Here is a 71,387-nt window from a genome sequence, read left to right on the forward strand (position 1 = left end):
CAAGGCCCCATTGTGCGAACGGCCATGGGCTAGAGAGGGGGTTGAGAACCCCTCCGGGTTGGTGGATATTCGGGGCGAATCTTTGGCACTGGTCGCACTTCTTAGCGTATTCTTGGGCCTCTCTTTGCATGTTCGGCCACCAATACCCTTGAGTGAGTGCCCTGTGTGCCAGCGACCTTCCTCCGGTATGACTTCCACAAATCCCCTCGTGTAACTCCTCAAGTAGAGATTCTGATTCTTCTAGATGTACGCAAAGTAGGTACGGTCCAGAGTAAGAACGTCGATATAGTTTGTGGTCCTCTAATAGCCAAAACCGAGAAGCATTCCTTCGTATCTTCTCGGCTTCCAATTTTTCCTCCGGCAAGACATCGTTTTGAAGGAAGTTCTTTATGGGGTCCATCCAGCTGTGACTCTTTCTGATCTGATGGACTCTGGCCAGGCTTCTGCTGATGGGGCTTGCCTGGGCTAGATCTTCAACCAGGATCATTCGCGGCAGATTATGCTCCGAGGACGTGGCGAGAGTGGCCAGCGAGTCTACATGGGTGTTTGCACTCCTGGAGATATGCGTCAGATTGAAGGATTCAAAATTCGCCTGTAGCCGCTTGACTTGTCCCAGATACTCTTGCATCCTGGTGTCTCCAGCTTCCAGATCACCCATCACTTGTCCGACCACCAGTCTGGAGTCCGAGAACGCTTCTATTATTCTACCGCCCAATCTTTGAACCATCGTCATCCCTTGAAGTAAGGCTTCGTATTCGGCTTCATTGTTCGTGGCCGAAAATCCGAGCCTCAATGATTTTTCAATGACAGCACCGTCCGGGGATGTTAAAACTATCCCCACTCCTGACCCTCTCTGGTTAGCTGCGCCATCCACGTAGACCTTCCATTGCATGGTCCCAACTGCTGAAACCGCACCAACTGATTTTCCATCCCCGTCTTTCTTCTCGGTTATTGTTTCTATAGAGGGCTCAGCAAACTCCGCCACCAAGTCTGCGAGGACCTGTCCTTTGACGGAGGATCTGGGCATATATTTAATATCAAAGGCTCCCAAGAGCGCACTCCACATGGCGATCCTTCCTGTATAGTCAGCGCTTCGAAGTACTGCTCGAAGGGGAAGTTGAGTTAGAACGATGACCGTATGCGCCTGAAAGTAATGAGGAAGCTTCCGGGTTGCGTGCACTATCGCCAGAATTGCCTTTTCTAGAGGTAGGTATCTCACCTCAGCCTCATGCAAGGATTTGCTCATATAGTAAACCGGTCGCTGCACCCCATTATCATCCCGTACCAGTACCAGGCTCACAGCATGGGGAGCTACAGCGATGTACGCAAACAACACCTCATCTGCCTCAGGGCTGGACATGATGGGTGGTCGTGACAAGTATTCCTTAAGCTGCTGGAAAGTACGAACGCAATCCTCCGACCATTCAAATCCTTTCCATTTGTTTATCAGGAGGTAAAAAGGTCGACATCGGTCCGCTGATCGCGATATGAACCAGTTTAACGCTGCAATCATACCAGTGAGCTTCTGCACTTCCTTCGGATTCCGAGGAACCTGTAGGCTGTTAATGGCTTTGATTTGGTCGGGGCTTATTTCTATTCCCCTGTGGGTGACCATGTACCCCAGGAATTTCCCAGACCCGACCCCGAATGAACATTTGGAAGCATTCAGCCGCAACCGATGCTCTCTTAAGATAGCGAAGATTACTCCGGGGTCATTCACGTGCTCGGAAACCCTTTTGCTCTTTACAACCATATCGTCTATATAAACCTCAATGATCTTGCCCAGCTGTGGCTCGAACATCCGAGTCATCATCCTTTGGTAAGTTGAGCCTGCGTTCTTCAGCCCAAACGGCATCACCTTATAATGATAGTTTCCGATGGGCGTCATGAAAGCCGTTTTCTCTTGGTCATCCAGCGCAAGGGGTATCTGGTGATAGCCCTGGAAGGCGTCCAGGAAGCTCATTCGAGGGTGGCCCACGGTTGCATCCACCAATCGGTCGATTCGGGGTAGGGGGAATGGGTCCTTCGGGCACGCCTTATTTAGGTCCGTGAAGTCCACGCAGACCCTCCACTTCCCTGTCTTCTTTCTTACCACCACCGTGTTTGCCAACCATTCGGGATAGAAGACCTCTTTGACAGCCCCTGCCCTTTTCAATTTCGCCACTTTGTCTCTTACGGCACTAGCGTGTTCCTTCGAAGGACGTCGGGGTGACTGTTTCTTCGGAGCTGAAGAGGGGTTGACGTTCAGGTGGTGACAAATAAGACTGGGATCAACTCCCGGGGCGTCGTAGGCGTCCCATGCGAACACGTCGACATTTTCTCTGAGAAATCTGACCAGCTCCTCTTTTTCCTGAGAAGGTAATTCAGAGCCAACCTGAAAGAACTTCTCTGGGTCGTCGTTCACAGCGATCCGATCTAAACTTTCACACCTTATCTCCTCGGCCAGCCCATCGCCTTGCTCTGCCGAGGCGGCTGATTGCTATAAACTTTTAGGGGCCGAGGACTCGGCATGGGGCCGATGTAAGACGGCGGCCACCATACACTGCCTGGATACGGCCTGATCTCCTCGGATCTCTTCTACTCGTCCTCTGGATGGGTATTTTACTTTTTGGTGAAGTGTGGAGGTCACGGCCTCTAGGGCATGGATCCATGGCCTTGCAACTATTGCGGTGTAGGGTGAATAAGCGTCAACCACGATAAAATTCACCTCCACCACCTCCGCCCCAGTCTGTACGGGTAGTCGGATTTGCCCCTTTGGCGTAACCATCCTTCCCTCGAAGCTGAGAAGGGGGGAGTCATAAGCTGCCAAATCTTCTGGCTTCAGATTCAGCCCCTTGTATAGATCAGGATACATTATCTCTACTGCACTTCCCGAATCCACCATCACCCTTTTCACGTCGAAGCCCCCAATCCTCAGCGTGACCACCAAGGCATCATCGTGAGGTTGAATAGTTCCTCTCTTATCCTCATCCGAGAATCCCAGTATCAAAGAGCTTCCCTTTTTTGACCTTTTGGGTTCCCTTTGCCTGCCCTCGGAGGGGAGCCGATCAACAGCTAACACCCTGGGGATGGGCGGCCCCGTTCTTCCTGGTGCAGCGAGGATGACATGTATCTTCCCAGTGGGGGGTCTTAAGGACACGTCCTTTCGAGGCTCTTATGTTGCTTGGCCGGGATGGCCACTCGATGGGTGCAGCAGGTGACGTAACTTTCCTTCTCGGACCAACTGATCTAAGTGATTCCGTAAATTCCTGCAGTCCTCAGTAGTATGCCCATGGTCCTGATGATAGTGGCAGTACAGGTTCTGGTTACGTTTGGAAGGGTCTCCAGCCATCTTTCCCGGCCACCTGAAATAGGGCTCATCCCTTACTTTCTCCAGTACCTGTTGTACTGGCTCTCTGAATACGGCATTCACTGTTTGCGGGTTGCTCTGCCCAGCCTGCCGCGAAAAATCTCTCCTCGGCTGACCAGGGTTGTGCCGTTCCGTCCTGAAATCATTTGCTTTGGGGGGGATAACCTTCTCCTTTCCCCTCCCTTGCAGCTGATCTTCCTCCACTCTTTTGTACTTGTCGATCCTATCCCTCAACTGATCAATGTTGGCAACCGGTTTACCAGTGAGGGATTTCCTTAAGCCATGGTCGGTGGGGAGCCCGCTTTTGAATGTGCTGATAGCGACAGCATCATGGTTGTCATCCAGGTTGTTATACACTTCCCAGTACCTATCTGAGTATGCTTTCAGAGTCTCTCCCTCGTGCATGGATAAGGACAATAGCGAACCGAGGGGCCTGGGGACTCTGGTGTTGGTGATAAAGTGGGAGCAGAAATCCCGAGTGAGCTGCTTGTATGAGCTTACGGAATTTGTCTTCAGGCCGTTGAACCACCTCATCGCCATTGATCCCAAGCTGGACGGGAAGATTTTACACATAAGGGCTTCATTTTGCGAGTAGATTGCCATCTTTTGGTTAAATTGACTCACATGCTCTACCGGGTCTGCTCGACCGTTATAGATGGCGAATGCCGGTTGGTTGAAACGTCAAGGCAGCTTAGCCCCTTCAATTCTATACGTGAAGGGGGACCTTGAAACCTGGTCCAACGCCTTCTTCATGGCGTCGTTCCCTGAACCTTTGCTGGATGTGCTCTCATACTTCCGCACAGGGCGTGGTTCCTTTTCGTAGGAAAAGGTTTCACTTGGAGGGGTCCTTGACCTCCGTCGGTAACTCACATCCTCCGCATTAGAGGACTCGTCTGAGTCTGAAGGAGATCGTCTTCGCTGTGCCCGTCGTAGCTTCCTCTTCAGATCATCTATCTCTCGCTGCATGGCCTGGTGACTATTTCGCCTCTGGGACACGTGACTATCTATCTGAGTGTGACTCTAGCTTGTCCGGATAGTATGCACACTTCCCTCATGATTTCCCCTGTGGCCTGGGTTGACGGGGTTATTTTGCCTCTGGGACTCAGCGGGTTGTGTCTGTTGGGAGTTAGCCTGGTGAGGATTCTCCTGGTGTGGACCTAGTTCTGCCATGCTTGACCGTCGTGCTAGCTGATGCCCTAGTTCTTCCCACAGACGGCGCCAATTGTAGTTGCACGATTTTCCTGGCTCAAATTCTATTGATCAGGCATTGGCCTAAAGCGCAACCCACAATATATTATTTGTAGAGAATGGGTCAAAGAACTTGGCCTCAGTGAGCCTATTCGGTCTGATGCATGGACAGTATGGTTGCAGAAAATAAAGACACAAGAATGGATCTCTCACGTATGATTCTATTTCTTCCGTTCCTAATACAGTTTCTCCCCCCTCTTCTTTGAGGGACTCCACTACATTATATAGTTCCCCTCCTCTTATCTCAACCTTACACTTGTTGATCATCTAAGCATCTACTTGAGTACCTGTCCCATCAGACGCCCTCATCTCTCCCTTTGTGAGTTGCAGAGGCCAAGGCGGTACTGTTCAGGGGTCTTTTCCTCATTAATGCGGCCAAGAGGGTGGTTGGGGCGCAATTAATGTGGTGGTAGCTCTCCATAAGATATTTTGGATTTTATTCATTTTATATGTTGAGAGGATGAACTGAAATGGCTGGGGAGAGTTCCTCGTCTGGGTTTCGTGATGTCCGAGGAGGAGTTACTCCTCGGACACGTTTCCTTGGCGTTTATTGGGATTGGGTAATGCTTCATATGTGGTTTCTCTTCGGACAGGACGCTCCTCGGACGGGCCTGAATTTGGAATAGCCCACTATTTCTGGGCCGGGCCCCACAAAACTCTTTAAGAATAAAAATTTAGGACACATAATGCAAAATTGGAACTCTAATTTGAATTTTTAATTTGAGTTTCTCTTAACTTCACCTACTATTATTATTATTCATTCTTCAAATCTTTTTTTTCTATTATAATAATTGGGTGTTGAATAAAAAAATGTTGGAAGATGTGTAGTTGTTAAAAAAATAATAAATAATGAATAAATAAATAATATTTAAATGAGATAGAGAGTCTGTTGGAAAATGTATTTGAAAAAGTGGGTAGATAAAAGTAAAAGTCATTGTTCATTCTCCAAACAGTACAAAAATTTACTAAGTCTGCTGGAGATGCTCTCTAACCAACTTTAATCTAATATATATTTTTTAGATAAACTTTATTATAATATTTTAGCCCGTACTTTAGTTACTTTATTTACTTTCTAAAGTGATTGGACCAGCTTTAATGTTGGGAATTTGTTTTCTTCTTCTTCTTATTTATTTATTTTACTTTTTTGGGGAGGGAGATTTTGACTATATGAATATGATGGGTTTAATAAATTTTTGGGCTTTCATATGCCCATTAATTAATTTTCGTTGTTGGATTGATATTTGGGCTTTTTAAAAAAGAAAAAAGAAAAAGGAGGCTAAGGATATTGTTAGGGGGGCCAAGTTCAATTTTATTGGGCTAAATTCTAAAATAGGTTTAGTGTTAAGGAAATTTTTGAAAAGCTATGGGGTCATGGCCCCTTTGGTCTTCCCACCCAACTCCCTTAGCTCTATCCCCACCAATTGACCTATGGTATGTAGTATTTGATTTTTTTTTCTCCCTTTAATTTTAAACTTTGTCTATTTCTTAAAAAGGGAAAAAATTGCGTAGCAAATTGTGACTAGTAGAGAATAAAGTGAAATACTGAAAATGTAAGAGAAGACTTTTAAGCATGATTTAAACAGACTTTATTTTCTTGATATGATGTGATATTGTGCACGCAGGTGTAAGGGGGTGGGCTGTGCTAGTGGTGTTGGGCTGCCTCCTGCTGCACTAAGCCTAAGTTTTCTGGATAAGAGAGTCAGGACCGGCCCAGCTTCAGCTTAAGTTGGTCCGGCTTGTGCGCAAACTAGGCCAAGTCTGCCAGGGACGTGTTCATGGCGGGCGAAATTGTTTCAGACAAATCATGGCAGACAGACATAATAATAATAAAATAAACAGAAAATATCTAGCCACTTAATGGGGAATTGACCAAATAGGCCCTAAAATTAATTACAACAGCAATACTAATTGTTTTTTTTTTTTACGGAAGAGAAAAAAAAAAAAGCATAACAGAGGACATCAAATGTTAATACGCATGGGTTAGTCAAAATATTAGAGGAAATCGACCCGTAATCCAATCCACAGGAGCAGAACCACAAAGGGAAGAACGTTCCTCCTCAAAGTAGTCAATCTCTCAGGAAAAAGTCTTGCCGTAGAGGTTAACTGCCCTGAGGGAAATGTGTCTGAGTGGTTTTCTGCGCAGATACTCTCGAGTTTTCTTACAGAGGGCCGGATTTCATGAGGGAGAGAAGTGACCAATCTACCGGTGCATGCCCACCTTTCTAATTCTCACTATTTCTTTCTTTCTTCTCACTTCGTTTTCTTTGCTATTTCTTTTAAGTTTTCTATTTCTTAGTCCAAGTTCCCGTTGTTCCTCCTCTGTTCACGGCAAGACCCTCCTTTTATAGTGCCTGCCGTGACCCGATTTTACTGTTTTAACCCTTAACTCCCTTTGTTTGGTCTGGGTGTATTGGCCGACTATCACTGTTCCGTTTGTGTGTCGCCCTTCCATCGCCAGACAAGGAAGAGTATTTTGTTTGCTAGTCTGCCGTGACACTCTTTCCTGCTACGGTCTGTGTTATTTCTCTCTCCCTATCCCTCGTGGCATGCACCTAATAGTTCCAACTCAGCTTGCCTCTTTTGGGTAGTAAGCCATCCCAGCAGGACACCTCCCCGAAAGAGCCTGAGCCGGAACCTTCAAAATAGATTTTTCCCCTCCCCACCACTAAACCATGCCTTCTGATTCTCTAACCCCCCGACCTCACCATGCTCTGTATTGGCTGGGTACAGGATGATGGTGTCTGGGCCTTGTGCGTGCCTTCATTCCATATGTGTCCAAAACTTGCCTACTGCCCATTCGTTTGCTGTGGGCTGAAGGCTCATCGTCCGTGTTTCTTGATCTCTTATGTGGGCTGCCTTTTGTTTTCTCGCTCCTCTCAGGAGCTGGGCTTTATTTGATGATAGGTCTTACATGTCTTTGCCCATTCCTTGGTTTCCCTTATTTCTTGCAATGTCGTTCTGTTATTCCTGCTGTAATAACTTAGTCTTGCTGGGCCTCTTTTAGGCCAACCGTTTATTCCTTCTCTCAGTAGCTTGGCATGGCCATTGGTTTGCTTTTATTTATAGGCTTCTATGTCCCTTTTGGCTTTCCCTTGGGCATCCTCGGCCCGTTTACTTTCTTTGAGCTTCCTCGGCCCTTTTGCTAATTCTACATTCCCATGGGTTTTTTACTAACTTCATTGGGCTTCTCTGACCCAATAACCTTATTCTCATCCTTAGGGTTTATGGGCCTGCCATAAACCCCTTTCTTTCTTAGTTTGCATTACTTTGGGCTTGCGGCGGCCCTTTCTCGCTTTTCTACCTCATACACTGCCCATGGGATGCTATTTCTTTCTTTCCGGGCTTCTTTGAGCCCACTTGCCTCTTCAAGACCCATTTGTTTATTTCTTGGGCCTGTGATCCATTATTCCTGCCGCTTGGGCCTAATGGTTTTGCTGTCTGCTTTGTCAATTCTTTGTTGCCTTTGTTATTGGGCTTTCTTTCTTTCCACCTAAATTCTCACAAATGACCCTCAACAGCAGGCTTATATTATGTATATGGGCAACATGAGGGACGAGGTTTCCACATCATCTTGTTACACAAGCATGCTACAAGATGTCATCGGCAGGTTATAAAAGTAGTATAATGGCACCACCATAAACTTGCTATATTTAGTGAGAAAAAAAAGGTGGAGTCTCTGTATTTATATCTCTATCACTTGTTTTTTTAGAATCTTATATCATGATTATATTACATATTGTTAGGTTCTAAATGTTTAGAACAATTGGCAAATCGTTAACACAAACTTGTCTAGATATAGATCTTAGAGTCTATAAGTATTATTAGACAATGCTCAAGGTGATTCAAGTCAAGATTCAAGAACATACAAGCTGCAAGAAGAAGATTTCATAATTTGTCTGGTTCGATCGATCGAAAGACAGGCTCAATCAATCGAAAGTCGTATCTGCAGAATTTTAATTAAGCCTAAACAGTAGTTCAAGCTCATTAAGGATTAGGGTTTCTAATCTACTTCTCCCAGTATATAAGGGAAACCCTAAGCACATTTTTATGTGGCTTTTTAGAGAGAAAAGAGTGTGCCTCTTTTGTATTTAGGGTTTTGTTCCTAAAAAGCTCTATTAGGTCTTCTACCGATGCTATTCCTTGAAGAATCTCAAGATTCGGTATTGTAGAAGTTGTTGTCTTCTCTAGTCATCAAAGGTGCTGATGATCTAAACCTTCAAGGGTGGTCTTGGAGTCACAAACAGGAGATTTTTTGTTGCTAAACCTTTGAGTGGGATCTCAAAGTCACAAACGGGGGTGTTTGTGTTTTGTAAAGGCCAAAGAAAGAAGGAGTCCGTGGATTCGAAGCTTGCACGTGGTCGTGTTAGTAAGTTCAACTGGTGGGTAGCAATAAGAAGTCGAGCGTGGGGGCTTGTAAGTCTTATTGTATGAACTTTGATTCTTTCTAGTGGATTTGCTTTTTACCTTGAGGATAGTTAGGTTAAATCCTCCTCAGGTTTTTTATCGGTTTAGTTTTCCTGGGTTATCATATCGTTGTGTTATTTATCTTTCCGCTGCTATGCATGATATGATTGTTTGATTGTGATAACCTAGACTTGTAATTTGGACTAAGTAATCACTTGACTAATTACCTAGGTTAATCTAATTGTGTTTTTAAGGGGTTTAAAAACTAATACATATTATTATTATTATTATTATTATTATTATTATTATTATTATTATGTGACTCAATATATATGTTGCACATTCAGCATATTTTTGTCAGGTAGTTTTACCTTAAAATTATTAATATAATTTATTATATATAAAATTTTATTACCAAAGTCTCAAATAGTCTGAAACTCTACCCCTGTTAAAATTCCATTTTCATTTTCTGTTTTGATAAAATATTAATCTTAAACAATGTACTTTATGCAATACGAGTTAATTTTTCCATTTTAATTATTAGCTATTATTTTATTTTCAATCTCAATGATTTTAGCAAATTTTTAATTTAAATAAATATGATTTTTTTAACTAATCCATTAGATTCAAAAAAGTTCGAAAAAAAAAAAAGTTAACAAGATCTCAATTACATAAATATACGGTTAAAGTTATCAGGCATTGCAATCCTTCTAGGCATTAATCTGTCATATGCCTGCTTTCAGCCATATTGGTCCAAAATCTTTACTATATAGCTACAAAAGCAGTTTCCATGGATTTGCAGTAGAGCTAATTGAGCAAGAAGCTCAAAAAATGGCTGGTGGGTGAACTTGATCACAATCCCCCACCTCTCCCCCCCCCGCCCAAAAAAAAATTGAAATTCATAAAAAAATTATGTAAAAATGAATATGTAGGAATGGATGGGGTAGTGTCAGTGTTCCCTAACGAGAAAAAAGAGCTCCATACAACAAGGTCATGGGACTTCCTTGGCCTTCCTAAGCAAGTCGATAGACCAACAACTAAGAGCGATGTCATTATAAGAGTATTCGACACTGGAATTTGGCCGGAGTCTGATAGCTTTAATGACAGAGGATTTGGTCCACCACCTAGCAAATGGAAGGGCAAATGCCAGGCCTCAAACCAATTTTACTTGCAACAAGTACATCTTTAACTTTCATCTATTGCGTTTTGTATTTTATTTTATAAATTACTAACATGGCTTGTTGTAATCGGTGAATAATGAAATTGATGTTAATAGTGGAGCAAGAGTAAGTGAACGTAATATTGTTCCAATCACAAAAAGCCATGTTAGCGACAAAGGAAAAAGTTTGTGAAAAACATTGTGCCAAACACATAAATTTTCAGACAAAAGTACAACTAACAAACGTGGTTAAAATTAATGCAGTAAAATCATTGGAGCAAAATATTACCGTAGTGATCGACTTTTTGAAAAAGAAGATATTCGATCTCCAAGAGATTCAGAAGGCCATGGAACACATGTTGCATCAATAGCAGCTGGGAACTTAGTGAGCAAGGCCAGCGTAAAAGGCATTGGTTTGGGAACAGCACGAGGAGGTCTTCCATCAGCACGTATTGCTGTGTACAAAGTATGTTGGTATTTTGGCTGTAATGATGCTGATATTCTTGCAGCATTCGATGATGCCATTGCTGATGGGGTTGACATAATATCTATTTCAATTGGTGGATCTTCGAGCAACTATTTTACAGATACAATTGCCATTGGTGCCTTTCATGCTATGAGAAATGGAATATTGACATCAAGTTCTGCTGGTAACCGAGGTCCAGATCTAGCAACCCTCACAAGCTTCGCCCCATGGTCTCTTTCTGTGGCCGCAAGCACCATAGACCGAAAGTTCCTCACCGAGGTCCAATTAGGTAACAACAAGAAATTTGAGGTAATCAAAATAATTTATTCTACTTTTACTGTTTCACTTCCATGCCTTTCCCTTGTAAACTATAATTATTTCTAAGGATTAAAAAAAAAGTGATAAACTGCGATTGATGAAGTATAAAGTAGAACACTTGTAGTGAAACCTAGAGATTATTATTATTATTGTTGTTGTTGTTGTTGTTGTATGGCAAGGGGTCCCCAGGCCCACTTGGGCCTTGAACTTCAACCCTACAATGTAGCCTATCTCCCTAACCCCTTCGTCCGAAGTTAGGCCCTGGGCCTGCTAAGGCCATGAGCCCAAGCCTCATGCCACTATGCTTGACCCAATACCCATTGGACATGCAATCTTGATTTGTACACACCATGATTAATAATCAAGGGCTTGCCTGGTCAACTACATCTTGAGCGGGAACGTGATTGCTCGAGTATACTATATCTCAACTACCCGGGATTGCCCTAGGGAATATAGCTGCCGAACAGCCTTCTTGAGCTAAGAACCAATTCCAAAGCCACTACTACCACTCCTAACTAAACACCCACTTAAGAGCAATGGAATTGGACCCCCTCGTCCACTAATAACCTAGAGTAATCATGACCCCTCTACCAATCTTGAGCTATAAATAAAAGATAAGAATGAGGAAGAGGGAGGTGGTGGAAAAAGGGGTTAAAGGGGACGGAGGGCTGAAGACTTAAGGAGAGCAATACGAGAGAAAGGAGAGAAGTTTGTAGGATTAGGTCGAGTTGTTGGGTCTCTAAGTTAAGAACTGCCCATAGTAGGAAATCCAAAGCCTACATTTCAAATAGATTGTGAGCCCAAGAGGTGGACCAGCCCATAAGTCCCATTTTTGGCGCACACAATTATTATTATTATTATTATTATTATTATTATTATTGTAGGGGCAAGGGTTCGATCGTATATTAGGCCTTGGGTTTTATCTGAGGATACAAATGGGCTCGAGGAGAAGCAAATAATTATGAGATATTCTCGGACCAGGTCCCATTAGCACAGAGCAAATGAAGGGTCGTCCGAGGAATACATCCTCCTCGGACTTAATGAATAGGGTTCAAAATATATAATCTAGCAACTAAAGTGATCTTCCAAGAAGTTTCAATGACATAGATGTACTTCACGGACACACAAGAAGGAAGAAAACCTAAAAGTATCTAAGAGAAGGCTGTCACCACCACATTAAATGCACTGTAGCTACTTTTCTGAACGCATTTATGTGGAGAAGACCTCTGAACAGTGTTATTTTGGCTACCGCAACTCACAGAGAGCTAGAAAGGGTGTCTGATGTGACAAGTACTCAAGTAGAGCTTCGGATGATCAACAAGTGGAGGGTAAAGATTATTCAAAGGAGGATATATAAGGTGAAGGACTCTTTCATGGAGAGAAGAGAAAAAACAATATAACAATCTGAACTTTTCTGATATTCTAGAGTGATCATCATATACAGATTTAACCTCCTCGGACTAAAAGTTTATTGATATCAGCATCCTTGGTTTGTGCTTGACCGCCTTACAATTTAATACTAGCCATTGTCCAACTTATTAGGACCTAGTTCTTTGACCCATTCTCTACAAATTCATTGCATTGGGCTCCTTGAACCAAGACTCCATACATTTTGGGCTTGGGCCTCAAATTGTGACCCTACAATTATTATTATTATTACTATTTGACATGTTAGAAAAGATTCTATGCAATTTTTTTTGAAAATAATAACATTAATCAAATGCTAATACATAAGAAAATTTTCCTATATCCCACTTTTTAGTGTGCTATTTTATACTTCACCAATTGCAGCCTGCCACACATCTCTAATTTTTCCTCATAAAGTAACAACAAATTAAGATAGAAAAAAAATATATAGTCACATGATTTTTTTTTTTTTTTTAGAGAGAGTGTTTCAACCTATTGCGTCCGCTTCTGATAATAACTCTTTATCATCAAACCAAGACACTAATCAGTTTTTGGTTTAGATCGAGATTGAATTCCAGATCTCTTATTCAACCATCAGAGACTTTACCAGTTAAGTTAACTGGAATCTACTATAGGCACATGATATAGGGTAATTAATGAAACATAAAGTAAAACATTGAATGTGAGATATGGAGTTTCATTCAATTTGTAAGTGCTGAGCTAACCATTTCCTTCATGTGTAAAGCCTATGGTTTACAAATAAACTGCAAACTAATTTGAATAATTTATTTACATCATGTGTAGGGAATTTCAATTAATACATATGACCTCAAAAATAAAACTTATCCAATAATTTATGGTGGAGATGCACCAAACAAGACACAAACAAAGTATAGTTTCTACGGCTCCAGGTAACTGAATTTTTTTTTTTTTTTAATTATGCTTTAACTCTTTTTTAATGTATACATATAGACAAAAGGAGCAATTTTAACCATTTACCGGTCATGTGTCTATCAAACTAGTAGGTGAAATATTCCTTATTCTTAAGAAGAGTGGTATCAATTGTCAAGAGTTTTGTAACTCAATTGACACTTTTTGATATTTTTAACGGAGAAAATTAGAATTCAAATCCCTCCATCTCTAACTATCGAATTATCAAAAAAATAAAAATCAGTATCAACTATGTTCTCATTCTAACATGGAAGTATTATAAAAAGAAAAGTTGGCAGTTAAAAAAAATGGAACTTATTGGGAAAATGCAGGTATCGCGACGAAAATACGTTGGACAAAAATTTGGTGAAAGGTAAAATTGTACTTTGTGATGGTGAGAATTATGGGGTTGGGTAACTCTTAGCCGGTACTGTGATGCAAGGTCGACGCCCCAGCTCTGACGCTTTTGCGTTTCCCTTGCCTGCAACTTACCTTAGCTTCGAAGATGGTGCCAACATTTACTTGGACATAAATTCGACAAGGTATTAATCTAAAATACCTTAGACAATTAAGGACTTCACAACTCACAACACATACTAATCCTAATGAAGATGCACACTTTTACAGGACCCCGACTGCGACTATTCTTAAGACCAATGACCGTAAAGATCCATTTGCCCCTTACATAGCTGCATTCTCATCCAGAGGTCCAAACCTAGCAGCGCACAGCATTCTCAAGGTAACTTCAAAGTAATCACTTTTTTACATTTTGTATTATTTGAGAATTTGCAGGGAGAGAAAAATTTTTACTTTTGATATCACTTTTATTATGCATCAATCACAACTGACTATATCAATAGTTGTGAACAAAGTTGTAAAATATGTTACGCCCATAGAATTTTCGGTATTATTCTTCATATTGAAACCTATTTTATGTTGTTTTAGCCCGATTTAGCTGTTCCTGGAGTAGACATTCTAGCTGCATGGTCCCCAATTTCCAGTGTTAGTATTGATAAGAGAGCAATTTCATATAATATAATCTCGGGGACATCAATGTCTTGCCCTCATGGTTCAGGGGCGGCTGCCTACATCAAGTCTGCTGCCTACATGGTCACCTACAGCTATCAAATCTGCTCTTATTACTACTGGTAATAACTATATTCAATTCCTAATCTTGGTAATTTTAAGGCCAAATTAATAAGTTTGTTCTAAACTTTAGTGCATAAGTGATATTATAGTCCTTTAAGTTTAAAGTTTAAGAACCAATATTGTATTTTATCATCCTCTTAATTTAAACCATAACCACAACCAATTTGGTGTATTACTTGTAGTTGTCCCCGTGAGTCCTGAAGAGAGCTTTGGAGCTGAATTTGCGTATGGTGCGGGCAATATTAATCCACATAAGAGTGCAAATCCTGGTTTAATGTATGATATTGATGCAATTGACTACATAGCTTTTTTGTGTGGACAAGGATATAGTACGAAGTTATTACAAGTTGTTACCGGAGACAGTAGTAGTTGTCCCAAAGGTACTGATGGAAAAGTTTTCGATCTAAACTATTCTTCTTTTGCTCTATCCACACCATCCTCAAATTCTATAAGTCATGTTTTCAATCGGACGGTCACCAATGTTGGAACATCAACATCTACATACAAAGCTTAAGTGAGTGCCCCAACTGGACTTAGTATCAAAGTGAACCCTAGTGTTTTATCATTTACATCTCTCAAACAAAAGCTATCGTTTGCCCTTACGATTAAAGGAACAAAAGATACACAAATAGTCTCTGCTTCTTTAATTTGGGATGATGGCACATTTCAAGTGAGGGGCTCCACTGTTGTGTATGAAGCATTTTGAGATTCTATATATGGAACATGTATTACCAATATTAATAAAACAAAAGCTTTGCTTTAAAACAGATAATAAAGCAAAAGCTTTGAAGTAATATGCTCATAAAGAAGGATGAAGGCGGCGATGAAATTACCCCAAGAAAAATGGTTGTAAACCTTTGCTCAATTGCAATTAATTGTAAGTGCCCTATAGAAGATAGTCTTTTTTATCAAACACTTGTCGCAAATCTATTTATTCCGGGTCGGCCTGAATCGCTTGATATAGTTTGAGACCTAAGACAAATGGTTTTTTATTTATTTATTAAATGCCATTTAAACACTATTTATTTTACTATATATATATATATAGGTTCCCTTTTTAAGATTCTGTCATGTGGATTTTTTCTCATGGGATGGAAGTGTATTTTTAAGTTAAGTAGTCACATGGTTGAATCTTAAAAAAGGAACTTAAAAAACAATACATAAGATACCGTACTTAAGTTTTGTCCTATATATATATATATATATATATAGACACACACTTCTTGCTTTTTAATATGCAAAAATTACTAACTACATTTTTAAATTTAAGCTTTACTAACCATACTAATCCACTTAATCTTAATGTGATTTAATTGATTTTAATTATAATTTTATCAATTTTAGTTTTAAAACATATTTATTGAAAGATTCAATTAGATCCTTTCTATTCTTCTCCCATTTGTTCTTAAGTTATTTCATATCCAGATGCGTTTTTCAAGTATAGATATCAAGTATTAATCTAACTTATTAAAGACACTACTACAATTCATTCAATAACATAATCACCTAACAATCTCAATTTGCCAAAATAAATATAATTTTAATATATATAACTTAATTAATTGTATAATAACCAAATTAATATTAATTTTATATTAAAAAATCAAATATTTTGGTTTATGTATAAAATTGAACAAAAAAGACATAAAATTTCTATTTCTATTTTTTTAAAATAAGTTTTAATTTACCTTGAGTAAAGTAATACATGGTGAAGGAAAGTTGAAATCTAATTTTCAAATTTTGATTTTGAGAGAGAGAGAGAGAGAGAGAGAGAGAGAGAGAGATTTTTTGAGAAATAATTACAACATACTGCTAACCCCACAGCTTGAACCGTTTTTCCCCTAGACCTCCAAGCACTTTGTGTATAGGGAGGTGCCAATTCAGTTACAAGGCCTTTGGCGAGAGAGATTATTTGTTGTGGGTTCATATTAGAGATTGGATGGCTAATATTGACAGCTACTATTTATGATAAATACTTATAAAAAATTGAAATCTTAAATCTTGGTCATTAATGATAATTTTGTATACTCACTTAATACTATTATATTTTCTTAAACAATCTAAGATTTCAAATGAGTTGAATTTCAACGATCTCACAAATTTGGGGGCCTTCTTGTTGAAGCGGGAGAGCTTGCTAAAAAAAAAAATTAATAAAAAAATTTTGGGGGCATATATTTTTTATATTAGGGGCCTTAGGCAATGACCTAAGTGACCTTGTCTAAGGTCGGCTAGTATCCGATGAATTGGAAAGTTTAATAATAATAATAATAATAAATAAAAAATCAAATGCTATAGAAGCATTGGTTTAAAAAGTATCTTTAGAAACATTTATGAGAAAATGATAAAACAATTAATTTTTTTGATAGTTTTTTTTTATTTTATTTTTATATATATTTCTTATGAAAGTTGTGTTAAACATTTCCTAAAATAGTTTATTAACAATTGTTCTAAGATCACCCATTAACATGACCTATTTTTATATAATCTATATTTAAATAAAAAGTATTAACCACAAAAATATCAAATTAAAGAATTTTAGAGTATTTTTTTAGAATACTAAATATTTAACACACATGAGGAAAAAAGAGAAGGTATTAACGAAACTGACAGTGATGTATATCCAAAAAGACCTAACTCTTGAATACACAACACAAATTTTAAACCTCTTTAACTTATATTCATTTTAGAGTTAGATATTATTTCAAATACATAATATCATACAAGCCTCATCACACGCGCGAAGCGCGTGTGATGAGACTTTTTTTTTTGGTTTAGTGTCATGATTTTTGGTATATGCATTGCCATTGAAGTTTCAAGAATAATTGGAAATATAAAAATTATAAATAAAAACTACATTAAATCATAGTTCAAATTTTTGTAGACAAAAAAACAAAAAAAACCTATGTTTTATTTTTTATATATAATTTTTTTGAGAACCTAATTTATAAATGAATAAAACAATTTGAAAATCAATAAGAAAGTGACCTTATTTTGTAGGCAAGTAATGTTACAGATACAAACTATTTTACAACGTTTTTACAAACTCCTGATGTGGTAAATTCTTACTAGTTCTAATATGGACTCATTACTAACATTACATTTATACTTATGATAACTATTTAGAAAATACTAAAATCACATCAAGATTTTGTAAAAAAGTTGTAAAATAATTTGTATCTATAACATTATTCTTTTGTAGGTAATTTTTTAGTGGGAGTTAAAGTTGTATTCTTACTAGATTGTCCTTTAATTTTGTTTCTATTTAAACATAGGGCTGTAAGGGCATTTTTGAACCCAAAAAAAAAAAAAAAAATGAGAATCTTAAACAAGGAAGCCCTTTAAATAGTAAGATTATATTTGGTAACAATTTTTGTTTTCTATTTTCAAAAACTTGTTTTTGGGAATAAAGGAAAAAACAATTTTTCTTGTATTTTTTAAATAAAAAACATGTTTGGTTAGTTGGAATTAAAAAAAAAAATTTGAAGAAAAAATAGAAAATACTAAAATATGTTTTTACTAGGATTTGAACTCTAATGCTAACTCATTAAATAAGACAGATTTATTAAATTAAATGTGTATTTTCATTGATTTTTGAAAATTAGAAATTGAAAACAGTATTTTGTATATTATTAGTTTCCTTCACAAATTGAATTTTGAGAACAGCTTTTGTTTTTCGTCAATTTTGGGTTGCCAAACAAGTTTTTTAGTTTCAAAAATAGAAAATTGTTTTTAGAAACAGAAAATAAGGGGAAAAAACAATCACCAAACATATCCTAAGTGTTTTTGTGAAAGTTAGAAATGTATTTTTACCATATTATCCTTTAGTTTTGGAAAGTCTTTTAAATAGTAGTATAGAATATATATATATATATATATAAATTTCTTTAGTATTTGCAAAAAAAAAAAAAAAAAGAGTTTTTGATTTAGTAAAATCTCCAAAGTTTACCATCGCGTACATTTGGTGATGTGGTCACTTCACAAGTATTTATTTGTGAGGTGTGGGGGGTAAGGATCGAGATTCAAGTCTCTAAGAGGGAGTTTCACACGCCTATAGACTTATATTAAACTGAAGTAAAAATTCCACCTAGTAAAAAAAAAAAAAAAATTCCAAAGTTCAACTCCCAAACACAAGGCAGTTCGATTCAAACCGACCGGGTTGGCGGCCCAAGTAACCCGGTCCATCAAGAGCTGTAACATGTTGCTTGTACCATCGTGCTGGACTTTGGGCGAGTGAGTTAGAGTTCCTCTCTCTCTCTCAGTCGCTTCGAGCTTAGCTAGGGCACACATTCCCTGAAAAGAACGAAACCCTAATTCCCCAATTAAAAAAAAAATGCCTTTCATATCAAAAATTGAACGACAATCCGATTACCACCTCTTCCCTTCCACCACTCCAATCGTCATCGACAATGGCGCTTCCTATTTCCGCATCGGGTGGGTCTCTCTAACTGTTCTCTATCATTCTCATTTGGGTTTCTTTGTGTTTCTGTGTGTGTGTGTGTGTGTGTTTTTTTTTTTTTTTTTTTTTTTTGATAATTGGAAAAAAAGTGTTTTAATGTTTGCTTGTGAATATTTGTAGATGGGCTGGAGAGACTGAGCCTCGTGTTATTTTCCGTAACATTGTTCAGAGGCCACGCCATAAAGCTACTGGTACCCATGTTTTTTTTTTTTTTTTTTTTTTTTTTTTTTTTTGTGTGTGCTTAGTTTTTGTTTGGTTCGTGAGAAAGTGGCAGAAAGTAAAAAAAAAAAAAAAAAAAAACTGAGCCTGTACTTGCTTGATGGGTCTCCATGAGCAGTAACAAACTGATTTTAAATTGGGATTTTGGAATTTCTTTTTTTTGGGTTCTTAGGTTCTGCTTGGCTCCTGAAAATGTGGCAGAAAAGAAAGTAAAAATTGAGCCTTTTCTTGTATTCTATTCCCACCATAAAAACTGAATTGAGGGGTCTTCATTAGCTATGACAAACTGAATTTAAATTGGGGTTTTGGACAAGTTTTTTATTTTATTTTTGGTTCTTTTTAAGTTCTGGTTGGCTCCTGAGAATGTGGCAGAAAAAGAAAGTAAAAACTGAGTCTTTACTTGTATTCTATTCCAACCATAAAAACTGATTTGATTTAAACTGGGGTTTTGGATTGTGATGCAGGTGAAACTGTTACTATAGTTGGTGACCATGATCCTGCACTTTTGAGATACTTTGATTGCACTCGATCTGGGCCTCGTTCAGCTTTCGATAGCAATGTTGTTTATCAATTTGAAATTATGGAATATGTAAGCATGTTCTGTTCTGTTCTGCACTCTTTCATTGTACTAAATATTTTTATAATTATAAGTACATGGTTCTATTTTAGTTGTCTAGCTTGGGATATATGGATCTTGTTTTAGACGGGTTAATTTAATGGGAACTCCAAAATTGTATAATAATGCAAACAACAAATTAATAAGAAAACTTGTAGACACACATGTGAAAACAAATTAAGTTACTTCAAAACTCTGGCACCTTGTTGCAATTCACATTACATCATGTAAGTTGTGAAATATCTGCGTTGGAATGTTAAATCTAGTTGGACAGGATCTTTTTTTGCTTTCTCCAAAATTCTCCCAGCAGCATAGCATGGCAATCTTTGATTGAAAACCTTATAAAGAAGAGAGAGAGAGAGAGAGAGAGAGAGAGAGAGAGATTTATATGAGGAGCACAGTAACAAGTTTTGGAGTATTCTATTTCAAAACCTTTAAAATTAAGGTTCTAATCTTTTTTCACAAGCTGGACATGTTATGCTTTCAGTGTCAAATACGCCAATGCATATTTTGATTATTTACAAAAAGATCTAAAGCACATTTTAACTAAGTTGTGTGTGTGTGTGCGCGCACACCTGCGCTCGAACGTGTGTTAAGAATGACAGCCTCACAAATGTTTCCTTGTTTTTGTAGATTCTTGACTTCGCCTTTGATCGATTGGGTGCAAATGGATCACGGGTATGACAAAAATGGACAATTTTTTTCCATACATTGATGCTTTAGAATTTTCATGGTAGAAGACTTATTTTTCACCAATCTAATTGGTATTCTCAGTGGTTTTCTATAGTGCTCATGGTCTCTGTTAACATTGAGGGCTGGTTGTTGCCTGTCAGATTAATTGTTATTACATTCAGATTCTTTGAACTTCTTATTTTACATTGTATTTTTCCTTTAAATTTGGTAAAATTTCTGGTCTGCTTTTATGATGTAGGATTTTTCAAATGAAGTTGGTGGTTACTGGATAATTAAAAAAAAAAGTAAAATCAATTTGAACTTTAATTTTAATAATTCATATTTAGTTATCTGTGGCATTCGGACACCATTGGAAATGACATGAATCAAACAGTTGAGTGTAAAATGTTGGTGCTAATGGCAGTCACAGTATTTGTATTTTGTACATTGTTCTGCACATCTGACATGGTTTGATTCTAAATGCTTCGAATTGTGTAAGTAAGGTTTTAGGTATTTGTTAATATACTAACAAGACCTCTTTCTTCTTTTTATGTTCATTTGAGGGCAGAACAGATTGATCACCCTGTCCTGATCACAGAATGTGCATGCAACCCTGTTCAGTCACGAAGTAAAATGGCAGAACTTCTTTTTGAGACTTATGGAGTTCCATCTGTAGGTAATATCACTAACCAGTACATAAAACTTTAAATGCCCTTAATGGACATTTTCTACGTCCTTCCACTTCCTTTGAAATTCTTTCATGCTGGCTTTGGTCCTCTCTTTCTCCTTTAATTTGTGTACTTCTTTCGTGAAATCTGTCTTTCTTTCCACTATCTCAGCATTCGGTGTTGATGCTGCATTCAGCTATAAATATAATCAACAACTTGGGGTTTGTGGTAAAGATGGTCTTGCTTTATGCCCTGGATTTACCACAACTCATGTGATTCCGGTATGGTTTCCAGTGTTTTCATTTACTTATTCAATTAATGGATATCTTACATAAATATATATATATATATATATATATATATATCCAGGATTCATATAGTAAACGTTTAACTATGCTTAGGATAAAATATAACAGCTTTGCATGATTGCATATAATTGATGTGTTAGTTTTACGTGTTAACTCTAGTATATATTTCTCATCATGCATCATTATCGTCATCATTGTTGGTGGTAGTGTTACTACTTTCTTTACTATTTACAAGAGAGAAAAAGGAATTAAGATTACCAACACTGGTGTATTATTGTGTTTCATTTCAATTCAGTTTATTGATGGGGAACCTGTCTATAAAGGAAGCTGCCGAACTAATATTGGTGGATACCATATCACTGATTATTTGAAGCAACTACTTTTGCTTAAATACCCTCATCACATGTAAGTCCAAAAATATTAAGATTCTGATTCTATTAAGTCAGTACTGCTGGTCAAAATATCTGATTATCTTGATCACATGCAACAGGGCTAGGTTTACATGGGAGAAGGTCGAAGACCTGAAGATGGAGCATTGTTATATCGCACAAGATTATTTTTCAGAAGTTCGGCTATTTCAGGTAATGTGCATAACTTTTCTCCTCCCATTTTCTTTTAAATCTCTGACAATTAACTATAGCCTTTTTTATGACAGAAAGGGGACAAGGAAGCAGAAGATAAAACCAGGTGTTGGCAGCTTCCATGGATTCCACCACCAACTGAGGAGCCTCCTTCAGAAGAAGAGATTGCAAGAAAGGCGGCCATAAAGGAGAGACAGGGTCAACGGTTGAGAGAAATGGCTGAGGCAAAGCGGTCATCTAGGATAAATGAACTGGAAAATGAATTGCATGGTTTGGAATTTCTGTTACAGCAGCTGGAACATGTGGAAGAGCATAATATTCCTTCTTTCCTATCAGAGACTGGATATGTCTCAAAGCAGGAGATAGAATCTGCTGTTCAGAAAGTCACACAATCTTTACGGAAAGCAAAAGGTGAACCAAAGGGTGACCAAGTTGAAGCTGAGGAGAAGACAGATCCTGCTACAAATGAAAGGTTTCCTCTTATAAATATTCCTGACAACATGCTGACACCAGAGCAGGTATTCTTTTATACCAAATATCTGATCATTTTTTGTTTTTGGTAAGTTACACATGCACCCAATGGGTCTTAAATCCATGATTTCTCCCTCCATCCTATTATTATAGGAGAGGAAGTACCAGTTGAGGTATTGCTCATTCGCCAATGGCTGATCATATGCCTCGTGGTAATGAAGTTTCCACTGGTTGTGCTTTTAATAAACCACATTAAGTAACACACACACACACACACACACATATACTACATTAAGTAAAAAACAACTATTTATGCAGCCATATTTCCTGATACCTCTGCCTGCAAGTTCTTTATATGTTGTTCTGAAGTTTGTACATAACCTGACATTTATAACGCTTAGGTCATTGCTTCTATAATTTTCTGATTTTGAAAGCTAAACTTCTGATGGATATGATAATGCAACCTGGTATTGGAAACCAGCTGAATAACAACTCTACATACTCACCCTAGGGGGCTTCATTTATTTTTTATTTTATTTTTATTTGTTGGAAATTTTCCCATCGTTAACAGTAAAATTTCACCTTGCTATCGTCACTTGACAGCTTAAGGAAAAAAGGAGGCAGTTGTTTCTTAAAACAACGTCTGAAGGCCGACAGCGAGCTAAACAGAAACGCTTTGAATCAGAATTAGAACGAGAAAGGAAAAATCAACAAGATGAAGAAAAACGCTTGTATGTGCCAAACTTGGGAATTTATTTTAAAGTAATTTGTTGTGGTCAGATTTAATGAGAAAAGGGCAATCCTGTATTGTGGTCAGATTTGTTTAGTTGAATTTAGTGGAATTTTTTAGGAGAATAGAGAGACTAAGGGGGGAAGAAAAGCATCTCTATCTGGATTCAAGTATCAACACTTAGGTTTTAAGAATGCTTGCTTTACTCATTACATGATAGTGTTGCAGATGATCTTATTAGGGAAATCATTTATTCGTTTTCTATACTTTGAGCATATGATCTCTCTGTTCATTGTTTTTCTCTTTCTTGTTGATGTAGAGAGAACCCAGAGCTTTATTTAGAGCAGTTGCGTGCTAAATACAAAGATCTTTCTGAGAAAGTTGAGCAGCGAAAACGACTTAAGACAAATGGTAACCATACAAATGGAAATAATTTCTCTGGAGGTGTTGGTCGTGGTGAGAGATTGAATGCAGCCCAGAGGGAAAGGATGCGCCTCTTAACTACAGCAGCCTTTGATCGAGGGAAGGGTGAGGATACATTTGGTGCCAGGGATGAAGATTGGCAACTTTACAAACTGATGAGCAAAGATAATGATGATGATGATGAGGGACCAGATCAGGATGAAGCAGAAATGGCTCGCCTCTCTTTGAGGCTCCAGGTCAGTTTTTCATTCCGTAATATTCATGTGCTACTATATGTCTGTAATTACCCTATTTTTCCTGGTCTCGATTATCTAATTCAGCTAAAAGTCTTAATGGACCAATATCGTGCAGGAACTAGACCCAACATTTGTTCCCAAGTCAGAAATAGTAACCTCTCAACCTGTTGAAGTACCACGATTACGTCCTCTCACCAAGGAAGATTTCCAGATCCTTCTTGGGGTTGAAAGGTTCCGATGCCCTGAAATTTTATTTCGTCCCAACTGGATAGCTGTGGATCAGGCAGGGCTAGATGAGATGACTGGTGTCTCAATAAGGAGGTTGTCACCTGTGGGCCAAGAGGTGGAGGAGAGACTGACCAATTCAATATTCATCACTGGTGGGAGTTGTCTTTACCCTGGTATGAGCAAACGCTTGGTAGCTGGAATCCGGATGATTCGGCCATGTGGGTCACCTATAAGGGTGGTCAAAGCATCGGATCCAGTACTTGATGCATGGCGTGGGGCTGCTGCTTATGCAACTGCTCCACAGTTTCTGACACAAACTTTCAGTAGAACAGATTATTATGAGAAGGGTGAAGATTGGCTTCGCAGATATCAATTGCGGTATACATTATAATTTATTCGGCCACAGTCCATTAATGTATATTGTCTTTCACATTAAATGATACTAAATCAATTAAATTCTAGACCAAGCTTCTGACCTTTTAGTGAGGTTCTGCCTCAAGTCTATTGCCACTGTTAGGCATTGATTCATACAGGGATCTTGTTCTTATTTAATTCCCAATCCATTGTCTGATCTTCTGGTGTTTGTGTAAATAATTACTTTGCCACTTGATTCTCACTCTCTGGCCCATAGTTACTGAGCTGGCGTGTATATAACTCTGAATTTCAAAACCTTGGAAGTAAACTTCGATTTTTGTGTTTGGGTGGGCCAATGTTTTCAAAACCTGTTAATTGATGCCAACTTAAAAGACAGGAGTGTGCCTTTAACTTGAGTGAGATTTGAGACTGCCAAAAGGCAAGCCTGCAACTAATGTGTTTCTCCTGCATGCTTTCATCCCTGGTTGTGATGGAATACTTGGATTTAGTTTCCCTTCATGCGAGCCATGGATCAAACTTATACGGGTTTCTTTTCAGGTCTTTATCGGACATAGATCATCAATATGGTTGGGTTGGTTTCTTTTTGGGATCTTATCAAATTAATTTGCTTTTAACAATTCTAGAGTCACAACAATTTAACAACATAAGTAAAAAAATATTGTGAAAATTGTTGTCCGTACAATTTGTATAGGTTTTTATTTTATTTTATTTTATTTTAAGCCTTACATTTTCAAGTTATAAGCATACTTTTGTCTAGTTTCAGAAAATAGGCAAAAAGTTAATCCAAACACACTTGTAAGAGGAGTTTATTTATTTTTTTATTTTTTATTTTTTTATTAAATATACAAGATTTGAACTTAAGATATCTGTAGCTCTTTATCGTTGAGACACCAATGAGTTCATTGTTTGACTAAATGAGATTTGATTCCATGACCTTATTTGAAAATAAAAGACTACCAATTAAGTTAAAAAATAAAGTTTATATGCAAACCGCTAGTTGGAGGAATTTTTCCAAACTTAGTCAGAAATAATTTTATGAAGATGACATGTCGTATACCATGTGCAAGTCACATTACCGGTTAAAATCACCTCACCCATAGTTAGTATACTTAACTCAGTAAACCCAAACCTAAACCCTCTCTCTCCCTCCCTATACTGGACCACCATCACCACAACTATGACAAAAACACTCATTTTGAGCTCTTCCCCACCCCCCCCCCCCCCTTTAGTTTTGGAGGCTAGGTTGGGGTAGAATTAAAACTTATAATTTTAAAGTTTCAAATTAAATTAAAATTATTACAAATTAAGCTTTATAATTTTACTAATTTTAAATAAAATTCAAGAATTTTAAAATCGTATCAATTAATTTATATGATTTTAAAATACAAGGTGTGACTTAAAACTGACGAAACTATAAAACTTAATTCGTAACAATCTTAATTTTGAGGATATAATTTGAAATTTATAAAACTATAAAATTTGAAACTATTCCTCAAATATAGATGCTTAAAAAAGGAAATTACAAAGAAGGAAAAAAAAAAAGTGCAGTGCAGTGCAAGGGAGCTCCAATCAATAAAATAAAATACTAAAATAACGCAACGGCTACTTTGGCAACCAAACCTAACAGCCAAGCCAGCTCGTACAAGCTTATATCATATAATAGTATTTATGTAAAATTCGACCGTTGGGGAGGACTGTTTCACACAGCCCTAGCTCTTTCCTTTTCCAACAACGCTCCTCTCCTATAAACCCCACCATTTTTTTACCGTTGCAAATCTTGCTCCTCGCTCTCACAGTCTCTCACACACAAAACCCTCTTTACAAAAAGCCCTCTTTGCTTGCAGAGAGCGGCCTTTCTTTCTTTCTTTCTTTCTCTCTTTCTAGCTTTCTTTCTCATTTTCACTATTCACCATAGACAAAAAAAAAAAAAAAGAAGTCAAAGAAAGAAGACCCCGAAAATGGATTCACCTCAAGCGAAAAAAACTGGGTTGAATCTCCCGGCTGGGATGTCTGAGACATCACTACGCCTCGAGACCTTTTCGGGTTCTACTTTACGTGCCGTGACTAACTTGGGATCGCCTCGAACCATATCGAACTTGTCAGCATCCCCTTCGAAATCTTCGAGTTGCAGTGATAGGTTCATACCGTGTAGATCGTCGTCGAGGCTGCACACTTTCGGGTTGATTGATAAGGGGTCGCCGCTTAAAGAAGGCGGAAATGAGGTGTATTCGAGGTTGTTGAGAGCGGAGCTTTTTGGATCTGATTTTGGGTCTTTTTCTAATGCAGGTCCAGGGTCACCTATGAGTCCTAGCAAGAACATGTTGAGGTTCAAGACCGAGAGCTCGGGGCCTAATTCTCCTTACTCGCCTTCGATCTTAGGATATGATAATGGGTTTTCTTCAGAGACTTCCACGCCTCCCAAGCCACCTCGCAAGGTCCCCAAGACTCCCCATAAGGTATGCATTGTATGTTCTTTCTGGTTCTAATCTTTTTTGCTTGCAGAAGATATTTTGTATGGGGCAAAACTAACTTAAATCACAATTAAATTTAAGGATTTGACTTATTTGCTAATGCTACACATGATTGAATTTAATTTGAGAATCTAAGGTACAACAATGAAGGAACTGTAACTAAGTTTTGCCCTTTTGTCTCTTTCAATTTCTATGAAGGAAAAACCAAGTTCAAGCAAATTGTTTGTGTTAGGCGCAGTTAGTTTAGTATTTGAAAATTTCAGCATTTGACTTAGCAACCAAGCTGACAGTTGTTTCTTAGACTAAGATGCAAATATGAGCAAATGAACTAACTGAATCTCAGCTGTGAGAGAGAGAGAGAGAGCAAACCTTGAATGAATTATAAAGAGAATAATGTAGTGATAGATATAGGAATAAAAAATGTGGTTGATCATTGAAGTTAAATTGTGGCAGGTTCTAGATGCTCCATCACTTCAAGATGACTTTTACTTGAACCTAGTGGATTGGTCCTCGCAAAATGTCCTTGCAGTTGGATTGGGAACCTGTGTTTATCTATGGAGTGCATCAAACAGCAAAGTAAGTTTGGTATTACTTTGTTGGGAACAAATTGAAGTAGAGTTTGGTATGGGTTGTGTGTAATATTCTATTATGCTATTTTGTTCTCAGGTAACAAAGTTGTGTGATTTGGGACCCAATGATGGTGTGTGTTCTGTCCAATGGACCCGAGAGGGTTCATACATTTCCATTGGTACAAATCTTGGTCAAGTTCAGGTAGCTAGTCCTCTAAACTTGTAAATGATCCTTTAATTATCACATCTTCTTTGCAGGCTAGTATGTTCAATTAGTCTCTTATAGAGTTGAAATTAAGCTAGCATTTCGGTATACTGTTGTAGGTCTGGGATGGGACACAGTGCAAGAAAGTCCGAACCATGGGTGGGCATCAAACAAGAACAGGGGTTTTGGCATGGAATTCGCGCACATTGGCCTCCGGAAGCAGGGATCGCAACATACTTCAACATGATCTTCGGGTTCAAAATGACTTCGTTAGCAAGCTAATTGGCCACAAGTCTGAGGTGGAGCCATTGAAAATTTCCTAACTCCTCTTTTCATCAACTGAAGCCCTTAGTTCCCACCTACTTGGAGCTTCCTATACATAACTTTTATTGTCATTTAGCTTCATAGAGGATCATATCCTCTGTTAAGTGTTATAATCCAACGTTATTGATATGCTATCTTTAACATGGACCACAACTTAATGGGAGAAAACAGAGAAGTTATAGGGAAAATGGCAGTAATCTTAACCTTTCCTTAACTTCAATGCAACAGGTATGTGGGCTAAAATGGTCCCATGATGACAGGGAACTTGCATCTGGTGGCAATGATAATCAGGTATTCATCACTAACTTTTAGTTGTTTCTTATTCTTTGGAAGCCTCAATAACTAATCTGATTTCTTGCTGGTGAGCCTAGCTATTGGTCTGGAACCAGCATTCTCAGCAACCAGCTTTGAGACTAACAGAGCACACAGCTGCTGTCAAGGCCATTGCTTGGTCACCCCACCAAAGTGGCCTTCTTGCATCTGGAGGTGGAACAGCTGATAGATGTATTCGCTTCTGGAACACCACAAATGGCCACCAACTGAACAGCGTTGACACGGGGAGCCAGGTAGTTCTTTTCAATTCTTTATGCATCAGAATACCAGTTGATTTTCGTAAGGGGAAAAAAAATTCTACTAGCCTTTGTAAATGCTCATAGGCAACTTATGATTTCTAATAAGGGCCAGGAGGAGAAGTGGGTGCTATTGTCAATTCAAACAACATATGATCCTGTAATGTGGAAATTTGTTCTTGAATAAATGCATGTGCTGAAGGAATACTTATATAGAGTTTGCTGCTTAACATGCAGGTTTGCAATCTTGCATGGAGTAAAAATGTGAATGAAATAGTAAGCACTCATGGGTATTCCCAGAATCAAATTATGGTGTGGAAGTATCCATCAATGACAAAGGTATTAGCTTTTTAGTCATAACATTTTCGTTTTCATCATAATCTGTCAGCGAACCTTGGTATTTAACCTTTGAAATTATAGACAACTAGACTTGTCTGGTTTTTTTTTTTTATTATTGAAACTGTTGGATTGATTGATAGGTTGCAACTCTAACGGGACATAGTATGCGAGTGCTTTACCTTGCAATGTCACCCGATGGTCAGGTACTTCATCATTTCCTTTAAAGCATTTTTCATAGCATGTGAACCTGATTGGCAGCACAGGAGTAACACCAAACATAGATGCAAATATATATTATAATGCATATAGAAATGTTTTAATTTGAACTCAATTGCCTCTTGCAGACTATAGTTACTGGTGCAGGTGATGAAACCCTCCGGTTTTGGAATGTCTTCCCATCCATGAAAACACCAGTAAGCATGACCATTGCAGACCATATTTGATATTTGATAATAATCAAACTGCACTTTGCTATCTCTTTCTAATTCACTTCTCTTGTTTCCTATTGTGTTTTCAGACACCAGTGAGAGACACAGGTCTTTGGTCTCTTGGGCGAACCCAAATTCGATGATATTCTTTGCACACGTGAATATGTTTTGGTCTTTGGTCTCTTGGGCGAACCCAAATTTGATGATATTCTTTGCACACGTGAATATGTTTTGGTTATGAAGATGGAAAGGATAGGGCTAGTTTATACTGTATATGAAACTGTAATTTATTTGTAAGCAGCTGAGATGTGCTGAGAGATTGGCAATGATGTATTCTTATTTATTTATTTATTTTTTCCCCTTCTGCTATAAAGTTTTGAATCTGTAAAGTGTTTCCTCGTTTATAAAAATACTTGGACATCAATAACACTAGATAATTTGTACTCTCTCTCTCTCTCTCTACCCTAATGTCATTGTGTATATGTGATACTCATAGAAGCGGTAATAAAAGGTTTGACCAGGTCACAACAAGAAATGATTCTTGAACAGGTCACAATGACATGTTTATCATTTAATGAAATTTCAGTTTCCAACTTGAAAATACAAACACCAGGCTTACTACATCCTAGAGTACACAGCAAGTAAAAATAAAATTACAATGATCTTCATCCTGATTTCTGGTGGCCTGTCTGGCACAAGAAGCCAATTATATGGAACAAATTATCTTTGTCCTTGCTGCAACCCTTGACATATCAGATAAATCTCTCTGGATGAAGATCTTGTGGCTTTTGGCCTCAACCATGATGCTTTTCTAAACAGTGGTTTGCATATCTGGCTGATTTCTGTGAAGGCAAAAGCCAGAAAGAAAGCAAGAATTATATCCAAACCCGTCAGCTGGAAAAGAACTAGATAGAGTAGATACTGCATTTATAAAATACAATCCAACCTTTCACATCTTCACTCTCTAAAAGCTTTATGACAAGATGGCCCCCTGTTAGAAGAACACCCTCATTCTCTAAATCAGAGGCTGAACCGTCCATCTCTTTTTCCTTCTGAAAATTATCATCCAGTGTATGTAATGTAGCTCTATCAACAGCCAAATCAAGTGCTTGCATTCCCAACTCAACTGATAAAGCTGCATCCCTAGTTGTGATTCCAGAAACCAAGGGACACATATCTGAGAGAATCACAGAAAACCCTTTCTGCTGCACAGTAGGAAAACAAAATCAAATCTGTATCCCTACACTAGTGAAAGAGAGAGACCCCCAAAATGGTTTTCCTTGGGAGAAACTAAGATCTATCAAGTTATAAAGATCCCAGTCTATCCAAATCTTAAGATAAGATGAACACTCTCATCTCTGAAGTGTTTTTGTTTCAAAGGCAAACAAGGTTAAGGGCCAACCTGTATTTAGACAAGAAGCAGAAAAAAACCTAGCATACATTGTGTAAAGGAATCAACAACTAGACCACGCTGCAAAGTAATCAAGCTTTCAAATATAGTGAACCCAAGGTGATGAACCATTGGATTAATTAAACCATTCTGCTTTGGGTAAATAAAAATTGAGTTTACAAAGAAATCATCTATAGAAAGCACATCCATTTCCATGTTTATCTACTAGCCCTTTGATGGGAAACATAAGGATCCAATAGATTATAGAACTTATAAAAACAAGAGCAAATGCAAGGAGGGAAGGTTTCAAACAAGGGACATTGAAAAGGTTGAACCAGGAAGCAAGTAATGAACCTAAGTAACACCCACCTCAATAAAGCTAGGACCACAGTTAAGGTTTACTTCTTTCTTGGCAGTGTGAGAATGGCAAAGGGTATTATGGACCTCAGATACCCCCAAAAGAAAATAGCTCAAAAATCAATGAATAATCAGATAATATGTCAAATTAAAATACATGTAGAATATACCTGAGGAGAGAGAGCCCTAACTTGGTGTTTAGGCAATTTCATGACATCAGCACAAACAGTTTTAACCCTTGCATCACAGTGACGAGGAGGAACCTTAACCTTCTGTTCTGCATATACCATTATTTCACAGAATCAAAATCAAAATCATTTCTTTCAATTTCCTTTACCCATCAAAAACAGCAAAAGAATTATTGAATATTGAAGAATAAAACATAAAAAACAACACCTTAAGATCAATGCCCACAACAACCCCACCAGTTTTAAGAGGACCCAAACTCTGGCAAGCTACCTACAACAACAAAATAATAGGCAGAACAAAACACCATGAAAAGCCATAAAAACAAAGACACCCTTTAAAACCCATCAAAAAAATTTAGTTTTTGAAATGGAAAAACCTGAAGCCAAGCACCAGGGGCGCAGCCGAGGTCGAGAACTGAGGAACCGGGTTTTATCAGCTTGTACTGCTTCTGCATCTGCAAAAGCTGTTCTTTCCCAAACAGAGAAAGATATCGGATGGTTGTGTGAGTGTGGAAAAAGGAACAGAAAATTTTAAAAGAGAGAGACAGAGAGAGAAAGGTAGTACCTTGAAGGCAGAGCGAGCAACATAGCCAAGGCGTTGAGCTTCTCTGTAGAAGAAATCTGGTGCTCCTGCACCATTCATCTCTATCTCTTTGACTCTCTGTGTTTTTTTTCCTAAAACCCTTTTTGAGGGTTTAAGGGTTTTGCAGTTTTTGGCTTTTTTTTTGGCCAAAAAAAATGGAAGGAATTTTCCATTGCCGGGATTTGAACCCGGGTCGCCTGGGTGAAAGCCAGGTATCCTAACCGGGCTGGACTACAATGGATTAGTTGGTACAGTGACTTAACATCATCAATTAAGAGCTGATGAAAAGTGTTTGTTAAGTCACAGAATTCAACCTTATTATAAACAGTATACTTTGGTCTCTCTTTTTTTTTAATGTTTTAATGTTCTTTCATACAAACACAAGGAGAAAATAGAAGACTATGGAAATTGTGAAAGAGAATTTATTATTGCATTAGTTGCCTCTTTACAAAAGAATATAGTCAAAGTAGTAGTACGAAAGAAGACAAACAAAAACAAGATAAGAAACGATTGCATAGTACACTATCAACATGAGAAATAAAATAAAATAATTACAATTGAACATGAGAAATAAGATAAAATAATTACAAAAACCAGGACTTGGTGTCCAAGTCATGTACATGTGACTTTTACATTTTTGTGATGTAAAATGAGCTGGTAATATGAGCTGTCTCTTTACTGTTTGCAAATGTCCATGATGCTTCTCAAATATATATCTTATCTCTCTATCTGATTGATAAGGTTGTGATATTCTTCTTCTTCTAATAGTGGTGAAAAAACAAGGATTTGATCATCATCGATTTGATGTAGTACTTCGATAATTTAATTCAAATCCAAAATAAACCAATTATGTGGTTTGTGAGTAATGCTAAGAGACACAAAATGTTTCATAATTGTATTCAAAACTACTAGTGTGTGATAAGTTGTGATTGGAATATTACTTTCACATAAGTCTACTATTAACACTAACTATTATCAGTAGCAAACACACCATGTTACCTCAATCGATGAAAACTTTTGTCTGCCTCTAGACATGTTGCACATTTATAAGCACAAATATGAGCATTAGTGTTCGGATGATAATATTTTTTGACCATCTAATTCATTTTTTTGGGGGCTTTTTTTAATGATTATGTATATGGTGAATTGGCATGGGTTAAAGACAAACTTAGCACAATGGACATTAAATCTAAAATGACCCAGATTTGATCTATTAGCATGGATGTTTCGTTACAAGGACATCAATTGCTCTGCAGATTCAGGTTTGGTCAAAGGTCCCCTTGCAATGCATATCGCTAGTTAAATACTCAGCATATAAAACCCAACATATATCTCCTCCCCAACCCTTTTTGTTTAACCAATTATTGGAACAGATAACCCATATTCAGTATCGCCAGCTACACTTTGAGAAATGCTGCTGCACATTCTACATTACATGTTAGAAACATAAAGTACAGTGAATACGAAAATTTGGTAAAGAAAGTAGTTCAAAATACACCATTTACACTAAATGTGAGAAGTTTAGTTTACAGGAAACATATTGGTTCACATCTTAATCATTGATCCTTGGGGTCTCATTACTTCACCTAAATACGTAAGCTGCAATTAGGCCAACCTCCTATGTTAAGAGCATGAGTTATGCAGCAAAGGAGCAGCCTTGAAAGTTCAGTTACTATGTACTGTAAACAGCTAGTCTTTTCTTGTATACATAGATATCTACGTCAAATAACCAATTGCCTGAAAAAGTTTCCATCTATGTTACATACATTTAAAATGGAATATATTTTTGTCTCTTCAAGCACAGTAAGTATTTAAGCATTGATATGCACATATATCTTTGCAGATAAGAATAGGCCTTCCACAGCATGATGATGAGCAGGTGGCCAAAAGATCACTCCCCAATTAACCTGCTCCAAAAACCAGAACGATTTAATCAAAATTAAGATCATCTATTACACAATACGCTAATGGCAAGACAACGCTAACAAAGATAAATTTTAATTTAACTAGAAAGCTTTAATACCTTAGCTTTGTGTATAACAATGATCATGCATTTAACAATCAGACCTCCAAAAAGAGAGTACAAAAATATTTCGTCCCTTCCAGCCCTGTAGCAGACACTGGCTATCTTCATCAATAACAAAATCCTTGTGGTAGCGTGATTTCACCGTGTCCTTTGCAGTGTTCATCATCTCCTGATTCAAAGGAAGCTGCCTAAATCCAGCCCTCACATTCCGAAGCTGCCACTGTTTGTATGTCTCTGGCCTCTCAACCCTCTCTGAGCCCTCACAAGCTATGACATTCATTGCCTGCGGCCCAAATGACTCACTCTCAAGAAGCATCCTCTCCAGATTTTCACGGGACAAGTAGGTGTCAAGCATTTCAAATAAAGTAGAGAAGTGGAAAAGAGCCTGTCGAAATCTTGAAGTAAAGAAGGGTACACCATGGGCTGCATTGACAACACCCTGTATGAAAACATGTGGATTCATCTTCCTAATCAGTTTCAAGACAACATTTCTTGGACTCTCTACCACTACTGTCTCATCAAGTAGGTATTTGAGCGAATACATAGAATTCACAACAAGCACCTCATTATTGTCAAGTTTGAGATCTTCAATTTGAATGGTGTCCCACTTTTGTGCTATTCCATTGAACTCAAATGGAACATTGAAAGTCTCCGCATAGTTTGCCAAGCGGCGCCCTGTCTCCTCAACCCTCTGTGCTGGTCGGAAACCTGGTTCTGCAAAATCAATCCCAGTAATCCGAAGCTTAAGAGGTCCACCAGGCCTTGCGGAGAGCTGTTGTATGAGGGAAGGCCATTGAAAACCATAAAGAATACCAAAATCAACAATGTGGAGTCTTGTTTCGTTCTCAACTAAATTCATAATTGTCTTACTTGAGAAGAAATCAAAAACCTTTAAAAATGGAAATGCAGTATAAAACAGATGGTAAGCTTTCAGTACATCAGCAGCTGACGTTCGCCTAGTCATAATGACTTTGTAAATCTGAGTACCAGAGCCAGCAATGCGTGCCTGAAGACCATTGGCAAAATAGTGAGCCATTCTCTGCATTCCATCCCCTACAGGAGAAGCATGCTGTCTGATCTGCTTCAGTTGCTCAGTGGCTGTCCTCTGATCATCTGCTGCAATAGCTTCTGCACAAAGTGTCAAAAGAGTTCTCAAATCCACCACACCCCTTTTACCTCCAGTCTTCCTCCGATTGGCCCTTACATTAATTGACCTTTTGGACCGATCATTTGGCTGTATGTTCTTGCTTTTCTCATTCAGCACAGCTTCACAAAGAACAGAATCATCTTCTTCAGAGTGTAGCAAAACCATATCAAACATTTCCGGACTCACAGTAGATTCAGTAGAAGTTGCTGACTGCTTGCTACTCCTCCCTTCTTCTAAATTCACATCCTCAGAATGAGGGTTATTTTTTGCCCTCAAGCCATCCAGGGAGTACAGATTCCCATCTTTCTTCTCAGCCTTACAAAAGGTATTCTTACTTTCCTCCTTCTGCTCTTTGACAAGAAATGAATTACTCTCCCAATCAATAACAAGACCGTCGCCATTTGGAAGAAACTTACTCGCTTCCTCAAACCCTCTCTTAAATTGCAAAATAAACTCACTGTCATAAAGTGTTTCAGGAATAGTACTAGTGCCTTCCAACAAGCTATAAGATGGCTCAGACGTGGACAGAGGAGCAATAATTGAGGATTCATACTGAACCAAATCACAATCCCAGCCATGAATCACAAAGTTTTTATTGCTAGTACTACAACTAGAGTCACTGTGATTTAAAGTATAATATTCATCAGAGCTTTCATGGTTTTGGGCCACATAATAAGGCTGAACATTATCAGGAGAAGGTGGATACTTCTCTCCAAGAAGCTCATATAATGATTTTTCAGCAGCCTCAAGTACTTCAGACCCCTGAAGCATGTAGTCCTTCTCTTCCATATCTTCTTCCATAAGCATCTGGTTGATGTACTTGAGAACTGCATCACTAAAATCATAGTCCACATGTAAATCTACTTCTGGTATCACACTAAAAGTAGGGGTTAAGTCACTGGGGGTTGCATCAGGTGGCCAAAATGCAAAACTTGCACAGTTTTGCTCAACAAAATTACTCTCAGTATCAGTATAAATCTCATCACTGAATTCCAATACAGAAGTGGAACCGTAGAATTCGCTCAAGGTTTGATGATCCATGACCATCTACATAAAAAGAACTAATACCCACAACACAAAAAGGTTTACCCAGAAAGTATTTTTTCCAGAACTGACTCCCTCCACTTAAATCTCCCACAGAAGTCTATTTCAAAACCCAGAATACAAAACCCTCAGCAAAATGAAATGCTACATAGAAACATGTGCAACTAGATCAAGAAAAAAAAAAGTTGAGATCTTTGGCAATAGATTGCATCAGAAGTGTAAGTTGAACATTGAATAAAGAAAATTAACACATTAAAACAGATGACAAAATTTACAACTATTGGAACACTAGTATTTGCTACAGTTTTGAGTACAGATTTACAATGGGACTTTTGTCCTAGGAAACATCAAATCAATCTTTTCTAGCTTAACGGTTTGAAATTAAAGCAGTAGCTAGTCAACGATGAAGTACCTGAGCTCAGCTCTTCAGATTTTGTTCCAGTAAAAGTGAAACAGAAAGAGAGGCTAGCTAGACCAGGCTTTGAATTGTAAGTATGGAATTTTAAGAAAAGAAAATGAAAATGAAAAAAAAAAAGGTTCTCTTTTGACATTACTTATAGGAAATTAGTATAAAATACAAAATCTTTTATTTCTTATGGGATTAAATATAGAAGAAGAATGAATAAGTAAGAAGATTCCAGCAATAGTGACCCCCAAAAAAATAAAAATCAACCAGTAGGAAACAGACGACAGGAAGAGTCATGTCAGAGCCGCAGTATTTTAGTCAGAAAGCAGAAAACATCTCCTCTATATGTGTGTCAATTATACTACTTTTGATTTTAGTTAAAGCAATCAAAGTATTCCACTTTGGATCTTCTCAACCAAAAAAAAAAAAAAAATTCTCTGTATATTCTTTATTCAACAAACCAATAACTAGATGACACCTATGCCAAATTAAGAATTTTAGTCCCCGTCAGCTACTTTTAGGATCTGACTAGAATTTGATACTCAGGCTGCGTTTGTTTTGTTTTGGTGTAGAGTGTAATACATTTTTCAAATTTTTGAGTGTTTGGCCCAGCTGAATATGTCAAATTACACAATGAGGTGTAAATTATTTTAAGCCTCTCAAAGGGCATAGAACAATTTATGCCCAAATCACAACTCAATTGTCGTTGTTGTCACCACTCCTACGCTAATCTCATAAGACTCGTGTCTCATTAACATGTGAGTCCATAGAAGAGAATTATTGTATGCGCCAGTTCTATAAGACCGATGTCTCACTGACATGTGGATCCCATACACATAACGAAAGAGAGAAAACGAATTGAAGAAACTGAAAATTTGTTATTCAGATGAGTAAAAGTGGTTACCAAAGTAATTAGCAACTACTTTGTATATAAACACAAAACAGGGACTAACATTTCCCGCCTAAAATAACTAACTAACAGATTTATCAATACAACAAATCACATTTTGACACTTGGCTTCTTTATTACTTGACAGCTATTTCCTACTTCCCTTTTCTTCTTTTTCTGACACGTGGACCCTTTTTGATCCTTTTCTGTTATTTTCTTCTTTACTTTGCTCATGCCACTGTTCTTTCCTTCTTCAGTTTTAACACTCCCCCTCAAGTCCTAAACTGGAAGGTTAGGGACTTGAAGTAGAGCTTTAGTCTGCAATTGCTTTGGCATGAAAATATCCTTTAAGCCTAACTTCCTTGTTAATCTTGTGAAAGAATTAAAGCCTAAAGCTTTAGTGAAAACATCAGCTTCTTGAGCATTTGTGGCCACATGAAAGGTCTTAATCATTCCTTCCAAAATCTTGTCTCGAACCAGATGGCAATTCACTTCAATATGTTTAGTCCTCTCATGGAAGACTGGATTAGTAGCTATGTATAATGTTGCTTGATTGTCACAGAAAAGCATAGCTGGTTTAGGATGTTCAATCTTCAAATCCTTAAGTAACTGAAGCACCCAAGTAATCTCACATGTTACACTAGCCATTGCTCTATATTTAGCTTTTGCTGAGGATCTTGAGACCACCCCTTTTTTCTTTGATCTCCATGATATTAAAGACTCTCCCAAATAGACTGCATAATCTGTCAGAGATCTCCTTGTATTAGGGCATCCAGCCTAGTCTGCATCACAGAATGATTTAATGTGCAAATTAGAATTGCTTGAGAAGAAGAGTCCCTTTCCTAGTGACCCTTTGATATACTGAAGAATTCTATGAGTTGTAAGCAAATGAGGCTCCCTTGGTTTTGAAACAAACTGACTTAACCTATAGACAGCATAGGTAATGTCAGGTCTTGTTAATGTTAAGTATAATAATCTCCCAATTAGCCTTTTGAATTGCCCAGGGTCTGCTAGTAGCTTCCCTTCATATTTTGAAAACCTTAAGTTTTGCTCCATAGGAAATCTAACTAGTTTGGATCCAAGAAAACCAATATCTTTCAAAATTTCAAGGGCATACTTCCTTTGATTCAAGCTTATACCTTCATCAGTCCTTGCCACTTCAAGACCTAAAAAGTACCTTAAGGAACCAAGGTCTTTCAACCAAAACCTGTCATCAAGCACCTTCTTCAAACTGTCAACACTGGCAGGATTGTTTCCTGTGAGAAATATACCATCAACATATACTAAGAGCACTGTAAAAGAAGACCCTTGAGTGTGAGTAAACAATGAGTAATCAAATTTTGATTGAACAAATCCCATTTGAAGAATAGTCTTGGAGTATTTGTCAAACCATTGCCTTGATGCCTGTTTGAGATCATAAAAACTCTTATTTAATTTGCATACAATGTTCTCCCCCTTGCCATGAAAACCAAGTGGTAAGCACATATAGACATCTTCAACCAAATCACCATGTAAGAAAGCATTATTAACATCCAACTGATGAAGAAACCACCCTTTCACAACAGCCAAAGAAAGCATAATCCTGACAGATACAGATTTAGCCACAGGGGAAAAAGGTTAGAATAGTCCAAGCCAAACGTTTGAGTAAAACCTTTAGCAACTAACCGAGTCTTATACCTTTCAATAGAGCCATCAGGGAGATATTTAACCCTATATACCCACTTACAACCAATAGGGTACTTACCAGGAGGTAAAGGAACCAAAGTCCAAGTATTATTAACCTCTAAAGCCTCTATTTCCTTATCCATAGTAGCCCTTCATTCAGGATATTGAATTGCCTAATGAAAAGAGGCAGGTTCTAAATAAGTGGAATTGACTGCCATGACAAAGGAATGAAAAGTAAGGCCAAGGTGAGAATAGTCCAAATAAGCTGAAAGATCATATGGCATACCAGACCTAGGCTTAATGCTAACAGACTTGCAAAAATAATCAAAGAGATAAGGGGGACGTTTATGAGATCTAGAGGATCCTCTAAGAGTAGGGAAAGGAGCAGTAGGTAAGGAAGAAGGTGATACATCAATGATAGGGTCAGTGGGCAAGGAAAAATGGACAAATTGGGAAATAGAAGAGAGTAATATGTCAGTAATGGCTGCAAGAGGAATAGGTGTAGGAAGGGCAACAGGTTCTGCAGAAGAATCTGCAACAAGAAAGACATCAATGTCCACAGTAGATGTGGAAGTAGTGTCTACAACAGGTGTGGAATTAGGGTCAACAGACAAATGTGGATCAGAAGTAGGAAGAGATGAAGGGGATGCAATGTCAATAGAGTGGGAAGAACAGTCTGAAGTGCAATGAGGAAAAATCATGTCATCTAGATATGAATTGGAAGGTTGGGAAGAAAGAGCATAGGGAAATATATACTCATAGAAAATGATATTTCTTGAAATGTAATGGAATTGGAAGTAAGGTCCAAAACTTTGTAACCCTTGATGCCATGGGGATAGCCTAAGAACACACACTTCCTAGCCCTAGGTGCAAACTTGTCCCTATTATGAGGTAAAGTAGAAATAAAGCACAAACAACCAAAACATTTGAGATGATTATAAGATGGTGGAGAGTTGAAAAGAAGTTCATATGGACTTTTGTTACCTAAGGACCTGCAAGGAAGCCTATTGATCAAGTAAATAGCAATTAAAATACAATCTCCCCAAAAATACAAGGGAATCTGTGATTGAAATCTTAAAGCCCTTGCAACATTGAGAATACGTTGATGCTTCCTCTCAACAACAACATTTTGTTAAGGGGTATCAACACATGTCAATTGATGCAAGATGCCATGAGATTGAAAGAAATCCTTAAGGTAAAACTCAGTGCCATTATCACTTCTAATAGATTTAATTTTGCAATTAAACTTAGTATTCACCATAGAAGCAAACTATGGAAGATAAAGTTGTATTTCAGACTTGTGTTTAAGCAGATATACCCAAGTACATCTAGTAAAATCATCAATAGTACTAGTAGCAAATGGACCCCAGAGATCACAATGGATCAAATCAAAAAGTTTATTGGATACATGAGTACTGGAAGCAAAAGGAAGCTTCTTTTGTTTTGAAAAATGACAAATGTCACAACAAGAAGTAGTTTTATTAGTATCTACAACATGTACAAATTGCTTCAACAAGTGAAGTTTGGAATGAGAAGGGTGTCCTAATCTACTATGCCATAAGGCTAATGAAGAAACGAAACTAACAGCAGTAGCAAGAGCAGATGCATGAGGTCTACAATCTGAATCTTGCAGCAAAAATAAGCCATTGTGTGCTTTACCTAGACCAATCGTGCTTCATTGACCAAGGTCCTGAATAAAATAACAATTACCAAGAAAAATGAGGCAACAACAAAGTGATTTAGTGAGTTTGGTAACTGAAATCGAATTGAATGTACAGAACATCAGTGAGAATTAATGTAGAAGAAACATGCACTATGTCTATATCTGTTACTTAAGCTTGTTCCCCATTTGGCAAATAGACACAAGTATGGACAATTGAAGTGATTGTGGTCAATTGAGCAACAGAATGAACCATATGATCTGTTGCTCTAGTGTCAATGATCCAAGTATTAGACTTGTAAGCATGCCTATCAACAACTTGAGTAGCAAATATAGAATGAGAAAGATTGGGTGAAATCCAATAAGGATTACTTGAGAAATTAGATGAATAGGAGTGGGGAGATGATGTGGAAGGTAAAGGTTGTGAAATAGAAGGATAAGGTGCCATAACAGAAGCAGCTTGGTAAGCAGTTTAAGCATCATTGCCTAATCTAGAAGCCATATAAGTCTTCAGAAAATTTAGAAATTGCTCACATTGAGCCTGTGACATTAGAACCTGTGGGCTAGCTTGCACATAAGAACCTCCAACAGAGTGACCAACATGGTTCTATGAAGCAATATCTGATTAAATACAAGCACCAGAAGGTTGAACACCAACATTTTGTAAGACTCCAGTAGGCAAAAAACCAGAATGCACATTTGGGGAAAGAATATCCAATCCACAATTCCCTAAGGTCTGCATTGAAGCAACCTGATTTGCCATAGCCTTGTTGCCTCCTTTTGGTTTGTAACCTGGAGGATAGCCATGGAGTTTATAGCATTTATTTGCTATATGTCCAGTAAGCCCACAATAAGTGCACAGACCTATCTTTCTTGCCATTACCCCTTTACCACCATTCTTGTGTCCTTGATGACCAAGAAAACCTTTGCTATTATTCACAAACATAGCAACAACATCACCTGATTGAATCGTATTAAAACCTTGACCAATATTCCTTCTTTTCTCTTCTTGCAAAACCAGAGAACATACTTTGCTAAGAGAAGGAAAATGCTCAATTAACAAAATCTAACTAATAATATGTCCTGAACTATCATTTTGTCCCATCAAAAACCTAAAAACATGCTCCTTATGCTGAGCATCAAGTTGAGAAGACTTAGAACCACAAGTACAAGCACAAGTGCAGACTATGAAAGGTTGGTAATTAACATATTCATCCAACAAAGTCTTAAATTTTGTGAAATAAGAACTCACCAATAGTGATCCTTGTGCAAGATGTGAAATCTCTTTCCCAAGCTCAAATAGCCTTGGAGTGTTACCCTGAGACAGCCTGTCCTTAAGATCAATCCACAGATCTTTTGCATTATTGATGTACATAACACTGGCCTTCAAATCCAGACTGAGTGAATTAGTTAACCAAGAAAGCACTGTAGTATTGCATCTGCTCCACGAATTGTACAATGGAGAAGATGAATCAGGCTCTAGAATTGATCCATCCACAAAACCAAACTTGTTTCTGGAACTCAAGGCCAAGAACACAAATCTTGCCCAACTCATGTAGTTTTCTAGACCAGTAAGAGGTTGTGAAGTAAGAATGAGATCAGGATTCTCATTCGCTGGAAGAAAGAAGGGATTATTCGCAGATTCATCTGCCATTGCTACACTTGAAGAAGGCACTGAGTGCGCAATTTGAGATTGAGTATTAGTTGTGGAATCAGAAGCCATGAATGAGAAAGAAAACAAAAACTAAACTTTATTTAGGAGCTGAGAAAACGAAAGAAAATCTCTCAAATCAGAAAACTTGCTCTGATACCATGTAAAACAAAGTGAAAGAGAGAAAAGGAATTGAAGAAACTAAAAAATTGTTATTCAGATGAGTAAAAGTGGTTACCAAAATAATTAGCAACTACTATGTATATATACACAAAACAGGGACTAACATTTCTCGCCTAAAATAACTAACTAATAGATTTATCAATACAACAAATCACATTTTCACATTGGGCTTGTTTATTAGTTGACAGCTGTTTCCAACTTCCATTTTCTTCTTTTTCTGACACGAGGACTCCCTTTGATCATTTTTTGTTATTTTCTTCTTTACTTTGCTCATGCCACTATTCTTTCCTTCTTCAATTTTAACAAACACAAACCAAACATGTTATTGTTGTCGCTCCCCCCCCCCCCCAAAAACAACCAAAGTCACTCTTTTCATATTCAATCAATAAGATTTTCTCTCTTCGTCTCTCTCATGCAATCGTCCAATCTACTTTTTTCTCTTGTTGACATCACCATAGAAAATCCAAAACTTCTAGACTTCTTTTAATTAAACTCCTTCAAGAATGACACGTCTACTTCAAACTAGAACTCTATGATCTCAATGCATGCATTGGTACAAGGCAAAGATGAAAGGACTCTATGGTTTCACTTTCAACAAACATGCATTTTTTAAATTTCTTGGTTAAAGGTATAACATGAAGATGCATGACATAGACCTAGAATTAGAACAAGAAAGATGTTTTTGAGTTTTGAAAACAAAGGCTCTAAAGATGCTCAATGGTATGGCACCCTTCTCAGGTTAAAAATTTGTGTTTCACTTGAATTTATAAGTAGGTTAAGATTGTTAATAGTTTTGTAACTCAATGGTATTATTTGGTCTCCTTTATAAGGAGAACCCCGGTTCAAATTCCGTTCTTTACTTATTGTAATTATTGAATTATTAAAATAAAAAAAAAAGTTATAATAGCACAATACAACTTTCTCCTATTGGAATTAGACAAACAAAGTCTGACTCGTGTGAGGGACAAACAAATTTTCAAGTTGAGATTTTCCAAGTTGCGAATCTTCTACTCAAAAAGCTTTTGTTTCTTCACATATGCTCAAGTGTTACAAACCCTAAGGACAGTGGCAACGCCACGTTTATGTCAGGGTGTTCCTAGGAACACCCTGACCTGAAAAAAAAATTATATATAATAATTAAAAAAAATTTATTTGTTTACCCTTTAAAAAAAATTAGGAACACCCTCAAAAAAAATTTCAAGCAAGCCCACCAGGAAAACAAAAGCCCAAAAAAAATTTGAACTAAAATCTGAAGAAAAAAAAAAATTGTAACAAGCAAGCCCACTAGGAAAAAAAAGCCCAATATACTGAAAACAGAAACCCACAGATTCTCAAAAAAAAAAAAAAAAAAAAACTGATCGGTACAAGACTGATCGGTGCAAGCCCAGCAAAGAGCAAACCCAGGCCACGGATTCTTAACAAATATAATAATAATACCCAATCATATTTTAAACTAAAACAATTCCTAACCTAATAAGAACCTCACGGCCTCACTTGAATCACTTCTCAACAGCAACAGCAGCGACTCAACAAGGCATTGAAGGCAACGATTCTCAAAAAAAAAAAAAAAAAAGACTCAGCAAGGCAGGAACAGCAACACTAAATGCCCAGAACAGCTCTACGATGGCAAGATTGGATATTGATTTGGCCCAAATCGGAGATTACAAGATCGACAACAGCAAAAGCGAGATCGGCAATGGCAAAAGCGAGATCAGGAAATAAGAACCTCAGCCTTCAATGTACTGCGGCGGCGCCGCGCCTAACCTCAAGCAAGTATTTCAGTTCTCTCTCTCTCTCTCTCTCTCTCTCTCTCTCTCATATTAATACTCATAGTCTGACTTGTGTTGTGACTTGTGAGTCTTGTGACTTAGACTTATCTTTTGATAATATAATTGCTTAGCTTTTGTCTTTTTGTGTAAGTGTATGTAAATATAAAAATATGTAATTGTGTTGAAATTGATGATCGGCTCTTGTCTGAGTTGTCTCTTAGTGTGGGGTGGATGGGGGCGTGGCATTGAATTGGGGTAGTGGTCTGTGGTCCCTTAAAAGTAAGTGAATACACATTATAAAAGAAAAAAAAAAAAAAAAAAAAAAAAAAAAAAAAAAAAAAAACTATGTTAAGCTGTTTTGCAGTGTAATATTATTTAATTACATATTTATGTTTTAATATTCTAAAACAGTAATTGTAATGTTAAATGATTTGAGTGTCAAAAAAGAAAAACCAAAATGATTTTTTTTTATTTGAAGTTTACTTATTTGGATCAATAATTTTATGTTGTATAAGAAAATATAAATATATATTATTTTTAAATTTTTTTTAGAAACCCCGAAACACCCTGAAATAGTACGTTGAAATAGATCGGTACCGAAATATTCCGTTTCACTAAATAAAACGAAACATGGTCCAAAACGGTATTCATAACATTGCTTTCAAGCAAAAAGAAAAGGCTAACAAAAAAAAATTTTGAACTAAAATCTAAAAAGAAAAAAATTGTAACAAAGAATCTGAAGAAAAAAAAATTGTAACAAAGCAAGCCCACCTAGGAACACCTCGAAAAAAAGTTCCTGGAATTGCCACTGCCTAAGGAAAAATACAATGTCAACAGATATTACCAATCATAAATAGTAACAAAGTTATATCCATTTTCTTTGAGAAGAAACTTCGTTTGCACCAATACTGGTCTTCAACACAACAGGATTTGAAGCTTGTTTGAGGCCAACATTGGTCTTAAACACCATACAAAATCAATTAAGCAAAAATAAACAACATTTCAGGTGTAATGTATATTGTAAAATTTTGGGTCATTGATCTTTCTTTGCTGGAGTTTCTATGTTGGATAATGAATGAATTATTTACCAAAATTTTATCTAAGAAGAATAATCTTCAGTTGAAATGCATCAATATCATGGTAAAGCATAAGCCATTTAAAAAATTTTAAACGACGTGGCACTATAAAAAATAAAATAAAACCTAAACCGTAATTTTTTCTATTCTACTTAAATATATTCAAACTAGGTCGTCCATCGTTAATTGCTTCCATGGCCTCTAAAATGGTAGGTGATATTATGTGTATAATATAATATTGAGATTGGTATCACTCATGTGAGATTCACCTTTATATGAGAATCTTATATGCAACTAGTATACAAATAATAAAATTCTAAATGAATTATGGAGTAAGCATGATTCAATTAAGACAAATTAGGATCATCTTTACAAAATCTAAAACCTTTTTATTTTTATTTATACTGCCATCCCATGACCCATTAAATTTATTTCTTTTCTTTTTATTATTATTGTAAGGACTTGATTCGAGTTCCTTATCCCAAAGGTTGGGACTTAGGCCCACAAAACCCAAAACAATGAATTTGTAGAAAGTGGGTTGGAAAAACTGGGCTTTAATGATTCAAACCAATACTAAGTAAGGTTGATTCGAGAATTCCAGACGGGGTTGTTTAGGCCCAAAACAAAACCCAAAACAATGAATTTGTAGAAAGTGGGTTGGAAAAACTGGGCTTTAATGATTCAAACCAATACTAAGGTAGATTGAAATGACAAAAGAATGAAAACAGACGGGTTTATGTTGAAGAAAAACGCCCTCGGCAATATCCGAGGAGCACAACTCTTATATATTGCTCTTAGATTTGATTACAAGATTGGTTTCTGATTGCTACAATATTTTCCCTTTGATTTCTCGATCTCTTTCCATGGTGGGTTCCTTCCATTATATAGTTCCCTTTAAACGATCTTGGCCTTCCACCTGTTGACCATCCAAGCCTCCACTTGAGTACCTGTCCCATTGACAACCCTCAGGCTCATTTGTGTGTTGGGCGGCCAATATAGCCTTGTTCAAGGGTCTTCTCCACATTAATGCAGCAAGAAAGTTAGCTGCAAAGCCTTTAATGCGGTGGTATCAGCTTTCCCTCTAGATATTTTAGGACTTCCCTCTGCACTTTGTTTTTGCAATGCTTATTTGTGCCCATAGAATTTCCAAGAACGTCCCCCTGGATGGCATACCACCTATTCGAACCTCGGCTTTGTTTTTCCGAGGTGACATTCGTCCTCAGTCTATACGTCCGTGCCATTATGGCCAACACTGACCTCAGCATCTGCTAACATGGACTCCCTTCATAACATTTACCCTTTCTCGAATGGTCTCAATCCTCGGCTCGGGCTTTAGGCCTAGTTCGTATAGGGGTAATGGGCTCCTGGACCCAATATCCCTACAATTATTATATTTTTTTTCGGGACCAAGGCCTATTTCATATATGAATTTTTTTATCAAATTATTTCATATATGTGATCAACAGTCTTATTGTTAATTCCCTTTTAAGAAAAAGTCCACTTCTAACTCAACAACCATATAAAAGTTCTTAAACAGGTACAAGTACAAAGCCCACCACAGTATACCCATTGTCCATTTATATCAAAAACATTATTCAAAACGAGCACGATTCTTTTGATTCCTTTTCTCTACAGATTGGTTAATTATAAAAAGATTAATCAATCTCCTAAAAGTAAGCAATAATATGATTAAAGGTTTGAAGAAGGGAGACATGAACAGAGACATGAAGATGGGTATCAAATGATAGCACATCAGTACGAGGACACTTGATTTCTTTTTCTTTTTTTGTTGGGAGGGGGGGGGGGGGGGGGGGGGGGAAGGTATTTCTTTTCTTTTTACCTAAGAATATGAGGACAACTATTTCATTTCTTGGATGTAGAATCAAGTATGTCTAGATGAAAAAAAGTATGTCCCTGTCACAGTGCTCACATGTGACACAACGTGGCTTCACACATTTGTAGGAGAGAGCCTAGCATAAATTAAAGTACATTCTACTTGCATTTGTATTTTCTAATTCTCGAATCCAAAAGCTTTTGCTAATTTTTATTAATAGTACTTACTCTCTTAATTCTCGAATATTTTTAAATACCACTTTATGTAGAAAAAAATAATAATAAAAAAATGATTTTTCCATTAACTAAGCAATAAATAAAGGACTTGTGTCTGGTGCTCTGAGTGTAATCCACTCGACGGGATATAGACATGACACGTGCTTGACTGATTCTTTCACTTATCATGTTAGAATGAGAATTTTACGGTGTGATTATCAACATTTATACAGTGAATCTAAACAGGATATAGACATGACATGTGCTTGACTGATTCTTTTACTTGTTTGTGTGATTATCAACATTTATAGCCAAATTAATTTGATACCTCCACCTTTCACCTTCCTTTTGGGTACGTATCTAGCCCAATATCTAAAATAATTCATATTAGCTCATTAATCACCACAATTAAAAAGAATAAAATAGTCTCTCTCATTTTCAATGTGGGATTAAACATTTTCACTAACTCCTCATCTTCCATATTCACTCTCACATCTTTACATTTATGTTATAACATTTATTCATTTTAATTATTTAATATTAAAATGCTCCAACATATTGTAAACAGCTAGTCCTGTCTTGTATGTACATCAAAAGCCAATTGTCCCATCTTTATTGACACATTACTTTTACAATGGAATAACTAAGCATCGATATTCACATATATCTTTGCAGTTAAGAATAGGTCTTCCATAGCATCATGATGACCAGGTGGCCAAAAGATCACTCCCCAATTAATTAACCTGCTCCAAAAATCAATGCTATATAATCAATATTAAGATCATCTATTATACAAAACACTAATGACAAAACAACACTAACAAAGATAAATTGTATGCCTCCGGCCTCTCGATCCTCTCTATGCCCTCACAAGCAGTGACATTTGTTGCTTGCGGCCAATATGACTCATTCTCAAGATGCATCCTCTTCAGCTCACGGGAAATGTCGATCTCAAGCATTTCAAACAAAGTAGAGAAGTAGAAAAGAGCCTGTCGAAATCTTGAAGTAAAGAAGGGTACACCATGGGCTGCATTCACAACCCCCTGTATGAAAACATGTGGATTCATCTTCCTGATCAGATTCAAGACAGCATTTCTTGGACTCTACCACTACAGTCTACTCAAGTAGGTGTTTGAGTTTAAACATACAATTCACGACAAGTACCTCATTATTGTCAATTTTGAGATCTTCAATTTGAATAGTGTCCCACTTTTTTGCTTTTGCATTGAACTCAAATTTGAACATTGAAAGTCTAGAATAGTTTGACAAACAAAAAGTTATGCACGAAAAAAAACTAAAAGCTAGATTATGAACGGAGATAAAAAGCAAAAAGTAAATATATTTTTGCCTAGCGGTTGCATATAACATCTCTCATATCTAGACGAGTCTCACCCTTATGAGATTCACCTTCATATATGAATGTTATATACAACAGTTATACAAATAATAAATTCTAAATAAAATATGGAACAAGCATGGTTCATTTAAGACAGATTAAAACCATTATTCAGAATCTAAAACCTTTTTATTTTATTTTCTTTTGGATTTATACTACCATCCCAAGTGCCATGGCCCATGGCATTTTAAGTCTTTTTCATACATGAAATTTTTTGTTGGAAATATTTTATATATATGATCAACAGTCTTATTGTTATTAAATAAAAAATAAAAAATAAAAAATTGTTCCACTTCTAACTCAACCACCATATGAGAGACACAACACAACACAACATGCCCATTGATATCAGAAAAATTAATCAAAACAAGCATAACACTTTCGATTTATTTTCAGATTGGTTAATTATAAAAAGATAAATCAATCTCCTAAAAGTAAACAATAAAAGGTTCGAAGAGTCTACCAATAGACCCAAAAGAAAAAGAAAAAGAAAAACGAAGAAATAGGAACTATGACAGAGAGACAGGAAGAGTAGGGAGACAACAACAGGAGAAAGCATCTGATTTCACATCAGTACGAGGATACCCAATTCGTATTCTTTTTAGTGAATATATATAAGAGGACAATTATTTCGATTCTCGAATGTTTTATGTCCGTTCTCACAGTGCTCGCATGTGACACAACATGATTCACAATTGCAAATGCTTTTTGCTAATGTTTAATATTTTCTCTTGTAAACTCTTTTTTTGGGCCCTTTTTCATTAAACGAGGCATCCAAGATTTTTAATTACCCCTTTATGTAGAAAAAATATATATGTATAGATTTTTAAATACCCAATTGATTCTTCCGTTAACCAGGCAATAAAACAAAGGACTTGTGTTTGGCACTTTACATCTAATCTATTGGAGATTCTCCAAAAAAATATATATTTATATAAAAAAAAGTCTAATTTATTGGATGGAAATCACGAGATACAGACACGACATGTGCTATATTGATTCTTCCAATTTATCACGCGAGGTATGAGAATTTTGCGGTGTGATTATCAACTTCCATACAGTGAGTTTAATACTTTTTGCTTTGTATGATATTTATTGGGACCATGTTTAGGCTTAAGTTCAACTTGATGTATCTTGATGTATCAAAATCAAAACTTCATCAGTGGTCTCTACCTTTAGTCTCCATTTGGAAACATCTTATCTAGTTTTTTGCTAAAAGTATAGTTGTATCTTAAAAAAATTTGGAAAAAAAAAAAAAAAAAAAAGAGAAAAAAGGGGAAAAAGTAACATTTTAAAAAGCTGTACATAAGAACTAAAAGCTAAAAACTGAAACGGATGCCAAACAGGCTCTTAGTGGATTTTTTTTAAATGATAAATTCTCCACTTATAAAATGACAAGATATAGAATAAAACCTTACCAAAAGAAAAGTACCAGTAGAATTGAAAATTGGTTCAATATTTATGTAACTCAAGGACATCTAACTAATCTCAAGACTAGGAAAGTGATAAAGTGATAAATAAATAATTTTCAAGTAAAAAAAAAAAATTGTTTAACTAATCTCAAGACCAGCTCAATTCTACCGCTAGTAAATTCCATCATTTTTAAAGTTTTGTCTAATTAATAATTTCTTCATCCAACCTTGTAGTAAGGGAATGTGGGGAAAGAATTCAAATTAACAATTTATTATTTTCGCCTGTCGAAATTTTGTTTTTACTTTAAAAAATTGACTTAATTTTGCAAAATTAAATGGAACTGTTATTGTGGGAGAGGGAGTAATAGTATATACTAAAAGCCTTAGTTTATAAATTAAGAACAAAGTAGTGAACTAAATTCGTTGAAAGATGTTTGGTGAATTGCCTAAAAGGCATATAGTCAACTGGATATCAACGAATTCTTACATTACCCCCATTGACATCAATAACACAAGATAATTTGTAATCTCTTTCTCTCTCGGCAGCCTAATCTATATATATATATATATATATATATATATATATATATATCTCTAAAAACTGAAGCATAGCAACAATAATTGCTACGCTCCTGTTGAGCCACCTCGTTTACCACATCATTAGTCTTTTTCATATTTATTTTTTAAATTTAATTTTTTTACAAGAATAATTATATAAATTATATTAACTTTACAAATTCATTTTAGACGGTTTTAGCTTTACAAATTCATTTTAGGCGGTTTCAACTTTATATATTCATTTACTTTAATTTAGATGTTATAACTAAATAATAAATCAATGAAAAATCAACACAAAAGTGTTGTCTACATATATTCCTCTTAGGCGGTTTTAAATTTAAACATTATTTCGCCCTTCTATCTTCTTTATTTTGGCTCTTCTTATTCTCATCATCTTATTATAAATTTGCCACTCGATCTCTTCCATTCTATGCATATGTTTCCTATACAAAAAAGGATCCCTTTCAATTTTTTTTTTTTTTTCATTTTTTTTTGTATTTTTTTATTATTATGTCAGTTTTTAGACCCCTTAAACAATTGATTAAACCTAGGTAATTAGCCAAGTTATTACTTAGTCCAATTAAACAAGTCTAGGTTATCACAATATAAAAAATCAAATCATACAAAGCAGCGGAAAATAAATAAGACAATGATATGATCACCCAGGAAACCAAACCGGTAAAAAACTGGGGAAGATTTGACCTAGCTATCCTCAAGGTAAACTTGAATCCACTATCTTGAAAGAATCGAAGTTCATACAATAAGACTTACAAGCCCCCACGCTCAACTTCTTATTGCTACCAACCAGTAGAACTTACTGACACGACCACGTGTAAGCTCCGAATCCACGGACTCCTTCTTTCTTGGATTCACCACCAGCTACAAGCACACCCGCTTGTGTTTTCTTTAAGTTTCAATGGCAGCAACTGAATTGATCATCAAGGCGTAGAAAATATCTCCTCCTTGAAAACCCTAAGTTTGTGTAAAGGAAAGCTTCTCTAGATCTCACAAGAGATTTACACAAACCGCAAATATGAGCAACACTAAAACGTGGCTAGGGTTTGCCTTTTATACTTAGGACAAATAAGAAATCCTAAAAATGTTTTAAAACAAATAGGACTGAGTTGGACGAATCTGTAGAAAAGCATTCTGCTCGAGTTTCGATCGGTCGAGCCTAAGCTTCGATCGATCGAGCCAGGCCGAAAGGCACAATGCATCCTACTTTAACTCGATTCCAACATTACATTGACACACAACTTTGAGCTAGCTTAAAACACTTCTAAACACATTGTTTTGATCATGGTTTGCCAACAATATACATTAGAGTTCTAAATACATAAAATCCTAAACTTTAGAACCTAACAAACTCCCCCTTTAGCAATCCATGACAAAACACAACTTAGAAGCTCAAAGTTTACAAAATGAAAAGCCCTTTACAAAATAATGCTCATAAACCAAATTCAATCCTAACTACTATCCATCAGTTGTAAGTGTAGACAGCAGCATAACTGAATCAACCTGTATATTTCCTGAAACACTCAACAAACGCATAAACGCATGTGTGACAGAAAAACAAATACAGTAAATCAACAAATATACAATCTAACTCTCCCCCTAAATTAGATACATCAAAAACAATGTTAACTCAATGTTAACTCCCCCTAAACAGAACATTCTTTTATTTTCCACACATTTCATCTAAATCTCTCCCCCTTTTTGTCACGCATTGACAAAGACAACTCAAACAAAGAGTTGACAGAAAACATACGCAACAGAGTAAGAGAAAATAGAGAAAGAAGGGAACACAAAACAATTCAACTCTATAGGAAATAGAGACAACTCCCCCTATGAACAACAAAGGGTAAAAACAAGCTTCTCCCCCTATAAAAATAGGAAAAACAAAACAAGTTTTGGGAAAAACAATTTTAGGGAAAAATAAAGGGTTGGGGATAAATAAAAAGACACAAACCAAGTTTTGTAAAAAAAACTAAATTGAGGATACACATGAAGAAAAAATATTCTCTCTTTCAATAAAATGCAAACATGGCACTATGTGACCCATAAACAGTTGCATGAGTAGAGAAAATATTTGCACATTGATTATTCACCATATCTCTTAAGAAAAATATTTTCTAAGTTCACACAAAAAAGGCTTATACTAGAAAGTACTTAGCTCAAAAATTAATCAATCAATTTTTTGATCAAGTTGAGTACCCAATGTAGCAAAGTGTATGCATGTTATGTGTGAAAACAATGAGAGATATAACTGCAAAACTGCAAGATGGATACAGAAAACAATGCAATGCATGTGAATCCTAAACATAAATGATGCATGAAATTTTTTTTTTTAAAAAATAGAGCAATTTAATGCAGAAACTCCTCAAAGCACAATATTTCATGAATGAAATGCATGAGTATGAGATTAAAAGTTTTAAAAAAACTTGAATTCAATCCAGATCTTCCAAAAACAAGTTTTTCAACCAATTGTCTTCAAAAACTCAAACATTAAGACATTTTGCATCAAAATCAAGGAACTTTAATCTTGGATGGCCACAACAAGATCACACACAATATAATGTACCAAGTTTAGCAAAGAGTAACTTGTGTAGTGTGTGCAACTAGCAAAAGCTTGAGATACATGTGAGATGATATGTGAATAGCAATCAATTACAAAGTCTACAAAATTCATCACATAGAATTTAAAAGAGACTATCACCTAAAGAGTTACATCATATAACTCTCACATCTCCTAGAGCATAAGCTTGCAATCATGTAAGTTTCTTGAATTTTTGCCTCATAATATACACACCAATTTTAAGTCATGTGATTTTGGCATCAAGCCTAATAGTACACACTAATTTTAAGTATTAAGCAATTTAAACCGAGACTTCACCTCATGTTCTTTTCGTGCATGTGCTACACTTTCTCGAGTACAAAATTTTATGATATGCACTAAGGTGTTCATGATTGGCTAGTGAACAGTGGTGAGATGGTTATTTATGTCTTTCTCTAAAGGTTCAAGTCCGACAGTCAAAGACATGTGACTTCAAGATCAAGACAAAGTGATCAAAAACTATAAACATCTCCCACACAACATGCACTACAAAACTCAAACTAGTGAAGTGCAATACAAGAAGCTCATCCAAGCTAAATAAGGTACATAAACTTGTTATGTAAAGATAATATGGCCAATCTTTGATTATAAATCCAAGATGTGAAATACAAAACACAATAATCTTTTTGGTTTAAAAAAAATTTATGACCAAAAACAAAAAGCACACATTATGCTAAATGAAAAATGCAAAATTAATGCATGACAGTGCTTAACTAAGCTATAGAGGGTACACAAATAAAAAATATCAATTTCTTAATTAACCCTTGAGTACATGTACAAGCTAGTACATACTCACATAAAATCAAAAATAGCTTAGCACTTATATAACACATACTATCTAAGTTTCTCCACAATGTCAAGCATGTTCTAAATCAAGAGAGAGATATCATAATTCATGTAATCCTCAAGGAAAAAAAAAAAGACTCAAAATAAAATATTTTTGTTTTTTTGAAAAATTTTCAATGTTTTTGGATTTTTTTTTTATATAAAAAAACTTTAAAAAAAAAAAAAAAACCAAAAACAAAACAAAACAACCAAAAACAAAAACAAAACATATCCACAAACAATTGAAAGAATTAAATCAGGGACAAGTCAGCAACACTCATCTTAGAGAATCTTTTCTCACCCATATAGCATGAGTCTTCGGCTTTGTAGGTGAAAATCCATGTAAAGCAGATTGTATATAAGGAATTACACCAATCTTCTGAGAAAGACTAAAATCCTGCAAATTCCTTTCACAAGCCAACAAGCTCAAATTTTTCAAAAGAATATGAAACAATTTATATGAACTTATGGCAGGAGAAATATCATCACAAATCCTAGACTGAAACATAGAATGCTTAAATTTCAATTTATGACAATTAGGACGAATGTGACCGGAGACACCACAAAAGTGACAAACAGGAACAAATTTAGGAACATCAGTATTCCTAACAAGTCTAGTCTCAGATTTTGGTTTTTGCCTCAACAAAAAGCAATTTGGTCTAATATGACCAACAACACCACAAAGGTGACAAGTAGGCGCAAAAACAAATTTATTGTGCTCTCTAATAGTAGGTTTAGACATAGGTTTAGAAATTTCAGCATCGACATCAAAACTTTTACCTTTGTCTAACCTAGCAAAATAAGTCTTTTCTTTATTATTCCTCTTAAAAGGAGGGATATAAAATTTCTCAGTTTTAGACTTAAGAGAAACAGAAACACTTCTGTTATCAACAGCAGGCTTGGTACTAGTCAAATTTTCAATTTTAACTTTAGATTCAACTAACTCTTGTTTCAAGCTTTTCATCTTCTCATCTTGAGAGGAAATTTGATTTCTCAAAAATTCATTCTTTTTATTAGATTCATCTAATCTAACAATCAATTCCTCTTTTTCAAGATTAGCCAATTTTAACTCTTCCTTGAATTTCTTAGCAATTTTCATAGATTTCAATAATTCCTTACGAAGAGTTTCACAGGCATCAATAAAATCAACAGAAGCATGAGCAAAAACATGATCAGAAAGACACTTCAAATTATCCATGACAACAGGGGTCAAGGATCAGCTCTTAGATCAAAAGATCTAAAACAAGAGAGCAACCCGCTCTGATACCACTTGTCAGTTTTTAGACCCCTTAAACAATTGATTAAATCTAGGTAATTAGCCAAGTTGTTACTTAGTCCAATTAAACAAGTCTAGGTTATTACAATATAAAAGATCAAATCATGCAAAGCAGTGGAAAATAAATAAGACAATGATATGATCATCCAGGAAACCAAACCGGTAAAAACCTGGGGAGGATTTGACCTAGCTATCCTCAAGGTAAACTTGAATCCACTATCTTGAAAGAATCGAAGTTCATACAATAAGACTTATAAGCCCCCACGCTCGACTTCTTATTGCTACCAACCAGTAGAACTTACTGACACGACCACGTGTAAGCTCCGAATCCACGAACTCCTTCTTTCTTGGATTCACCACCAGCTACAAGCACACCCGCTTGTGTTTTCTTTAAGTTTCAATGGCAGCAACTGAATTGATCATTAAGGCGTAGAAAATATCTCCTCCTTGAAAACCCTAAGTTTGTGTAAAGGAAAGCTCCTCTAGATCTCACAAGAGATTTACACAAACCGCAAATATGAGCAACACTAAAACGTAGCTAGGGTTTGCCTTTTATACTTAGGACAAATAAGAAACCCTAAAAACGTTTTAAAACAAATAGGGCTGAATTGGACGAATCTGCAGAAAAGCATTCTGCCCGAGCTTCGATCGGTCGAGCCTAAGTTTCGATCGATCGAGCCAGGCCAAAAGGCACAATGCATCCTACTTTAACTAGATTCCAACTTTACATTGACACACAACTTTGAGCTAGCTTAAAACACTTCTAAACACATTGTTTTGATCATGGTTTGCCAACAATACACATTAAAGTTCTAAATACATAAAATCCTAAACTTTAGAACCTAACATATTATTTTCCTTGCATTTCTACCTTAGATTGATGAATGTTTGTGTTTTTTAGAATTCTACTTTTGATTGCTTATAACTGAAAAATGAAATCAATGAAGAATAAAAAATATTAAAAAAAAAAAACTGTCTATTAAAAATGTATTCACAGGTCTTGCTCAATTATTGATGGTAGAAAAGATACAACCCAATAGCTACCCATAGGAGAATCTCCAGCTAGAGGTTTGTACCCTCATTGTCTTGTTATTGATTAATTCATATATGTTTCTTGATGCAAATATTTTTTTATCATTTTATTTACAACACTAAATACTTTTAATGAATGGTATTTTTTGTTGATCTAATTTGGAAAACAAATCATATTATAATATATTATATTTGTGTTGTTGTCAGGTTTTAGCTTATTTGGAAAACTACAAGATAGTTTAAACAAGCTGATGAAGAATAATTAGTTCAGTTGAAGACAATAGTCTTTGTGCAATTTCCTTTCATTGTTTAAAAATATTTATTTTAACAAATTAGCAGTAAATTGTTATGTATTTTTTATATGATGTTCTTAGATACTTGGGTAATTGTTTTAAGTGTTTACGAATATTTTATGTTATTCTTCATCTTCCTTATCTTATTAGTGTATTCTTTGATATTTTTAAGAAAGCAAATTCAATTTTGTGTTTAAAATTATTTATTTATCCATTTATTTTTCACATATTGGATTAGAAGTTAGATTAGATTATGACAGCATTAATACAATACGTCTTCTTTTTTCAAAAAAAATTCTCTACTTTTTTCCCCTTTGGAATTGTATTCTTTGTTTGGTTTTTTTAAAAGGAAAAATGGTTACAATCTTTTATTTTTCCCTTTCTTTTTTATTTTAAATTGTAGTTCTGATGAGTTTTATTAACTTTTTTTAGTTACGTTTCTCGGTGTTTTTGATTGTATGGTAGAAAAAATGGGTTTGAGAAAGTTTATATAAAACTAAAAGAATAATTTCCAAATTTTATATACTTTTTGATGATACAAAAAATATTATAAAGAAATTTTATTAAAAAATTAATATTTTCACTAACTTACTTTTTGAATTCTTGAGAAAAATTGTTTTGTTTTTAATTTGGTACGATAGAAATTATAAATATTATATTTGTGATTGTCGCTATAATAAATGAAAATATGATTATGAATTACATTATTATTTATTAAATTAGTTCAAATCGAAAAATATATATTAATGAGACCACTCTAAAATTATTATCACGCACAACACGTGGGGTCCGTGACTAGTTTCATTCATTATTGGTAACCTAATGGAATCAAAGCTTATGCATAAAGAAGCAGCCTTGAAAGTTCAGTAACTATTTATTGTAACTAGCTAGTCCTATCTTGTATACATAGCTATGTAAATTAAAAATCAATTGCCTACAAAATTTCCCATCTTTGTTACACAACTTTTATAATTGAATATATCTGTGTCTTGAAACACAGTAAGTATCCAAGCATCCATATGCACATATATCTGTAAAATTAAGAATAGGCCTTCCATAGCAAGATAATGAGCAGGAGGTAAAAAGATCACTCCCAAAATCAACCTGCTTCCAAAAACAGTGGTATAATCAATATTAAGATTATCTATTATACAAAACGCTAATGGCAAGATAACACTAGCAAAGATAAATTTAAAATTTAACCAGAAAACTTAAATACCTTAGCTTTGTGTGTAAGAAATCCAAGGCAAAATCATAGAAAACAAAGGGCTGCAAGTTGAACACTAGCTAGGAGTATTCCATGTTGCCTTAGTTGAACAACAATGATCATGCATTTAACAATCAGGCCTCCAAAAAGTGAGTGCATAAATATTCTGTCCCTTCCAGCCCTGAAGCAGCCACTGGCTGTCTTCTTCAATAACAAAATCCTTATGGTAGCATGATTTCAGCCAGTCCCTAGCTGTGTTCATCATCTCCTGATTCAAGTGCAGCTGCCTAAATCCAGCCCTCAGATGCCGAAGCTGCCACTGTTTGTATGTCTCTGGCCTCTCAATTCTCTCTGAGCCCTCACAATAAGCAATGACATTCATTGCCTTCCGCCCACATGACTCACTCTCAATAACCATCCTCTCTAGACTCTCACGGGGCAAGTAGGTATCAAGCATTTTTAAAAAATCAGAGAAGTGGAAAAGAGCCTGTCGAAATCTTGAAGTAAAGAAGGGTCCACCATAGGCTGCATTCTCAACCCCCTGTATGAAAACATGTGGATTCATCTTCCTGATCAGGTTCAAGACAAGCTGTCTTGGACTCTACCACCACTGTCTCATCAAGTAGGTAATTGAGCTTATTCATACAATTCACAACAAGAACCTCATTATTGTCAAGTTTGAGATCTTCAATTTGAATGGTGTCCCACCTTTGCGCTATTGCATTGAACTCAAATTGAACATTGAGGGTCTCTGCACAGTGTGCAAAACGGAGCCCTGTCTCCTCAACCCTTTGTGCTGGTCGGAAACCTGGTAATGCAAAATCAATTCCAGTAATCCGAAGCTTAGGAGCTCCACCAGGCCTTGCTGAGAGCTGTTGTATGAGGGAAAGCCATCGCAAACCATAAAGAATGCCAAAATCAACAACGTGGAGTCTTGTTTCGTTCTCAACTAGATTCATAATTGTTTTACTTGAGAAGAGATCGATAATCTTATAAAATGGAAATGCAGTATAATACAGTTGGTGAGCTTTCCATACATCTGCAGCTGACGTTCGCCTAGTCATAAGAGCTTTGTAAATCTTAGAGTACCAGAGCCATCAATGCGAGCCTGAAGACCATTGACAAAATAGTGAGCCATTCTCTGCATTCCATCCCCTACAGGAGAAGCATGTTGTCTGATCTGCTTCAGTAGCTTGGTGGCTGTCCTTTGATCATCTGCTGCAACAGCTTCTGCACAAAGTGTCAAAAGAGTTCTCAAATCCACCACACCCCTTTGGCCTCCAGTGTTCCTCCAATTGGCCCTTACACTATTTGACCCCTTGGACTGAGCATTTGGCTGTACATTCTTGCTTTTCTCATCCTGCGCAGTTTCACAAGGAACAGAATCAACTTCTTTGGAGTGTAGCAAAGTCATATCAAACATTTGCTGAATCACAGTAGATTCAGTAAAAGCTGCTGACTGCTTTCTAGTATACTTTATACTCCTCCCCTCTTCTAAATTCACATCCTCAGAATGAGGGTTCTTTTTTTTCCCTCAAACCATCAAGGGAGTACAAATTCCCATCTTCCTTCTCAACCATACATACAACATTCTTAGTTTCCTCCTCCTGCTCTAAAAGAACACAGAGAAGAACGAAAAATAGAGTGTAACAGAAAGAGAAAAAGAGAGAGAGAGAGAGAATTACTGAATTGAATCAATTGTATTGATATGAAAAACAGAATAATACAATACAGAGATAGTACACTATATATATACAGTATCAGTAAAGGTAAACAGTTAGTTACGGGCTGAATCAAGCATGGTTGTCTCTCACACGTGCTAGACTTAAGTTATCGGTACATACAAGACTAAACGACACCGTTCTATTTAATCTTGCATTGTGCCTTCTTTATACTTGGAACTGAACTTGCTTCATCTTCAATTTCCTCAATCTTGCAACTGCTGTTATCATTGCTTTCATCCCCCCTCAAACGAAATGGGAATTTCCACATGAGTTTGGATGTCAACCAATGAAAACGAGAAGAAGGTAAGCCTTTGGTAAAAAGATCAGCAAGCTGATCATTGGAAGAGATGAACTTGACCATGAGATCCTTCCGGAGAACCTTTTCACGCACAAAATGGTAGTCCACCTCAATGTGCTTTGTACGAGCATGGAATACCGGGTTGGAAGCAATGGCCAAGGCACTAACATTATCACACCACATTAAAGGAGGGGTAGAGAGAAAGATCCCCAAATCTTTGAGAAGCATACGTATCCAATATAATTCAGCTGCAGTAGAGGCTAAAGCTCTATACTCAGCTTCAGTGGATGATCTGGAGATAGTGGACTGCTTCTTAGCAGACCATGTGATGGGGCAATTTTCAAAGAACACAACAATGCCAGAAATGGACCTGCGATCTACTGGATCACCAGCCCAGTCTGCATCACAATAGGCAGACAAGGAAGGAAAACCAGGTGTAAAAGCAATGCCAAAATGAAGAGTGCCCCTAATATACCTCAGAATACGTTTGGCAGCTTGGAAGTGGCTCTGAGTTGGAGAACACATGTACTGACAAGCTTGTTGGACAGCAAATGACAAGTCTGGCCTGGTAAATGTGAGATATTGAAGGGCACCAACAAGGCTTCTATAAGAAGAAGGGTCAGACAAAGGGGAACTATCATTGGGTAGTAAGTGTTGATTAGGAGAGCAAGGAGTCTTGCAAGGCTTGCAATCTACCATAGCAAACTTGGTCAACAAATCAGTAGCATACTTGGTTTGATGCACAAACAGCCCTGAAATAGTATAGTCAATCTGCAACCCAAGAAAGTAATGAAGCAACCCAAGATCCTTAAGATCAAAGGCAGAACTCAAAAGCTGAATAATAGAAGCAGTGAAAGCCTTGTCACTGCCAGTTAAAATAATGTCATCTACATACAACAAAAGGTACACCAAATGGCCATCATGACTGTATATGAACAGATTACCATCAGCCCCTGATGCCGAGAAACCAATGTGAAAGAGATGAGTGGTGAATCTCTCAAACCAGGCCCTAGGAGCCTGTTTGAGACCACATAATGCCTTATGGAGAAGACAAACATAAGAGGGGAATTGAGGGTCAACATACCCCTGAGGTTGTCTCATATACACTTCTTCCTTCAAAATGCCATGAAGAAAGGCATTACTAACATCAAGCTGCCTCAATTCCCAACCATGATGCACTGCTAAAGCCAAAAGAAGCCTCACAGTGGTAGGTTTAACCACAGGGCTGAAGGTTTCATCATAGTCAAGACCATGTTGTTGCAAATAGCCCCTTGCTACTAATCTTGCTTTATATCTAGCTATGGATCCATCAGCATGCTTCTTCAATCTGTAAACCCACTTACAAGTGACTATATTCTTATCAGAAGGTAAAGGAACCAAGGACCAAGTGTGCTGTTTTTGTAAGGACTGAAATTCTGAGTCCATGGCAGCCACCCATTGAGGGTGTTTAGCAGCAACAACATAGGAAGGAGGTTCAGTCATAGAGTAGTCAAGCTTAACATGTAAAACTTTAGGCTTATATATACCATGCTTAGACCTAGTAACCATAGGATGGGAATTATGAGATATAGGAAGAGAGGAGGAAGGATTGGTATCAAAAGAGTGAGAAGTGGAAAGGTCAGTAGAAGGGACAACAGGTTCAGTAAATGAAGGTGGTAGATGAGGAACCATAGAAATTGGAGTGGAGGCTGGCACTAAAGATGGAAGTAAAGAAGAGGTAAGGTCTAAAGGAGTGGTTGAAGGAATAGAAGTAGAATTGGAAGGAAAATTAGAAGAAATGGGATTAACAGAATCAGAAGGAGGAGTAGAGGATGATTGGGGAAACCAAAGAGAGAAGGTAGTGGAGAAAGGAGTAGTAGGATCAGTAGAGAAGGAAGGTTGAGCGAAAGGAAATAATGACTCATTGAATAGGGCAAAACAGGCGATGTAAATCTTGTTGGTTGTAGGTTCAAGGCAAATGTAGCCCTTAGACTGTGGAGGATAACCAAGAAAAATGCACTCTTGAGACCTTGGTTGAAGCTTGTGTTTAGTATATGGCCTAAGATAAGGGTAACAAGCACAACCAAAAGCCTTGAGAGCTTGAAGAGGAGGTGGTTTAGAGTATAAAACTTCCCAAGGAGATTTGAAACCCAAAACAGAAGAGGGTAATCTGTTAATGAGAAAAACAGCAGTAGAGAAAGCATAGGACCAGTAATTGTAAGGAAGATGTGATCTATAGAGCAAAAAAAGACCAGTTTCAACAATGTGCCTGTGCTTCCTCTCAGAAACTCCATTCTGCTGAGGAGAATGAGGACAAGAAGTTTGATGCAAAATGCCATTTGATGAAAAAAAGGCTTGAAAGGCAGAATTGGTATACTCAGTACCATTGTCTGTTCTAAGCACCTTAAGAGAAGTAGAAAATTGATTCTCAACAAGAGCCTTAAAATGCTTGAAAACAGACAACACTTCATTCTTATGTTTGAGCAAGAATAACCAAGTAAACCTAGTGTAATCATCCACAAAGATCACATAATATGAAAAACCAAGAATAGAAGATAAAGGAGCTGGACCCCAAACATCACTATGAACTATATCAAGTACAGAATTAGACACAATAGGAGACTTAGCCAAAGAATATTTGTGCATCTTGGCACTTATACAATATTCACAAGAAGAACAAATGTTCACAATTTGAGACAAAGTAATAGAATGATAGAAATGCTTTAAAGCAGAATACAACAACCTAGAACTAGGATGTCCAAGTCTGTAATGCCATAGCAAAAGTACATCAGACTTGATGGAATTGGAAGCAGACATAGTGGATTTGGAATTGAAGGCTGAGGAAGATGATAGTGTGGAAGGAGATGGAATAGGATACACTCCATCTTTACTCAACCCTTTGTAGAGGATCTTCCCCGAAGGTAAATCCTGAATTAAGAACTTGTAAGCATCAAAATAACAAAATGCATTATTTTGAAGACACAACTTATGGACAGACAAAAGATTAGAAGCAAGAGCAGGAACTCTAAGTATATTATGAAGCCTAAAGTTATGAGAAGAAGTTTTAAGCTCACCATGACCAACATGAGTGACTGGAAGCTCCTGACCATTGCCTACTGTAACTGTTTCAGTGCCTGCAACAGGTTGTTGATGAAGACTCAATTGTGACAGATCAGGAGTGACATGATCTGAGCAGCCTGTATTAGTAAGCCAGCCATTGCAGTGCTGGACTTGAGATGAGTTAGCCACCATTGAAGCCAACTTAGCAGGGGCATGCCTCCCTTGATATGCAAAATCCATTCTGTGGTAGCAATCAAGGGCTGTGTGACCACCCTTTCCACAGATTTGGCAAAATGGCCTATTTGACTGAGGTTGGCCAAAGGGATTTTGTGACTTAGAATGTTGCCCTGGGGTAGGATGATAGCTAGTATTACCAAAACCTCCATTGTTGTTGTTAAAACCACTGTGATTGCCAAAAACTCCATTGTTGTTGTTAAATCCATTGTGGTTACCTCTGCCACCTCTTCCTCTTTGATTAGAATATCTACCCCCTCTGCCTCTCTGATTAGAAAAACCTTGATGTGGAGATTGAAAATTGGCATTCATAGCCATTGAAGGAGGAACAAGACCATTAGACCTCTTCTTGATTACTCTCTCCTCAGCATTAAGTAAAGTATTTAATTCCTCAATAGACAATACATCACTACGAGTTCTAATTGCAGAACTGAAAGAATCATACTCTGAAGGTAAACCATCAAGAGCAACATGAAGAAGCTCTTCATCATCCAAGATCACAGAAACAACCAATCTATCACGAATCTGTTTGATCTTTTGGAAATATCCATCAATTGAATCAATTCCTTTCTTCACTGCACTCAGTTCATTACGAATACTCATAACATGAGACCTTGACACTGAGGCAAACCTCTTTTCTAACACCTTCCATACTCCCTTGGCAGATCTTTGCCCAACAGTGAGAGCAAGAATTGCAGGTGATGAAGTGGAATTGATAAAAGTGAACATTGCTTGTTCACGATTCTTCCAAGAAATGAAATTAGGGTTAATCTCAGTAGTGAGATTACCAGAAGAATCCTTCAGAAAACGATCTGGAATAGTAATTGAATCATCAAGAATGTCAATCATAGAGTAGGTTTCAAGAATTACCTCAATCTGATGCTTCCAAACAGTGTAGTTGCTATAATCGAGTTTAACAGTCATCATTGAAGACATATTTGATAACAAAAGCAACGAAGTGTTGACAGGTAAAGCTGTATTAGTTACAGCAGGGGTTGAACCAGAGGTTGAAGATGAAGTTGCAGATGTGGAAGCCATGGATGAGGATCAAAGCTCTGACACCATGAAAGAACACAGAGAAGAACGAAAAATAGAGTGTAACAGAAAGAGAAAAAGAGAGAGAGAGAGAATTACTTAATTGAATCAATTGTATTGATATGAAAAATAGAATAATACAATACAGAGATAGTACACTATATATATACAGTATCAGTAAAGGTAAACAGTTAGTTACGGGCTGAATCAAGCATGGTTGTCTCTCACACGTGCTAGACTTAAGTTATCGGTACATACAAGACTAAACGACACCGTTCTATTTAATCTTGCATTGTGCCTTCTTTATACTTGGAACTGAACTTGCTTCATCTTCAATTTCCTCAATCTTGCAACTGCTGTTATCACTGCTTTCATGCTCTTTGACAAGAAACGTATTACTCTGACCATCTCCTTTTGGAAGAAACTTCCTCGCTTCATCAAACCCTCTCTTAAATTGCAAAGTGAACTCACTGTCAAAAAGTGCTTCAGGAATATTGCAAGTGCCTTCTAACAAGCTATAAATTGAATCAGACGTAAACTGAGTATTATTTGAGGATTCATACTGAACCAAATCATAATCCCAGCCATGAATCACAAAGTTGTTACTGCTAGCCCTACAACTAGAGTCACTGTGATTTAAAGCCTGATATTCATCTGAGATTTCATGGTTTTGATCCACATAGGGCCGACCATTATCAGAAGAAGGTGGATACTTCTCTCCAAGAAGCTCATAGAATGATTTTTCAGCAGCCTCAAGTGTTGTAGACCTCTGATGCACGTGGTCCTTCTCTTCCATATCTTCCTCCAAAAGTATCTGGTTGATGTGCTTGAGAAATACATCACTAAAATCATAGTCCTCATGTAAATTTACCTCTGGCTTCTCACTCAAAGTAGGGGTTATGTTACTGGGGATTGCATTTGGTGGCGAAAGTGCAAAACTTGCACTGTTTTGGTCAGCAAACTTACTGTCAGTCTCAATCTCATTACTGAATTTCAATCCAGTAGTGGTACCATAGGATTTGCTCAAGGGTTGATGATCCATGACCATCTACTTAACAAGAACTAATACCCAACAACGACAACAACAACAACACCAAAGCCTTAGCCCCAAAATTTGGGGTCAGTCATGGATCCTTAGCCAATTAGATTGGGTTGATCACATGAATTCTTTTCCTCCATTCTATTCTATCTAAAGCCATGCTCTCCATTTCTTCCCTAATTGACATGTCTTTTTTGGTTACTTCTACTAATCCCCACAACACAATAATGTTTATCCAGAAAGTATTTTTTCCAGAACTGGTTCCCTCTACTTAAATCCTACAGAAGTCTATTTCAAAACCCAGAATACAAAACCCTCGGCAAAATGAAATGCTACATAGAAAACCAGCTGAGAACTTTGGCAATAGATTACAACAGAATTGTGTGTAGAAAATTGAATAAAGGAAATGAACACATTAAAACAGATGACAAAATCTACACCTATTGGAAACTATTTGCTACAGTTTAGGACCAGAATTACAATAAGACATTACTAAAATTAAAACCCCAGAAGATAGGACCTTTACTGCTTTAGTCCTAGGAACCATCAAACCACTCATTTCTTGCTTAGAGGTTTGAAATTAAAGCACTAGCAAGTCAACGATAAGGTGAACCAGAAAGAGAGGTAAGCTAGATCACGCTCCACTTTAAAATATGAGAATAAATTCATATAGGATGGTGTGTAAAATGCCACCTTTGGTGGTCCTGGTACCTATTCTATTATGTGTAAAATTACAATGCGGCAAACTATATGAGAATAAATTCATATAGGATGGTGTGTAAAAGGCTCCATCGGGTTTGAATTCATTCTCTTAAAATATAGATTATATTCCTCCAAATAAATTTTTTTTATGGGATCCAAAAAGTTAATTATTTGTATATATAATCCTATAGTTTTTTTTCCATCTTAACCCCACTTTTATAATACTAGTCCCCACTCTGACCTAGTGAATATGACATGAGCACAATTCTTTCATTTCTGGAATGTAATATATCCCTATCACAATGATCGCATTTGACATAGCATGGTCTACACGTATGGAGTCCACATGTTTGTGGGAGAGGGAGACCCTAGCATAACTTAAAGTACACGCTCCTTGCTTTAGTATAGTAATTCGCGAATGTAAAAACTTGATTAGTATAATACAAACACGACATTAATTCTTCTATTTACTATGTTAAATACGAGAATTTTCAAGATTAGTTAAGTGATAAATACAAAATTTTCAAGCAAACATAGATGTTGCTTACTAACTAGCTCAATGTCATGCTAAAGACCTTCAAGCTAAGTAGCAATCTCACCCTAATGGTGGTCTAGATCTGGGATTCAATTTTCTTGTCTTTTACCTAGCAAAAAACTATCTGAATTTAAAGTCGATCCTTGCAAACAAAAACAACTAAAACTAGAAGAAGAAAAAAATGACTGTCTTGTTTCTAATTCCTAGGCAAAAATCAAGGATAGAGAAGATGAGAATGTTACCCTCAAGGTTAAATGATGATTTATGAGCAATAAAGTTATCTTCCTTACAAGAATGATTGACTTTCCAATCAATAAAAGAATTTAAATTCAATCCAGTCCTAGCAATGATGGGTTCAATAGCCTAAAGAGGAGAGAGGTTGAGGGGTTCCAGAGTAGTTGAATTGCATTGAGTACATATCCTTCACAAATAAATCCATAGTTGTTGCTTTATGCACTGCTAGATTAATAGGCTGGTTTAGCTTCTGCTGTAGGTAGATCTTGGTCTTTAGTAATCTTTGCCCATACAACAAAGACATCTCCTTTGTGATCCCTTTCCACCATTTGCTATCTAACACTATTTTACTTTTCTTTTCTTTTTTGAGAAGATCACACTGTTTGACTTTGATCATGAAACTAAAGTATATCAAGTTTTCATATAACTATTAAAATGAATGCATCATTTCATAATAATAATATAAAATGAATGCATCATGGTTGGACCTTTTGGATTTTCAAATGACCTCACCAGTCATTTTGTTACCATTATAAGATTCCTCTAAAAAAAATAAAAAGCCTCTAAACCTCATATAAGATCTTTCTCAAAAAAAATTAATTAATTAATTTTAAAACAATTTATTTAAAAAAAAAAAAAAAACCTCATATAAGTTCACACATTTTTTATTCTCAAAAAAATAATAATTAAGAAAAAAAGTTCATGCATTTTACTATTGCATGCAAAGTCAAAGATGCCTACATTTTTTAATTCCATAGTACTTCTGAATCAAAATAAGCAATTTAACATTTATGCAAGTAAATTACTCTCAATAATACATTGGCGTTCCCATCAAAAAATAAATAAATAAATAATACATTGGCGTAACATTAAAGAAATTTAAATTAAGCCATATGTCTAGTGAACCTTGACCTTTCAGAAAGCAACTAAAGCAAAGTGGTTTCACGATCTCTCTTTTTTCAATTAGTTCTCTTCCCTATCATCTTGTATTTTAAGTCTAATGATGGAGAAATTATACAGTCCTCTTGATGGAGATCAAGGCACCGCTTCGAAAGATCTCGTTCAAGTACCAATTGGACTGGTTACAAGAGCACGAGCAAAGAAGTTCAAGGATGTACTCAACGGACTCATCCAAGAGTTATGGGCTCAAGCAAATTCGTGGAGGCCCATTGAGCATGATCCACGTGAGCAACAAAAAATCATCACCTTGATTCAAGTTCTAGAAGGATTCGGTCAAGGCTAAGAATTGGCATGAAATATTTTGGGTCTATGTAAAAAACGTTATTTTAGGTTTAGGTGATTTATTTCCTTGTTTTTATGTGCATTTAATGCTTTTTAGGTCAAACTTTATTCCTAATATGGTTAGGTATCAATTAGGAGTTATTTTAGAATATATTTTCTTGTCTGTCAAGTCTTAAGGAGTCCTTAAATAGTCATCTAAGTCTGTAAACGTTTTTCAGATATTATTTGATAAAAACTTGTGAGGTTTATTCTCTTTGGTTCTTTGAAGAACTACTCGAACTTATTGGGAATTCCCGTGGCGTTCATCTCGACTTATCAAACAGAGTTTCCACCACCGTTTGTGGCATCTTCTTTATACCGAGGTTCTTGTTTGTCATAAACAACGGGTCGAGGTCTCCCATTTGAATCTGTCCATAGAACGATCTTGGGTTCCCTTTCGTTGTTGGGTCTCGTTATTCTTGACGGGGTTCACATCACCTCTGGTGGATCACATCACTTGTTTACCATTCCACTAAAAGTCTTCCACTTGTTTAAAATTGATGAGTCAATAATTAGTTTCTATTTTAATTTTTTTTTTTAACTCAGCAATTTTAAACAAATGGGAGTCTTTTAGTGGAATGATGGACTACGTTACTTGTCCACCATGAGAACCTTATAATTTCTCCTAATGATGACATAACCCTCTAAGGAAACAATTTTCTTTTGTTGAATAATGAATATATACGTGCAATTAATTGTATTCTATTGCCGCTTAAAATAATATAAAATTTTTCCATTTTAATGTCCATAGTCAATAAAATGATGAGTCTTGTTAACGGATACCCTTAGGGCAATTGTAAATAAACTATTTTAGGAAATTTTTTATATCACTTTCATAAAAAATATAAAAAATCATCAAAAAAATTAATTGTTTTTTTCTTTTCCTATAAAAATTTCTTAAAATATTTCATAAGCTAATGTACTTAGAGTATCTATTAACTTTTCCCACAAATATATAATAGGAAATGTGAAGTGTCACGTATTCCCTCGCAAGTAATGCTACAGACACAAACTATTTTACAAAAATTTTACAAAATGTTGATGTGGCTAACTCTTATTAGTTTTCATTTAATCCCATCATTAATATCACTTTTTCATTTACCAATAATTACTCACCACATCAGCAGTTTATAAAAAAATTTGTAAAATAGTTTATATCTCTGGCATTATTCATGAGAATGATACATAGTAGCTTTTTATTTTTTAATGTTCTTTATTGCATATTTATAGTACTCTTAGATTTGCCATTTTAACTTTTAAAAAAAAATATTTGTGATATAATAAATTACACATTTTAAATTTACACTAATCAAGCTTCAACAAACACACCCGTTTGTAGAGTCTTTTGCATCTGCTTACTTATATTATTAATGAAATCAAACTACTGTCTTGAAAAAAAATTACACACAAAACTTAAAAATATTTTTTAATTACAATTAATTGAAAATTGATGTAGAAGAATGCCAATTAAAGAATCTATAGAACTAAAAACAATCCAAAATGAGGTCTTTTGATAAATCGTCTGTGCATGCACTACATAAGCTATTGTCTAGTTAATATACCAATTTACATTCTCTATTCACCACCTTCTTTTTTTTTTTGCTGAATGAGATAATATTATTGGTGCAAAAAAGGATCTGGGCCCAGGCCATCTATCCTCCATGCTTTCAAGACGATGGCAAGGAGATTGGAGATAGGAAGAGCCCCAACAACATTACAAAATGGAGCCCAGGCAACAAGGTCATGGCCAACACAATTAGCATTCCTAGTTATAATAGAAAAATAACAAATAAATTTCCTCGCGAGTTAGTTGATGTTTGCAATGATGGAGGAGATTGTTGGACTATGTGGAGCTTAGTTCGTGTTTATTCCTCACAGAGATGAGCCCTTTGAGGGATCAAAGAGGAGTTCATTATAGGCTCTATCACATCAAGAGCATCACCTTCAAAAATGATATCATTTTCAAACCCATATTGTGAGCAAATGACACAGCCAGAAGAGTGGCTTTGATTTCGGCCCAAATAGGCTCACCATTTCCTTCTATACCTGTCCATGTATAGACAAAGTTACCCAAGTGATCACTACACAGCAGCATCAATGAAGGAATTATCTAGTTTGATAACAGCATCAAAGTTGATCTTTAACCAACCAGGAGGAAGGGGGGACCAAGAACTATGGGATGGTTTTGTGTTTTGATGGTTTGTGTATTCCCAGGCTTGTTTGTGGAAGAGGTAAATTTTGTTTATCTCCTGAGCAAGCTGGTGTGGTGGAGAGTGAATAGGGGTGGAACTGGAGGCTTTGTTTATTCGCCACCTTTTGCTACATGTGTATGATTGCCAAGAATCTTTCTTTTAGCTTTTTAACTTATTTGTTTATGTATCTTTTTAACTCATTTGCTTATGTATCTAGGTACAACTAATCAACTTTTAGCAAATAAACAAATCAGCAAATTGGTAAAAGTGCTCACATAATCACACATACAGAAAGAAGTTGAAAAGACTTTACCACCCAATATGTCTTGGGAATGATATTGATAAAGACCAAAATGCATTGAGGAAAAAGGTAATGATAAAGACCAAAACTCCAAATGAAATTCAACGTTCAAGAGCTAACATAAAATTAGCCCCATAAAAGAGTTCAGCAATGGATGCCCATTTTATACCATTTCAATATAATGCTAATGGATTGAATGCATATAACTGCTCCATTTTTCTGATAAGAAAGTGACTGGCAAATTATGCACTGCCACACCTTAAACAATAAAACCCCACTAAATAGAGGCCTAATATCTTCCTTTTAATTAAGAATAAGAAATGATACACAAAAATATTACTGCTCCACTTCTCTGATAAGAAAGTGACTGGCAAATTATGCACTGCCACACCTTAAACAATAAAACCCCACTAAATAGAGACCGAATATCTTCCTTTTAATTAAGAATAAGAAATGATTCACAAAAATATTACTGAAAACAAATGCAGCCATATGACCCAACATTATCAGTCATCAGAAAAAGTCAAAGCAGTGCTTGCAAGAACTTCAAATGACAAAATATTTTTCCTTTCTTTTATTGTAGAGATTCTTCAAAATCCTTCACATTACTACAAATTGCTAGGAGGGGCCTAAACATAATCACTGTACATAAATATGATAGGTTAGAGCTACCACCTTGCTCAAGCATCTCTTTCTTTTTTTTCTTTTTTCCTTTTTTAAATACATTGTTAGAGGTCCATATCAGGTTCTCTTGAGATA

The 71,387-nt window shown here is 36.4% G+C and overlaps 5 protein-coding genes, 1 non-coding gene and 1 pseudogene across 11 annotated transcripts in view; 3 read left to right on the forward strand and 4 right to left on the reverse strand.

Annotated features, from left to right (window-relative positions):
* Positions 1-5,960: 5,960 nt before the first annotated feature.
* Positions 5,961-15,136, forward strand: LOC115957156 (annotated as a pseudogene).
* A 3,473-nt stretch (positions 15,137-18,609) lies between these two features.
* On the forward strand, positions 18,610-24,712 carry LOC115954852 (actin-related protein 5). Of its 2 annotated transcripts, XM_031072811.1 has the most exons (12): positions 18,610-18,861; positions 19,007-19,077; positions 19,570-19,694; positions 20,355-20,399; positions 20,967-21,069; positions 21,233-21,342; positions 21,665-21,774; positions 21,860-21,950; positions 22,025-22,468; positions 23,025-23,152; positions 23,471-23,810; positions 23,926-24,712. In XM_031072811.1, the coding sequence occupies exons 1-12, from the start codon at positions 18,761-18,763 to the stop codon at positions 24,427-24,429; spliced, it is 2,172 nt and encodes a 723-aa protein (XP_030928671.1). In that variant the 5' UTR covers positions 18,610-18,760; the 3' UTR covers positions 24,430-24,712. The 2 variants fall into 2 exon arrangements, with proteins under 2 accessions (XP_030928671.1, XP_030928672.1); XM_031072812.1 differs by lacking the exon at positions 18,610-18,861 and having other exon boundaries at positions 20,962-21,069.
* A 1,402-nt stretch (positions 24,713-26,114) lies between these two features.
* On the forward strand, positions 26,115-29,764 carry LOC115954853 (protein FIZZY-RELATED 3). The gene is made up of 10 exons (XM_031072813.1): positions 26,115-26,869; positions 27,338-27,460; positions 27,551-27,655; positions 27,778-27,957; positions 28,211-28,273; positions 28,354-28,548; positions 28,789-28,890; positions 29,031-29,093; positions 29,235-29,303; positions 29,408-29,764. Exons 1-10 carry the CDS (start codon positions 26,372-26,374, stop codon positions 29,459-29,461), a joined length of 1,452 nt encoding a protein of 483 aa, XP_030928673.1. The 5' UTR covers positions 26,115-26,371; the 3' UTR covers positions 29,462-29,764.
* Positions 29,765-29,856: 92 nt separating this feature from the next.
* Positions 29,857-32,204, reverse strand: LOC115954854 (ribosomal RNA large subunit methyltransferase E). Of its 2 annotated transcripts, none has more exons than XM_031072814.1 (6): positions 31,819-32,204; positions 31,631-31,717; positions 31,462-31,524; positions 31,236-31,337; positions 30,265-30,523; positions 29,857-30,160 (listed from the first exon to the last, which is right to left on the reverse strand). In XM_031072814.1, the coding sequence occupies exons 1-6, from the start codon at positions 31,894-31,896 to the stop codon at positions 30,039-30,041; spliced, it is 711 nt and encodes a 236-aa protein (XP_030928674.1). In that variant the 5' UTR covers positions 31,897-32,204; the 3' UTR covers positions 29,857-30,038. The 2 variants fall into 2 exon arrangements, with proteins under 2 accessions (XP_030928674.1, XP_030928676.1); XM_031072816.1 differs by having other exon boundaries at positions 30,265-30,520; positions 31,819-32,203.
* Positions 32,004-32,077, reverse strand: TRNAE-UUC. Its single transcript has one exon. It is a non-coding gene; the product is annotated as a tRNA-Glu (tRNA).
* A 1,166-nt stretch (positions 32,205-33,370) lies between the features above and the next one.
* On the reverse strand, positions 33,371-36,757 carry LOC115954518 (scarecrow-like protein 30). Of its 4 annotated transcripts, none has more exons than XM_031072387.1 (3): positions 36,466-36,757; positions 33,860-36,197; positions 33,371-33,743 (listed from the first exon to the last, which is right to left on the reverse strand). In XM_031072387.1, the coding sequence occupies exon 2, from the start codon at positions 36,054-36,056 to the stop codon at positions 33,891-33,893; it is 2,166 nt and encodes a 721-aa protein (XP_030928247.1). In that variant the 5' UTR covers positions 36,057-36,197; positions 36,466-36,757; the 3' UTR covers positions 33,371-33,743; positions 33,860-33,890. The 4 variants fall into 4 exon arrangements, with proteins under 4 accessions (XP_030928247.1, XP_030928246.1, XP_030928248.1 ...); XM_031072386.1 differs by having other exon boundaries at positions 33,860-36,217; XM_031072388.1 differs by having other exon boundaries at positions 33,860-34,301; positions 34,425-36,757.
* A 34,422-nt stretch (positions 36,758-71,179) lies between these two features.
* Positions 71,180-71,387, reverse strand: part of LOC115955631 (scarecrow-like protein 14) — a 3,595-nt gene continuing 3,387 nt past the window's right edge. The window contains exon 3 of the mRNA XM_031073837.1: positions 71,180-71,387. This exon is cut by the window's right edge and continues 145 nt beyond it. The gene's annotated coding sequence lies outside the window, so the exon portion shown is untranslated.

Source organism: Quercus lobata, chromosome 8 (assembly GCF_001633185.2).
Source record: "Quercus lobata isolate SW786 chromosome 8, ValleyOak3.0 Primary Assembly, whole genome shotgun sequence".
NCBI classification, from domain to species: domain Eukaryota; kingdom Viridiplantae; phylum Streptophyta; class Magnoliopsida; order Fagales; family Fagaceae; genus Quercus; species Quercus lobata.

Coding starts and splice junctions, on each gene's coding strand:
- LOC115954852 (XM_031072811.1), top strand. CDS start 18,761: ATGCCTTTCATATCAAAAATTGAACGACAATCCGATTACCACCTCTTC. Junction 21,070..21,232: donor TTATGGAGTTCCATCTGTAG/GTAATATCACTA, acceptor CCACTATCTCAG/CATTCGGTGTTGATGCTGCA. Junction 21,951..22,024: donor CAGAAGTTCGGCTATTTCAG/GTAATGTGCATA, acceptor TTTTTATGACAG/AAAGGGGACAAGGAAGCAGA.
- LOC115954853 (XM_031072813.1), top strand. CDS start 26,372: ATGGATTCACCTCAAGCGAAAAAAACTGGGTTGAATCTCCCGGCTGGG. Junction 26,870..27,337: donor TCCCCAAGACTCCCCATAAG/GTATGCATTGTA, acceptor AAATTGTGGCAG/GTTCTAGATGCTCCATCACT. Junction 29,094..29,234: donor CAATGTCACCCGATGGTCAG/GTACTTCATCAT, acceptor TGCCTCTTGCAG/ACTATAGTTACTGGTGCAGG.
- LOC115954854 (XM_031072814.1), bottom strand. CDS start 31,896: ATGAATGGTGCAGGAGCACCAGATTTCTTCTACAGAGAAGCTCAACGC. Junction 31,525..31,630: donor CCCCTGGTGCTTGGCTTCAG/GTTTTTCCATTT, acceptor TTGTTGTTGTAG/GTAGCTTGCCAGAGTTTGGG. Junction 30,524..31,235: donor TTAGGGCTCTCTCTCCTCAG/GTATATTCTACA, acceptor CCTACTGTGCAG/CAGAAAGGGTTTTCTGTGAT.
- LOC115954518 (XM_031072387.1), bottom strand. CDS start 36,056: ATGGTCATGGATCATCAAACCTTGAGCGAATTCTACGGTTCCACTTCT.